This window comes from Tamandua tetradactyla, chromosome 11 (genome assembly GCF_023851605.1).
Source record: "Tamandua tetradactyla isolate mTamTet1 chromosome 11, mTamTet1.pri, whole genome shotgun sequence".
Lineage (NCBI taxonomy): Eukaryota > Metazoa > Chordata > Mammalia > Pilosa > Myrmecophagidae > Tamandua > Tamandua tetradactyla.
In genome coordinates, this window is record NC_135337.1 from 846,575 (window position 1) to 897,393 (window position 50,819).

The following is a 50,819-nucleotide window of genomic DNA, read 5'->3' on the forward strand; positions in this document are numbered from 1 at the left end:
AGGTGCCCCTGGGCTATTTCAGATAAGAAGTGCCCAGGTGGATATACTCACAAACACTAAACCAACTATGACCATCTGTGTCATGGCCAAATGTTTGTTCATTCAACATGTACATAAAGAGAGAAAACAGCGAGCTGGTACATTATAAAGTGTGTTATATCAGGAAACAAAGGCAAAAGTTGGCAATAAAACAATAAGGTTTATTCATTTTAAGGCTTAACCCCATGAAGTATGCCATAAAATCCTTATCTGAAGAATGCTTAGGTAATTGTTGAATAAGGAATATCGTCATTCAAAGAGATATGAAGAAATTTTTTCAGCTAAGCATATGGGCTAGATTAGAAAGAAAAAATAAGCAAAGAACGCATGGTCTTGTCCTGGAAAAGGAACTGATGGCATCTTCAAAACTCCCTGTATTTGATGCCACAGCTTGACGCAAAGGCTAAAACCTGATTCCCACCTGCTAATAGCTTTCTCCCCACTCATACCTTACTGGAGGGAATATTAAAATGGTATGATCGCTCTGGAAAAAATATTGCAGATTCTAAAACTAAGCTTCTACCTTCTCTGTGACTCAAATTCCTAGGTATTTATCCAAGAGAATTTAAAACATATGTTCACAAAATGACTAATACAAGAATGTTCATATTTAGTTTTATCCATAATAGCAAAACTGGAATCAACCAGGCATCTATCAATAGGAGAATGAATAGACAAACTCTGACCTATCCATTCAATGGAATAGTAAAAAGAAACAAACAACTAATATACATATCAGCACAGATGAGTATCAAAAAAACATGTTGAGTAAAAAAAGTTACACACAAAACAATACCTACTAGTTGATTCCATTTACAGATTTCTGGAACAGTCAAAATTAATCTATGGTATAAAAAAAATGAGAAGGGGGCATCAGGAACTTTCTGTATCTTCATGAGTCTTGCGTAACAGTGCTGTGTACATTTGCCAAAACTTGGCAAATGTAGACATTCATTGATTCCCTCATTATGTACATTTCATTATACATAAATTTTACCTAGAAGGAAAAAAAAACCTGCAAGTAATTATGTAATGTTAGTAAGTGATATGCGTATTGAAATATGGAAGGGCACTGATGTCTGCATTAAAAATTTTGAAATGCATTAAGAAAGTCAGATGGGTTGATGGATGGACAAGAGGTTGGATAAACATTGATATGTGATAAAGCAAGTATAGTAAAAAATTAAGGACAGAATCCAAGTATATAAAACTATACCACCTTTGTACAAGTCTTCCAACTTTGCTGAAAATTATTGAAAAATTTCAAAAATTATTGAAAAAATTTTATGATAAACAAGTACTTCAAGGCTTTGAAGACCTCACAAGAAGGGAAACCGCCAGCTACATCATGCATCAGCCACAGTAAGGATTGACCACGTCATTAGAATGCCACCTGCTTACCCAGAAGAAAACTCTCCTGTGTAATCAACTTGATGAAGAACTGGCCACACCATTCCAGGAGCAGCCAGCCCTCTGTCCAGAGAGGAGCCTCCACTGGACCTCAGAGAGAACACTGGGAGGCAGCTAAGCAATGGCATCGGCTTCTCGTTCCTCCTCAGTGGAGCAGAACATCACCTATTTCCTGGTTTCTGCAGGAGTTGACTCCAGCCCACAGAGTCTGCTGTCTTGGAGAAGACTGAGGTTTGCTTCTCTCATCTGGTGGGATACTGTTCCCCACATGCCTGCAAGTCCTGGGAAGGGAGAAAGCTGCAAGGGGGACTCCAGCCACGCTACTTCACAGACCCTCCCATCCTCACCGTCACTCTCTTGTGTATCCAGTAAAATACACTGAGCCTTTCACAGTGCCAGGCTCTGTGTTAGACGCTGAAGTAGAGCAGTGGGCCTCTGCTCTCTGGGGCTCACGAGGCCAGCCTTTCTGTACCCTCTAGTTGACCCCCACTGCCACGCCTTCACACAGGAATTTCCAGGCCTTTACTTTTGGGCTCTGGATCTTCGAGAACGGCTCACCAACAGTGTTAAGGACGAAGATCTCCAAAACGCATGATGGCCGTCCTGGAGTCCACCACCTAGAGATGCCCTCCTGAAGCCTCAGGTGAGATCACACCCACCTTGGTCAGTGAAAGCCAAAGGCGTGAACTTTCATTTTTTGAAACTGGGTGACAGGAAACCCAAAGCTCTACCACTTTGTGGAGAACCTGGAACAAACACAGCCCGCTCATCCCCTTATGGTCAGTACCACAGTCTTGACTCTTCCTAAGCCGGAAAACATAAGATCACTTGTTTATTTCACGATTTTTAAAGAGTTTTATGAATGTTTGAAGGCACAGAAAAGAAGCAAGTGGCATAACTCCATAGCTTTGCTCCCCTAATAAATGACTGAATATTTGCTTCCTGTTTTTTAAAAGAAATTTCTCTGTTGTTTATGTGACATCTTTTGAAACGCAGAATGAAAAGTCTGAGCGTGAATAATTTCCAGGTCTGAAGGTAAGCAGTAAGAATTTTTTCCTATCATCATTCCTGTTTTTCTTAAAGAGGCTAGAATGCAAGCACACCGAGTGCCTGGTGGGGAGTTTACGAGCAGTTTTATTCAAAAATAGAAGGAGACTGGACCAGCCCCTAGCTGTAATAAACTTACAGTTTTTCCATAACCTTGGCTTATTCCCATCCATGCAAACAAGCATAAAATATGTGCATGAAAATGTGCTTCATATTCCCCCGAAAGCAAGCAGTATAGATAGAATCTTGGGAGTGAATGATAGTTTCCCTTCATTTCCAGCCTGGACATGTCACAGTAACAACTAGAGGACTTTGGGAAGTATCCAATTTTTTAAAAATAAGGTATTTATAAAAAAAACAAACAAAAAACCCAGAATAAAAAATATGATATTTATTAAGCTCTTACTACATGCCAATCACAGTGGTAAGTCCTTTGCATTCATTAAATGTACAATTTATACCTGGTTTGTATTTATTAGTAGGAAAATGGAGGATTCTTGAGGCCCCAATAAGAACTTAAGTTGCTGATGATGCCTCCCTCCAAATCCAGTGTTTGAGTTAGAAAGGACCTTAGAAACCATCCACTCCAGCCCCCTTATTTCAGAGATGAGGAAACTGAAGCCCACATAGTGGTTTCCTCCCTTACGAATGATCTTCTCAAAAAGGGCTGGGGTGTCATCTCTGGGCACTTTTTGACCTGCCTCTGTGATCGATTACAGCATATGAAATCAATTTCTTACTTTTTGAATTAAGACTTAATATATTAAAAGTCTGAAGGTCGCAGTGTGAAGATATGGAGCACTCGGGACCCTCAGTGTAAATGGGTCGAATGTGCTGGGAAACGGTTTGGCAGTTTCTAATAAACGTAAACATACACGGGTCCCATGAGTCCCAAATCCCTGTCTTAGGTGTGAAATGAAAACACGTGTCCACCAACAGACTTGGACAAATATAGTCACAGAAGCTTTAGTAAGAAACTGGAAGTAGCCCAAGTGTCCATCAACAAAAGGATGATAGTATTTTCTAAAGATCTTTGCTGTATTCAAATAATAGAATACTATTCAGCAACATAAAAGAATGCATGATTAATATAGGTAAAAAAATGTGGATGAATCACTAAAACATTCTGTTGAAATATTAGAATCTCATATTATACATTGTCATGGTTTAGATTTTTCTGCAACAAATCAGCACTCAATAAATAATTTCAGAGTTGGAAAAAAAAAGGTACATTACGTTGAGTGAAAGACCTAAAAGAGCAGAGATTATATTATACCACTGTTATAAAGTTCAAAACCATGCAAAGCATATCTGCCATGATGGAGGTCAGAACAGTTGTTGCCTTGATGTAGTGACTCACTGGGAAGGGACAAGATGGAGTTCTCTGAGGTGATGGGAGCATTTCTATCTTGATCAGAATATTATCTGTATTGGTCATTAATAAACACAGGTGTATACATTTGTCAAAACTCATCAAGCTTAATACATAAGATGCATGCATTTTATTCCATGTAAATTAAAACTCACAGTGTCATCATAAAAGTCTTTAAAAATGTAGAACAAATGAAATTAAATAAAGATTTAGACAACACAGGAAGCCATTTGATTAAGACTCAACAGATGAGAAACAAGTGGATATATATATATCTAGAAAGAAAAGGATTTAATGGTAAAGGGGAGAAGGAAGGAAGGAAGGAAGGAAGGAAGGAAGGAAGGAAGGAAGGGAGGGAGGGAGGGAGGGAGGGAGGGAGGAAGGAAGGAATTTTCAAACCTCATCAGAATCCAAAGTGAAATATAAAGAGAAATGAGAGACTTGAAGTGACCAAAAATCACAGCCTGTGATCTTCTGGGTAAGTAGCTTTCTCCAAGAATGAACAGGCCTGGCAAGTTCTCAGATAAGCCTAATCATGAATGACGCTTGCAGACATCTAGTCAATCTTTACAGCAGCCCCACGGGGTCAAGAAACAGGAAAGCCATCCGGTAATATTTAGTGCTAGGGAGCAGCCTTCCTTGCACAAAAACTAAATAGACCCAGGTTACTCGGGAAGCCCAAGACGATGGAGCAGGTGGGCGGCTGAGAAAGCACTGCAGAAGCCCACGAGGGAGAGGATGAGACGCTGAGAACTCGATCATTGAAAACCAGGGAGCTGCAGCAGACCACAGAGAATCGGCACCTAGCAAGAGATTAAGAGGTCATCTAGTCCAATGCCCTCATTTTAATGATAAGGAAATGAGTAAAAGCACGCTAATTTACAAAGCATTTACAGTTTAAAAACAGCCTTCACAGAAATTATCCCAAGGGCCCTCCCAGTAGTCCTGTGAGGTTAGCAGGAAAGGGATTATTTCATTTATTTGTTTGCTTGGTCAAACAAATAAAAGGAAAGCATGCGGGTGGGCCCCGGTGGCTCCGTGGCAGTCCTCGCCTGCCATGCTGGAGACCCGTGTTCGATTTCCGGTGCCTGCCTATGGGGAAAAAAAAGGGAAACATGCTATCGAGAATTTTCAAGCAATACGGAATATAAAAAGTAAGAGTTCTCCCCTTACCCTACTCCTGCCCCATTCCTCAGAGTTATTCACAGATGAATTTGGTTTGCATGCTTGTTTTGTGCATACACAAATATACATACATAAACACCTATATAGGTTATTACAACCTATATAGATTATTACATACAATTACATACAATAATTTAACTTTCAATCAACATTATAGTATGAAATTCTTATGTAAAGATAAAGTACAAATAAAATAACCCCGACTCTCACGAAGCCTCCGTAAATGTGACAGATAAGACGGAATTTATAAAACTCTTGGGGAAATGTACAGCAGTTCACATAATAGTGAAATATTTTTAGTTTAATACTAGACAAACATTTTTAAAAGCCTTTTGGACATACAGTAATGCTTTACCACTCCCCACTTCTCTTTCTCCTGCTCTCCAACTTTCTCTTCTGTTACTCCACCAAATTTCATGTTTACTCATCAAACACAGAACAATTTAGGTACATATGTTACTCTTTCATGCTGCTAATTCATATTATAGAGCCTCACTTTCCATCCAAATCTTCTTGATCAGGGTATTTTTCCTGCCACAAACAATTCTCCCTTTCCCCCAAACTTAATGGATTCTATTGTCCGCTATTCCAACAACATTTTCCTACCTGTACAGTTACATCCTTCAAGTGTATATAAATTATCAAAATAATGACTCCAACCTAGTCAGTGAAGATATTTAGAGGACAATGTATGGAATAGAAGCTTCTCTGTGTGAAACACTGTCCTGGGCATTGCATTATATTGAGCTTGCTCCAGCAAATTTGTTTTGGGGACCAAATGCATCCTTGACATACAGAGAAAGATGAAATGTCACATACCTGCTCCTAGGAAGTGACACCGTTTTGAGATCAACAAACTTACAAACAAATACTTTCCACATAGTATAGAAGATGTCATTACAGCTAGGGGGCTGGCCTAGGGCAGGGGGCATGGACTAGACGAAGCCCGAGTTGAAAATCTGGAAGGGTGAAGAGATCTAGTCACGTACATACTTCTCAATTTACATCTCTGTGGTAGAACCTCCAGTGGAACTCTTGAGCAATCAGTCTCCTAACTGGTAGAGCATGCTACAAATACAGAAAATCGATTATCCAGGAAATGGTGAGAATGGGGAGATGGCTTTTTTCCCCACCTGTACCCCACATTGGGGCTGAGTGAGCAGAGTGTCCTCAGGACAAGAGCTTCTCCAGGCAGGCTGTAAAAGTACCTCCACGGTGACTCATGTCCCTTCTCCCACTGATAGGACTCGCTTTAACACCCTGTGATATTACAGGGTTGCTGGCATCAGTGTTCAGTCAACATCTCTGTCAAATATAAAGGGATGAAGTCCAAGGTCATAAAAACTTGCACCCTATTAGGGGCCAGCTCTCAGTAATTTGTTAAAATAATGAGGAGTTGATGCTGCATTTCTTAGGATTCAGAATTAGGTAAATGTTGACCCACATCTTCATTAAATGGTCACTTCAGATCTTTCCCAAATTCTTTTACAGACCACATTTGTATCATTCTCCTAAAACGGACCTTTCTTTGCTCTCTTTCTCTCACTTACCATTCCATTATGTGCTTCTCTCCCCACTTCCCTGGCTGGATGAGCTTCTCTCATGCCAAGCTAAGAAATGTTTAGAGGTAATCAAATAATTCACTTTCAAAACACTTTCATCAGTGAAGTAGAGACTTTTCATTAGCTCAAATGGGACTGGGTTACTGTCATACTGAAGCTAGGGAAATTTATCTTTAACCTCCAATGAAGAAGCAGTGAAAGTTTCCCCAATAGACTCAAAATGGAGTTCCTCTGTCATTTAAGGAGGAGTGCAAATGGACCACTGCCATCTGAACTTCGTCCAGGGAAAGTGGAGTTGCAATACCGTCCTGCAAATATGACAAAAGAACCCAGACTACGCGGAGAATGACAATTTCTCACTGAAATGTGGCCTACACATCAACTGAGACATCAGCTCAGAGATCCAGTTAAATTTGGCTCAGATCCAAATTCTAAAGCTTTCTCCCCCAAATCCTCGTGATTCTTTCAAGTTCTTGGGACTTACTTCTACAAGTTTCTACAAGTTTCTCTCTGTCTCTAAGCTTCCCCACAAACAGGAGCAATTTCTCTTTTGTTTTACACGAACCTGTTTCCACAAGAAATCCACTCCCATCTTCTTGGTCTGTGCTGTCCCATATCCACACGAGGCTGTTTAAATTTAAATCTAAATTAAGCATATGCTAAAATTTACTTCCTCACTCTTGCTAGCTATATTTTAAGTGGTTAAGTGGCCGCCTGTGATTAGTGGCATAGATTAGAACCTGTCTACTATCATAGACCGTTCAATCGGACAGACGCACCCTCATGTCATGGAGTGATGAGAGTATATTGAAGATTTGTGGATGCATGGGGAGTGGCTCCATTTTTATTTTTCATCAGAAAATTCATCTTTATGTAAGCATTTTAAATCACCCGCCTCTTTTCAGGAATGCTGTCTATACCTTTCTATAGGGATATATCAGTGTATCTCTTTCCATCTGGAGGATTCTTTTAGGATGTCAAGTGGAGTCACCAAATAGATGACGAGGAAATTCTTCAAGTGGCTTAGAGCATCAATTCTTACAAGAGAAGAGATAAGACACTGCACCCTGAGAAAAGTGAATGTTTTCTCCAAAAAATGGCAAGTGGAGCTATTCTCTGGGGGAAAAAGAAAGAGATGAGTGGGCTTGTTTGTCCTTAGAAAGAAGCACCTAATAAGATTTGGTTCGGAAGCAACTCTTTCTTGCATTGCTGGCCAGTTTAACCACTGACACCTCCTAAGCCAAAGGTTGTAGAGATGAGGCAGGCATGTGATCCCCGACATGAAGTAGACTGGAGGTTTATTAGGAAAAGGCAGAGAGCAGAGAATTTAGATATATGAGCACAAAGATGGGCATTCCTGCTGTCAGAGAGTAGAATAAGAAGAAGCTTCTAAAAGAAATTATAAACCAAACCAAGCTGACTCATTCTTGAAAGCCGCTGGAGGGCAGGGAGCAGATCAGTCTTAACTTTTTCTTGCCTCTTGTGCCCTTCCCCATTGCACTCACATACACACAGAGTTCCTGGTTCTTAAACAGCATTCAATATTTACTGAATTAATTAATTAAAAGACGAATAAGCGGAAACTTCACAGCAGAACTGAGACAGAGGCAGACATCTCCAAGCTGGAGATGCTTGAAGCCCAGCAGATGTTGCCATGATATGTTAAGCAAACCAGAACCTGGAGAGAGCCAAGAGAAGCCAAGAGATGAAAGCCAGCCCTGGAGAAGTGAAATGAGGAACCCCCACAGGGATAGAGGCTGAAAGCAACAGAGCCCAGGAGCCAGGGACCAGCAGATACCAGCCATGTGACTACTTCACTGACAGAGGTGTCCTGACCTGTCGGCCTTTCCTGACTGAAGGAGAAGCTGATGTGCCACACCAGGAAGAGCAGTTGGAGGTCTAGATGTTGCCCCAGGCAACAAGATTAAAATCCTTGCTGGACCCCAAATGGAAAGAACAATAGTCTCTTATATACTTTGGCCCATACCAATTACATCAAGTGATTAGGAGAATTTTAATTCATTTAGTGGACCTAAAATCCTGTTAATGTTATGTAATCATATGGTGCTCTGTTTTTAACACGTGATTTAAATTACTCAGGATGAATTATTTACAAACTTTAAGTCTTTAAGGCTATGAAACTCATAAGAATAATAAAGTATTTTGCTTCTTAAATCCACAGAGGTCTTCCTAATAGCACCTAATCCTCTATAGAAATGCAGAATAGTTGTTCAGCCTGCTGTGCAGTTTACCCCTCAAACTCTCATACATTTTAAGAGGTTTGTCTCTTCTCAGTCCTCTAATGACCTATTTCCTATTTCTTTGCAATTCATTTTTGCTACCTTTAAAATGTAGCAATCAAAACTAGGCCACATAGAAGGTAAGGGAAATGTTGGTTCTCAGACTTTGAATTTAACATTTTTTTCTCCAAATATACATTTCCATTTATCATATCAGTTCCTTTTTTAAAACAAAGGATCTCAAAACGATGGCATATTCAGCTTATGATAGACGATAATGAGATGGGCCATCAGTAACAAAATGGTTATTTCCAAAAGAGCTCTCCTCTCTGGATGTGTTTAAGCAGAAGCTGTGTGACCATCTGCCCATATTGATGTTTGAGCTTTGGGTACAAAACTGGACTAGACATCTGTGTTCATTTCAATCTGTTATATACACCCCGAAAAGCCATGTTCTTCTAGTCCATTCTTGTGGGGGCAGACCTAGTGTTGGGTAGGACATTTTGTTGGCTTCCATGGAGACAGACCCCACCCATTCAAGGTGGGTCTTTTACTGGAGTCCCTTAACAGAAGAACATTTTTGAGAGAGCTCAGCAGAAATGCCCCGGTAGATGTTGAGCAAGAACCTACAGAAAGTGAAAGAGCTAAGAGAAGCTAAGAAATGAAATTCGGTTTTTGCCTAGAAGAGGCTAACAGAAGACCCATAGGATACAAAGAGAAAGCCACTGGAATCAAAAGCTGAGAGCAAAGGAACTGGGAGAAAGAGCTAGCAGATGCCAACCACATGCCTTCTTAGCTGGCAGATGTATCCCAGATGCCAGAAACCTTTCTTCAAAGCCCAGGTGTTATCCTGTTAATGCCTTAACGTGGACTTTTTCACTGCCTAAGAACTGTAAATTTGTAACCTAATAAATTCCTTTTGTAAAAGTAAAAAAAAAAAAAAAAAAAAAAAAGATGAATAGGCATGGCCAAAGAAAGAAAGAGAAGATGGGCATTGCAAGCAAAGGAACGGCATGAAACAAAGCATGGAGACATAAACTTGTAGGGAGTGTTCCAGGAATTAGCCACATGAGGCATTCCTGGAGCACAAATCGGAGTGGATGAAATGCTAGGGCAGAGAACTAGAGTGACAGGAGGGGAGGGACTTGGAATGTTTTTCCTGTTGTGCCAAAAGTGTGACTGGAAGTGAGGTTCAATTTAATTATTTAATCAAAAGTGTAACATAATCAAGCTTGCATTATTAAAAAGGGCACTTGGAAAGCACGTGCTCAATCTTTTCTAATGAAATCTAAATTTAATCATCATCAGATCTTACAACATTTTAAGCTCATTTCAAATCCTGTCCAGCCCCAGTTGTTATTGTCTCGTAGTTTAATTCTGATTTGTATTTTAAAGAAGTGAAAAGTTGCTAATAATCTTATTTTAGAAATTATTGTAGTTATTATCTACAGTTGGCACTTATTTCTTTATTGTACCACAGTTTCCTGGGGATTTTTTTTTTGCTGAAGGTCATACTTGAACAATTATTTCAACACAGTCTACAGGTAATAACTTTTCTAAGTTTTTATAGTTTTAAGATATCTGTATTTCATGTTTATCCTTAGGTGGTTGTTCGTAGGGTATAGAACTCCAGATTGAAAGTTATTTTCCCTTAGCACTTTAATGATAATATTCTAAAGTTGCCTGATTCCATTTTTATTTCTCTGGAATGGGGCCAATGTGATTTTGTTCTTTTGCAGGCTCTCATTGCTGGCTTTGGCTTTTAGAATTCTCTCTTTCTAGATTCCACGTGTGGTGCGTCTGTATGCGGAATTTTTTTACGGATCCTATTCAGTATTCAAATGGTCTTTTCAGCTCCGGTATTTCTCCAGGGGCTCTGCCTACTCCCAGGAACTAATGAATAGGGGACTCAGTAGGAGACCTCTCAAAGTCCTGCTAGCATCTGACCTTGTTTTCCTACCTTCTCCTCTCCCATCGCAATTCTTACAATCTTTGTATAGTAATATGGAGATAGAAGAGAGAGGATTGAATGGGGAGGAGGCGGGAGTGGGAACTACCTTACCACATATTTTGTAAAAACTTTTCTCTCTTAGAAGCAAAAAAAATAAGGCCAAACTTTTCTCTCTTACTTCTGGACCAAGGCTTTTTTTTTTTTTGCACAGGTAGGCACTGGGAATCAAACCCAGGCCTCTGGCATGGCAGGTGAGAACTCTGCCACTCAGCCACTGTCGCACCACCCTGGACCAAGGCTTTTGAAGTCGAAGGTTTAGAGTTAATATCTCTGTTCTCTGTTGCGCCATGAAGTAATGATGACTCCCATCCAGCTGCCTAGAGGGAAAGGGGCTTGTCCTAAACAAGTATTTCAGGAAATAAAACGTCAGGCAATATCACTCCACTGCACAGGTTAGGAAACTGCAGCTCAGAGTTCAGTAGTGTGCCCAAGGTTACACAGAGAACATGCAACAGAATTAGGGCAGTCTTGGGTTGACTTATGTCCCCCTAAAAGACATGCTCAAGTTTTTGTGGCCTTATATGGAAATAAGTTCTTTGAAAATACGATTAGTTGAGATAAGCCCAAATTGTATTAGGGTGAACCCTAATCCAAGATGATTGTTGTCCTTATAAGAAGAGGGACATTTGGACATACAGACACACAGACAAGAGGGGCTACCAGGAGAGAGGCATGGAACAGACTCTTTTCTACAGATTTCAGAGGGAGCATGGCCCTGCAAGAAACTTTATTTTAGACTTCTAGCCTCCATAACTGTGGAAGAGTAAATTTCTGCTGTTTGCTTCATACCACCTGGATTGGGTTACTTTGTTACGGTGCTTAAGAAACGGAGACAAGGACCTAAACCAAAGTCCCCTGGAAGCCAACACTGGTGCTGTTTCCTCAGAGCACCATCAACACAGCAGAGGCTCCCTAAATGTCCCTTGCAAACCACAGGAGCAGTGGTTTCTCATGTCCTGCCATGAATGTATGCGTAGGCTGGAAAAATCCAATGACAAAGACTGAGTGGCATTGTAGAGAAAACACTGGACTGGTGGTAAGGAAGCCTGGCTTCTGATATCAGCTTCACTCCTCTCTAAATGTGAAGTGAACCAAGTCATGGTACTTCTCTGAGCCTCAGGTTCCCCAGCCGAACAGTGAAAGGGTAAGACTTGATAATAACCATGGTACTTTCCAGCCTTAAAGTTCTAAGACTATACAGCTTGCGGTTAATAATCTCTGGCATTGTTTTATGTTTTGCCATCTACACTAGCAAAGGAAATCTCGTTACCCTTTCCAAATGGCCTGCGCTTTCAATAAGACTGATTTTGCAAATAGAGAACACGATTTGGAGTCAGAAGATCTGAGTTCAGGTTCTGCTCCACCGTTAACCAGCAGTGCAAACCTGGACTGATTTCCTCCTCTCTCTTAACATTGGGTTTCTTAGGTGTGAAGCCAGGGCGCCAGTCCTATGTGGCTCACAGGACTTTTGTTTGGATCTCATTGAACGATTTAAGTTAGAACGCTTTATGGTTAAATATTGTATCAGGGTAAGCTATTTTAATGTAATTGCCCTGCATTAAGACAAGATTTCTAGGGCCTTGTTCCAAAGGAAGAGCTCAAATGGTAGATATTTTAGGAACTTGCTTCATGCTGGGGCGTGGGGGGTGGGGGGTGGGGGTGGGGGGCCAGGTGCTTTGGAGAGGAATGTCTGCATGTGCTCCTCACTCCCCGTAAGCAGCCGCCTACATCTGGGCCTGGTGGCAGAGCCTTTCTACAAGGAGAGACATCACAAGTCCTCCAAGGTGGAGAGGGACGGGCGTCTTTATAGAACTAACAGAAATACAGGAAATATACAACACGAAGGGATAAATCAGACAAAAGAAAAAACAGTAAAGTAAGGGGAGCATGAGATCGGTTTCCAGCAGATCACAGGATCTTGCTCATTCTGATAACAAGGGTTGTAAAGACATGACTTTGTTTGCAGACAGGGAGAAGTGCTTCTTCCGGCTGTTTAAGACACAAGTTCTCAGCTGTCTTTCGGATGGCTCACCTTTTTTGGCTGCAGATAAGACTTTTATGGATGGGTGGATTATTGTTTGTAAACAGTATGCCATTCCTGAAGCAAGAAGATATAAGAGCCCCAGCAGCTTTCACTTGGACGGCTGAAGATCCTTAGACCCTTCAATGCCAACCAGGTAAACCTCCCTGCTGCTGAGGGCAGAAGGCTTTCTTTGAGCATCTGTTTTCCTTTGCCAGCTATTAGTGTGAGTCTGGAATAGCAAGCTGTAGCTCTAAGATGCCAGCCATGCTTTTGCTGTTATTCTGCTTGAGTTGAATTACTTAGTTTTTCTTCCCTATCTTCCAGAGCTTTGGTGGGTTCAAATCCTGGCGCTGCAGCCTAGTATTTGTGAAACTTTGGGAAAGTTATTTAGTCTGAATGGACCTCAGCTTCTTCATCTGTAAAATCAGCTTACACGCTGCAATGCATTCTAGCTATGCGGAGTAAGTGAGATGATGGTCAATGAATGTCAGTTCATTAAGATTCATGCATAGGTTATTCAAAAGGACATTGTACCTCCCTTTCCCCCGAGTCAGCTTGATAGAGAAATTCTTACATTTTGTGTTTTAATGGGTTTTCAGGATGTTGCAGATACCTCACCATGTTTGCAAGGGAAATTTGGCAAAGTAGTTCAGAATCCATGCAATGAATTATAAAGGCTGGGGGGCATCACAACTCCTCACTCCTCAGTCTCTTGCCTCCTCTGTTAACATTGCATCAAAAAGCATTCCTGTGTACCTTCATTTAGATTTGTCAGGAAAGCCTCAGTTTCTGACATTATGTTCCATCCTTCCTTAGCAATCTATTATTTGAGAGTTAGACCATGTCTCTTGATTTTGGATCATAGAGTATGGTCAAATGAGATTTCAGTTAATTTCTTATCTTAATAATTATTTCTGGGGCGGGGGGGAGTATGGAAACCAACTCTGTGCTTACACTAAAATAAAGCCCGGGTGGGTGTAAAGAGAAGAGAATATGGGTATTTTATCCTCATGCAATTGTTGATGGCCAATCTTTCTGATATGAATTCCAAAATGTATAAGAGAAAATATAAATAATAGAATACAATTTTTGAAAATTTTCAGTTTGGCAAAAAATACATCATAAGTTAGAGAAAAATGCAAATTAAGAAATACTATGGGTAATAAATGAAAGACAATAAATACATCAGAAGTCTCACAATTTCCTGACCAACCAGGTTGAACAAGCAAATAGAAAACTGTACAAGGATGTAAACTGAAAAATCACAAAGGAAATGGAAAAAGCTAATCATTATGAGGACAGATGTTCAACTTCTTTAGTGATATTAAAATACTAACAAAAACAATCTTTTGCTTTAATATATCAAAATTAACAGATAATTTTGGGGCAAAATTAAGCACTCATCAAGGTTTGGGGAAAACAGCTTTCTATGCACACTATTAATGGAATGTATGGTGCAGCCCATTCAAAGGGCAGCTTAACAAAGAGCATCGAAATGACAATCTGCGTGTTCTGTGAAGCCACTAACCCAGCATTTGTGACTTCATTCTAAAGAAGAGAATTAAAATACTTAAAAGTTAGGTGAGCTCAAGAAGGTTCATTATAATCACTCTATTGCTGAGAAACAAAACCGAGTTACTGAACTATATGATCCTATTTATATAGAATTAAACACATACTAATGCATAGAAAGAGTTCTTTAGGCTATTCATGAAATTATTTATCTCTGGGAGATAGGATTTACTTCCTATTTTCTAGTTTTGCTTTGATCTTTTTTTTTTTTTTAAAGGAAAGACAGAGAGAAGGAAGGAAGGAAGGAAGAAAGGGAAACATTTTTAAACATTTTCTTGTTTTATTGTATTCTGTTTCTCCGTTTTTGTTACATGGGCTGGGGCCGGGAATCGAACCGAGGTCCTCCGGCATAGCAGGCAAGCACTTTGCCCGCTGAGCCACCGCGGCCCGCCTGCTTTGATCTTTTAACAGTTCATGTGCTATTTGATGATGGGGAAAGGATTACAAAGCTAGTTTCTTTTATATATTCATGCATGCATACATATATGTAACATCAGCTCAGCGTAAAGAAAGAGTGCTGAACTGAGGTCAGGATTGCGGGTTGTAGCTGTGTGACAACGAGCAAATGATTCCATGGCCATCCACATCAGTCTTCTCATCTGTAAAGTGCGGTTCTGAGAGTATATGTTCACATTTGGTTCTAACGCTGAAGGATTTTAGCAATGGATTTATTGTTGGGATGGATTTATTGATTGATCGATTGACTGTAGAAAGGCCATCGCTGTCTCATTTGTTAGAGAGCTTGCCTCGCTCGCCCTCTGCTGGCTGTCCTGAAAACAGCAGGGGCCGCTGCTCTCAGCGCACGAGCTGCCTCCACTTGGATTCCTCAGGCCCCCTGCCTGGGCTGGTGATGTCTCCCAGCCTGGCTCAGAAGGGCTTGGAGGTGTGAATCCAACCTCAAAGATAAATTTTCCTAATCTCTACACTTATCTTGAGATTCCCTTCATTGTAGAACCAGGGTTTCGCCAGAAAAATGTTCTTTTCTTCTATTTGTGATTTGGAGGCTAATATCCTGGGTCCTTCCTTCTTACCAGTACAGATTTGCTCAGATTGCAGATTTAGGATAATCCAGGAGCTCCACGGAAAAACTAACAGGAACACTGGGATCTTTGCAGGAGAGGCTCCTAAGTGTTCTGTAACCGAGGGAGAGGACAGAGATGGCTTCCCAAAGCAGGTGGCTGCTGCTACTGCTGAGCTGCGCGGTCGTCTCTGAAGTCCTGGGCCGTGAGTATCAGTCCCTTAGCCGAATCGATCCCACGGTCTGTGTGTGCAGTGTACATGACATATCCATTCCCTGGTCCCCCACATTACTTAGACGCTGCAGGAAACTGCTTAAAACGTGAGCGGAAGGCAATGTGATGTGGTAAAAAAGTACAAGGGCTTTAGAGTCCAACAAATTCCGATCTTGTATGGTTCTGAGTCATAGTTAAATCATCAATTAAATGTAGAGATAATATTTATTTTGCAAGTTTATTCTGAAAGGTAGAGAGAGAATGTGTTTAAAGCATCTGCCACCCAGCACGTAGTCAATAAGTGATAGCTGTCATGAAAACTTGAGTGTTTGCACACTGTTTTTCCTATCTGAGCATATCTAGGGTTCCAGGTTGCAAGAGGCTTTTCAGCCTAGTTGGAGAGATGCCTCTTACTCACTTAAGGCCCCGGAATTAAGTACAAAGAAGTAATCAACAAAGTACAAAGCAATACCGGGCAGTCTACTATGGAGAAAGGGGAAGAAAACTTCAGTGAGCTGAGAATAAATACCACAGAACTTTGAAATGGTAGGGAATGTGGAATCACCAGGTGCAACTAGAATAATAGAATAGTAATAGAAATAGAATAAAGGTTCTATTTATGAGGAAATTGAGGCCCAGAGAAGGGTGGAGACTTGCCCATGGTCACACAGTAAGCCTGTGTGATATTCTAGCTCCGGGTCCTGGGTGCCTGTCACAGTGCCGGCTGACCTTTCTGGGTGTTTCCTGTAGACGATAAGTGGACAAATCATGCTTGAGCAGCAGTTCCGTTGAGAAATAGGCACTCTGTAGGGGAATGAGTGCTGAATATAATTTAGCTTCTCCTACCAGGCCATGCTGTTTGCCAAGTGGAGAATTAATCAGTTGGAAAGAAATGCGAAGAGGAGCAGTCTCTTTGGCTATTTTGTGACTTCCATGGCTGAAGTCTGCAGTCTTTGCCCTACCCTACCCTTGGCATGACCTTGTACTCTGTGGCTCTCTGCTCTCAACCCCATACCTATTTCCAGCCTGTGGATGCGTTGCAGCTGGGGAACTCAGCCACTTTCTCTGACCCGTGCTGTAGTACTCTGATAGGCTACTCTTAATCCTCTCTGGCCGAGCCACTTTCCCTGACCATGTCCGACCAATGCTCAAGACAGCCTGCTATTGTCCTGGTGCTGTGCTGACCTCAGTCCGCCTAAGGGAGTCTGAAACTTGCCAAAGCTCTACCCTGTGGAAGGAGAAACAAGCCCCTGCTCTGGGATTTCACCAAACCTCTCTGGTTTCTCTCCCCTAGAGAAAATAGAGTCAGAGCGCTTACCGCATTTCCTTCTGTTTCTCTTTCCCTAGTTCTAGAAGGGCTTTCTGCTTACTCCTGCCAGCTTGTGGGAACTGCCGTTACGGCGAATCCACATGTTCCATATGCCGTGGTGGATGGGGCAAGTCTGATCTAGCACTGATGAGGGAAACGTGGACCATGCAGGGATGAATGTTCCGTCTCACAAGACCTGGCGGTTGAGATATTCCTCTCGTTGCCTGAGTAGTGATTTCTTGGTCTGACACAATGCAGGCCGTTGATTGAATAAGTGGAGAGATGCAGAGCTGCACGCTAGATCAGCACTAAGCAACATTCCAAAAATACTACGCTGGTTGGAGTGATCCTGGTGCTTATGTAAAACGATAACTGTTACACGACTACTAGCTCCTGAGCAGCTACCACGTACTGCGCCCTGTGCTCATCACTATTCATGCATTACCTCAGTTAGCCCCGCAACAACCCTAGAATATGTGCACTGTGAGTTCTGTTGTGCAGATAAGAAAACTAAAGCGAAGAAAGGCTAAATGCTCCCAAGTTCACACACCCAGGCCAGGTGCAAGGAGCCGACACCTCTTGATAGTCCCTGAGTGTGACGCAGAGAGCTGTACCCCACAAGAGCTGGGGCCGGGGGTCTCGGACCCTGTGAGACAACTTGGCTCCTCTCCCAGCTCCACTGCACTCACTATCAGGTCACCTCAGACTGAGGTTTCCTTCTCTGTGCAATGTGGACATCCGCCCCTGCCTCTCAGGGAAGCTCTGGAAGTTGAACAAGGCAGTCCGAATGAGTATGCTTTTAAGACCAATAACTTGAGTGTAATAACTACGATGTCTAGAGTTCTAGTTGGAGTTGGAATTTCTGGAGTCAAATCTTGTTTTTGTCACTTCTTAGCCTTGAGACTCTGGGAAATGACAATCTCTGTGCCTTTGTTTCCTTATCTAGGACATGCGTATAATGGCAGTACTTAATTCACTGGCTTTGATGGGGTGAGGAGAATACTGTATATATATATAACCTGGAACAGTGCCCAGCACATATTAAATGCTAATTAAATGTGTGGGGCAGTAGGAGCCAGCTGAGCTGTGGTTAGCTGCACCAACATTTCTCCACAAGGGACACAAGGACATAGCTGCCCTGCATGGGAACTGGGGTGGAGAGACGAAAGGAGAAGGAAGGAAGGGAGAGGAGAGAAAGAGAGAGATGGGGGGTGGAGAGAAAAAAGGAAAGAATGAGGAGCAGAGAAACAGCCAGCCAGTCACAGACATAGAGAGACACACAAAGGCACAGAGACAAATAGAAAGAGATGCACAGAGTATAGAGAGACAAGGACAGAGAAATAAAGACAGTGAAAGGAACAGAAAACACAAAGATGCACAAGGCCAAAAGGGCCTCTCTGGGTAACCTACTACTATTTATTTTTGCCCCTCATTCACTTTTGTGATGCCTTGAATTATATATGCATGCCCTCCACTCCGCTTTTGCCATGATAGCTTGTAACTAACTGCCTTTTGTTCGTGCACAGAAGTCATCATGAGACCCAGTTGTGCTACTGGATGGTTTTACCACAAGAACAAGTGCTATGGGTACTTCCGAAAGCTGAGGAATTGGTCTGAAGCCGAGGTGAGAAATGTGACCCATGCCTGGGCTGATTTCTCTAGAGCAAAGGGTCTGCCAGAGCTCCAATTCTCTCATTTGACTCTGGAACAAGAATCCCTCCTGGGGACTATGAGGAGAAACCAGCCGGATGGTAAAATAGAGGCAAGAGGGTTATATGTGACTCATTCAATTTTGTAAACATTGATAGAGCAGGTTCTGTAAGCCCACGCCTGGGTGGGCTGCAGGGTTCTAAGAATGAATAAGAAGCAGCCCCTGCCCTCAAGGAGCTCCTGCTAGGAAAGGAAGACAGAAATATATAAACCAAAGGAAATTGAGAAGATGAGGAATGTACGAAAAGAATTACTGAACTCCTGTTTATGATTTACCAGAAAAACAGGCAGAAGCTTCCTGACAGGGAGCAAAACAGTCCAAACAAATGGATGGGTTTATTGCTTATACAATCTAACAAGTGTATTGATTTTATTTCACTGAGGCTTTATCTAAAAGATGGTCCAATAGCCAGTCAAAATAAGAGAGATCTGAGAATGCAATGCTACTATATTACTGAGTTGTGGTTACCTGAAATGACTGATTGAGTGAGCCACATGAGTGAACCTGGAACAACTTCTAAATCTTGGCATGATCTGGGCTTGAGATGGTTTCAGAATCCCTATATAGAACTCAACAAACAATGACAGACCCTGTACTAGTTAGAGTTTTCCAGAGAAACAGAACTGACAGGATATATATGTAAATATTAAGAGATTTATTATAAGGATTGGTTCATGTGACCATGGAAATTGGCAAGTCTGAATTCTGTATGCACACTGCAAGTTGGAGACTCCAGTGAAGGTGAGATTGGATTCCTCTGGAGAAGCTAGCTGGCTGAAGTAAAGGTAGGAATGCTTCTTCTGACTCCAGAAATCCTCAGTTCTGGCTTTAAGACCTCCAAATGATGGGATAAAGGGGATCTCCTCATTTCTGAGATCAATCTCCTTTGTTGATTATAAATGCAAACAGCTATAGATGCAATCAGCCAACTATAGATGCGAATACATTTGTGAAATACCCTCACAGTAACAATCAGGCCAGTGCTCACTTGACCAAACAACTGGACACCATAACTAGCCAAGCTGACTCATGAAATTACCCATCACAATTCACCCCGGTCAACCTGGCACCCATACACATCTACTTAATCTCCAAATAAAGACAGTGCCATGGTCGTACTTTTGCCAAACACAATACAGCAACTGACGAACCCTTTTCCCAAAAGAGGAATTAAGTCCTTGGGTGAAATTCACTCTTATCCGTGACATCCTGTAACTTTAATACTGTGACATAAAGTTAAAACAATTTAAGTCATATGAAAAGGAGATAGGGAAGGAAACAAAGATATTTGTTTTATTTATATATACAAATATATTTATAGTAAAACAAGGAAGATATATTCATACCATTACAGTCCTCATTTCTGAAACTGGGCACATGGACATAGCTCATACTTATAGCTACCTTGTTCCAGTACCCATTCCATATTCCCTTTACCCTCAGCAAGCACCTCAGCTGGACTTGGTACTTTGCCTGGTAGAGTGCTCCAAACCTTCATCACAGAAAGGTCTTGACCATTAGTCCTACCTAGATTGGAGTGTTACAATTTTTCACTTTACTCTAATCAAAAGGCAAAGTAGTATTAAGATGCCCTGAGTGATCTCCTATATTACAGGTATACTCATTATCTCTGTCATGTAGTTGCAATCCAATTTCCCCTTGGTAATCAAGATCAATCAGCCCAGTCAGTATACAGTAATTCCCTTCTTTGCCTGTTGAATCAGAGGTATGAGGAGTCCAAAGTGGCTGAGTCTTAACTTCCAGTTCAATGGAATCATTGTTATGTCTCTTGGTGGAAGTACTCTTTCTTTTGGAACTAAGTCTCTTGGTGGAAGTACTCTTTCTTTTGGAACTAAGTCTCTTGGTAGAAGTACTCTTTCTTTTGGAACTAAGTCTCTTGGTGGAAGTACTCTTTCTTTTGGAACTAAGACCTCTACACCAGTCAAGCATAATGCCATGGGAACAGGAAGCAAAAATATTTCTAGTGGCTCACTAGAGGTATTAGTGAGTGGTGCCACTCCCATTTCCATTCATTGACTCCTGGACCTGTGAGTCCTGCCCATAGAAACAACACTAAAGATTGGATACTGATTTAAAGCATATGTAGCCCAGTTGGCACTGTAATTGAATCTTCAAAAGATGATTTCATCATTCTGTCAATCCAACTTCTTCAGGATGATGGGGAAAATGGTAAGACCAGTTAATTCCACTGCCATGGGCCCACTGATGCAATGCTGTGTGTAATACCATGATGGTGGATAAGACATTTTGTAAGTCCACACATGTCAGTTGTGGCGGAAGCGTTGCAAACAAGGAAAGCAAATTCATACCCAGATTGTCTATTCTAGTAGGAACAAAACACTGATCAAAGTGGTATGGTGCAATCAACCTGTCACCAGGGACTATCTCACCATTCCCTGAGGTAGCAGGCTGATTATCCATGTCAGGGACTGACGCGGGTCTGTGTTGCTGGCAGACTGGGCAGTCAGCAGTGGCTTTATCCTGGCCACCCTTAATGTGTGGAAGCCCATGTTGCTGAGTCCACGCATAACCGCCGTCCCTACTGCTGTGGCCACATTGTTCATGAGTCCATTGGGCAATGACAGGAGTGGCTGGGGAAAGAGGCCGACAGGTATCCACACAATGGGCCATCCTACTCACTTGATTATTAAGGTTCTCCTCTGCTGAAGTCACCCTGCGGTGAGCGTTCACTTGGAGCACAAATATCTTCATGTTTGCTGTCCATGCGTAAAGGTTTATCCACATACCTCTCCCCCGGTGCTCTTTGTCAGTAATTTCCCATCATGTTCTTCCTAAGTCCCTGAACACACTCACCCAGACCAGTGATCAGAGCCCATGAATTAATATACAAACACACCTCTGGTCAGTTTTCCTTCCAAGCAAAATGAACAACCAGGTGCACTGCTGAAAGGGAGTATTTCCCTTTTCCCTTCACCACTGTCCTTCAGGGTGAACTGTAGTACTGCAACTACTTACTTCTGGGTGGCACCTGCAAATCATGCAAGACTGTCTGTGAGCCAGGCCTAAGATGTCTCTTCCTCAGTCACACAGCTCTGGATGCGACAGAGAAGGTAACGTGGCAGGAAGAGGGGCCATGGGCATTTGTGCCATTCCTCATGTAAGCTCCTTGTGCTTTCGAAGCCTGTTTCTGTCTGAGCTCGTTTACACCACTTCCGTTTGCTCATGGAACGCTGTTGTGTGCAAAAATCTTTATGGCTTGGTGGGTCAGACGCACCCAGTTCACGCTTGGTGCTTGCTGTGAGTTTGGAGATACTACCCTAGTGCTTGGAGAAGGTGGGGCCTGCAACCTGGTGTTCAGGTGGATAATTGCCACTGCCCAAGGGCTTGGAAAGGGTAGGGAGCTCCTGCTGCAGTAGGCTCAGAGAGACAAAGCATTGATCGCAGACCTTGAAATCTAATGAAGTTTGCCCTTCTGAGCTTCAAACTTGTTTTAGATACACGACCTCTGCTTTCCTTCCAGTTTTTCTCATCTGAAATGGGAATGTGTATCCCTTTCCTGTCTTATCATTGTTGATTTAAAGCTGATCACGTGTTTTCTAGGCTTCGCAGGCCCATAGGACTTTTGCTCCAGGCGAACTATACCCATAGTTGATTTTGAAGAGACTTTGGACTTAGAGTTGTTACTGAAATGACTTAAGGATTTCGGGATATTGTGATGGAATGAATGTATTTTGCATGTATGTGCCCCAGGGACAGGGTCTAACATTAAGAACATTCAACTTATTACACCCTTCTCTCTGAACGCCAAAATGGCATGTTCTTCCCACATGGAAAATGCGTCAATTCCATCACCTCCCAAAAGCCTTGGTCCACTGAAGGAAAAGGCGCTCATGGACATCAATGGAACTTCTCCTTAGCTTTTGGGAGGTATATGCTCTCCCAGTTAAACAGTAGAAGGAGTATTTAGAAGATTTGCTACTACTTGACCCCAGAGATTCCAATGCCAATTCCCTGAAAACAAAGTTCAGATATATGGGGAATTTTTAGGTAGTAATGACTTGACTTTAAATCACAGCACTGACACTCATCCATATTGTTGTACCATGATTTACCAGTTCTCTTACTATAAAATGGGGATAATGCTTTTTCCCCATGGGTTTGTCAGAAGGATTCAGTAGGATAACTTGTGTAAAGCCTGTGGTACATGGTAGAGGCTCTTCCAGGTTGGTTTCCTTTTCCTCCTTCTCAAAGCAAGAACAGTCCACAAGTCTTCAACAGAGTTGACAACCCCAGAACCAGAGTTCAGAAAGGGTGCTGGGAAAGGAATACAAAAGAGGACTTAACAAACCATCACCTGGCCACTGCTGGCTTTTTGACACCTTAAAAATATTACTAGCTGTCTTAGTTTGCCAGGGCTACTGCAACAAATACCACATGATAGGTTGGCTTAAACAACAAGAATTTATTGTTCCTTGATTTTGGACTTCTAGCTTGGACTTCAAGGTCTTGACACACTATGCTTTCTGCAGAAATTTGTCACTTTCTGATGCTGGCTTGCCACAATTCTTGGGGTCCCTTGGCTTGCATCTCTGCTTCTGCCACATGGCTTCTACTTCTGCTCAGTCATCTGTATCTCCATCTAGATTCTTCTCCTAATAAAGACTTCATATATATATATTAAGGCCCACCTTGATTCAATTTGGCTTCTTCTAATAAGGATCTTCCAGGATCCCATTAACAAATGAGCCCACATCTTAACTAATAACAGCATCTTCAAAGGCCTCAATTACAAGTGGGTTCACACCCACAGGAATGCAGATTAACACTTGAACACATCTTTGTGGGGGACATCATTCAACCCCCAACTGACCAACATTGGTTCTTGAGATTTCTGGAAGCCAATCTCAGAACAGTGGGAAGGTGGGTCTTGGACTTGAGGCAAAGGACTGAGTTCTAGTTCAGTTCCATCTCTGCCGGTCGTGTGAACTTGGAGGGAAAATATCACTTAAATACTCCGAGCCTGTTTCCTCTTCTGCCACAGGAATCTTTTTTTTTTTTTTTTTACTTTTGAAACATAGAATATTTTTTTATTAATTAAAAAAAAATTAACAAAACATTTAGAAATCATTCCATTCTACATGTACAATCAGTAATTCTTAATATCATAACATAGTTGCATATTAATCATTTCTTAGTACATTTGCATCGATTTAGAAAGAGAAATAAAAAGACAACAGAATAAGAATTAAAACGATAATAGAGAGAAAAAAAAACCCTATACCTCACATGCAGCTTCATTCAATGTTTTAACATAATTGCATTACAATTAGGTAATATTGTGCTGTCCATTTCTGAGTTTTTGTATCCAGTCCTGTTGCACAGTCTGTATCCCTTCAGCTCTAATTACCTCTTCTCTTTTTTTTTTTTTTAATTAACGGAAAAAATGAAATTAACCCAACATTTAGAAATCATACCATTCTACATATGCAATCAGTAATTCTTAACATCATCACATAGATGCATGATCATCGTTTCTTAGTACATTTGCATCGGTTTAGAAGAACTAGCAACACAACCGAAAAAGATATAGAATGTTAATATAGAGAAAAAAATAAAAGTAATAATAGTAAAAACAAAACAAAACAAAACAAAACAAAACAAAACAAAAACCTATAGCTCAGATGCAGCTTCATTCAGTGTTTTAACATGATTACTTTACAATTAGGTATTATTATGCTGTCCATTTTTGAGTTTTTGTATCTAGTCCTGTTGCACAGTCTGTATCCCTTCAGCTCCAATTGCCCATCATCTTACCCTGCTTCTACCTCCTGCTGGACTCTGTTACCAATGACATATTCCAAATTTATTCTTGAATGTCCGTTCACATCAGTGGGACTATACAGTATTTGTCCTTTAGTTTTTGGCTAGACTCACTCAGCATAATGTTCTCTAGGTCCATCCATGTTATTACATGCTTCATAAGTTTATCCTGTCTTAAAGCTGCATAATATTCCATCGTATGTATATACCACAGTTTGTTTAGCCACTCTTCTGTTGATGGAGATTTTGGCTGTTTCCATCTCTTTGCAATTGTAAATAACGCTGCTATAAACATTGGTGTGCAAATGTCCGTTTGTGTCTTTGCCCTTAAGTCCTTTGAGTAGATTCCCAGCAATGGTATTGCTGGGTCGTATGGCAATTCTATATTCAGCTTTTTGAGGAACCGCCAAACTGCCTTCCACAGTGGTTGCACCATTTGACATTCCCACCAACAGTGGATAAGTGTGCCTCTTTCTCCGCATCCTCTCCAGCATTTGTCATTTTCTGTTTCGTTGATAATGGCCATTCTGGTGGGTGTGAGATGATATCTCATTGTGGTTTTGATTTGCATTTCTCTAATGGCCAGGGACATTGAGCATCTCTTCATGTGTCTTTTGGCCATTTGTATTTCCTCTTCTGAGAGGTGTCTGTTCAAGTCTTTTTCCCATTTTGTAATTGGGTTGGCTGTCTTTTTGTTGTTGAGTTGAACAATCTCTTTATAAATTCTGGATACTAGACCTTTATCTGATATGTCATTTCCAAATATTGTCTCCCATTGTGTAGGCTGTCTTTCTACTTTCTTGATGAAGTTCTCTGATGCACAAAAGTGTTTAATTTTGAGGAGCTCCCATTTATTTCTTTCTTTCTTCAGTGCTCTTGCTTTAGGTTTAAGGTCCATAAAACCACCTCCAATTGTAAGTTCATAAGATATCTCCCTACATTTTCCTCTAACTGTTTTATGGTCTTAGACCTAATGTTTAGATCTTTGATCCATTTTGAGTTAACTTTTGTATAGGGTGTGAGACATGGGTCTTCTTTCATTCTTTTGCATATGGATATCCAGTTCTCTAGGCACCATTTATTGAAGAGACTGCTCTGTCCCAGGTGAGTTGGCTTGACTGCCTTATCAAAGATCAAATGTCCATAGATGAGAGGGTCTATATCTGAGCACTCTATTCGATTCCATTGGTCGATATATCTATCTTTATGCCAATACCATGCTGTTTTGACCACTGTGGCTTCATAATATGCCTTAAAGTCAGGCAACGCGAGACCTCCAGCTTCGTTTTTTTTCCTCAAGATGTTTTTAGCAATTCGGGGCACCCTGCCCTTCCAGATAAATTTGCTTATTGGTTTTTCTATTTCTGAAAAATAAGTTGTTGGGATTTTGATTGGTATTGCATTGAATCTGTAAATCAATTTAGGTAGGATTGACATCTTAACTATATTTAGTCTTCCAATCCATGAACACGGTATGCCCTTCCATCTATTTAGGTCTTCTGTGATTTCTTTTAACAGTTTTTTGTAGTTTTCTTTATATAGGTTTTTTGTCTCTTTAGTTAAATTTATTCCTAGGTATTTTATTCTTTTAGTTGCAATTGTAAATGGGATTCGTTTCTTGATTTCCCCCTTCGCTTGTTCATTACTAGTGTATAGAAATGCTACAGATTTTTGAATGTTGATCTTGTAAACTGCTACTTTGCTGTACTCATTTATTAGCTGTAGTAGTTTTGTTGTGGATTTTTCCGGGTTTTCGACATATAGTATCATATTGTCTGCAAACAGTGATAGTTTTACTTCTTCCTTTCCTATTTTGTTGCCTTGTATTTCTTTTTCTTGTCTAATTGCTCTGGCTAGAACATCCAACACAGTGTTGAATAATAGTGGTGATAGTGGACATCCTTGTCTTGTTCCTGATCTTAGGGGGAAAGTTTTCAATTTTTCCCCATTGAGGATGATATTAGCTGTGGTTTTTTCATATATTCCCTCTATCATTTTAAGGAAGTTCCCTTGTATTCCTATCCTTTGAAGTGTTTTCAACAGGAAAGGATGTTGAATCTTGTCAAATGCCTTCTCTGCATCAATTGAGATGATCATGTGATTTTTCTGCTTTGATTTGTTGATATGGTGTATTACATTAATTGATTTTCTTATGTTGAACCATCCTTGCATACCTGGGATGAATCCTACTTGGTCATGATGTATAATTCTTTTAATGTGTTGTTGGATATGATTTGCTAGAATTTTATTGAGAATTTTTGCATCTATATTCATTAGAGAGATTGGCCTGTAGTTTTCTTTTTTTGTAATATCTTTGCCTGGTTTTGGTATGAGGGTGATGTTGGCTTCATAGAATGAATTAGGTAGTTTTCCCTTCGCTTCGATTTTTTTGAAGAGTTTCAGGAGAGTTGGTACTAATTCTTTCTGGAATGTTTGATAGAATTCACATGTGAAGCCGTCTGGTCCTGGACTTTTCTTTTTAGGAAGCTTTTGAATGACTGATTCAATTTCTTTTCTTGTGATTGGTTTGTTGAGGTCATCTATGTCTTCTTGAGTCAAAGTTGGTTGTTCATGTCTTTCCAGGAACCCATCCATTTCCTCTAAATTGTTGTATTTATTAGCGTAAAGTTGTTCATAGTATCCTGTTATTACCTCCTTTATTTCTGTGAGGTCAGTAGTTATGTTTCCTCTTCCATTTCTGATCCTATTTATTTGCATCCTCTCTCTTCTTCTTTTTGTCAGTCTTGCTAAGGGCCTATCAATCTTATTGATTTTCTCATAGAACCAACTTCTGGTCTTATTGATTTTCTCTATTGTTTTCATGTTCTCAATTTCATTTATTTCTGCTCTAATCTTTGTTATTTCTTTCCTTTTGCTTGCTTTGGGATTAGTTTGCTGTTCTTTCTCCAGTTCTTCCAAGTGGACAGTTAATTCCTGCATTTTTGCCTTTTCTTCTTTTCTGATAAAGGCATTTAGGGCAATAAATTTCCCTCTTAGCACTGCCTTTGCTGCGTCCCATAAGTTTTGATATGTTGTGTTTTCATTTTCATTCGCCTCGAGGTATTTGCTAATTTCTCTAGCAATTTCTTCTTTGACCCACTCGTTGTTTAGGAGTGTATTGTTGAACCTCTACATATTTGTGAATTTTCTGGCACTCCGCCTATTATTGATTTCCAACTTCATTCCTTTATGATCCGAGAAAGTGTTGTGTATGATTTCAATCTTTTTAAATTTGTTAAGACTTGCTTTGTGACCCAGCATATGGTCTATCTTTGAGAATGATCCATGAGCACTTGAGAAAAAGGTGTATCCTGCTGTTGTGGGATGTAATGTCCTATAAATGTCTGTTAAGTCTAGCTCATTTATAGTAATATTCAGATTCTCTATTTCTTTATTGATCCTCTGTCTAGATGTTCTGTCCAATGATGAGAGTGGTGAATTGAAGTCTCCAACTATTATGGTATTTGTGTCTATTTCCCTTTTCAGTGTTTGCAGTGTATTCCTCACGTATTTTGGGGCATTCTGATTCGGTGCGTAAATATTTATGATTGTTATGTCTTCTTGTTTAATTGTTCCTTTTAATAGTATATAGTGTCCTTCTTTGTCTCTTTTAACTGCTTTACATTTGAAGTCTAATTTGTTGGATATTAGTGTAGCCACTCCTGCTCTTTTCTGGTTGTTATTTGCTTGAAATATCTTTTCCCAACCTTTCACTTTCAACCTATGTTTATCTTTGGGTCTAAGATGTGTTTCCTGTAGACAGCATATAGAAGGATCCTGTTTTTTAATCCATTCTGCCAATCTATGTCTTTTGATTGGGGAATTCAGTCCATTGACATTTAGTGTTATTACTGTTTGGATAATATTTTCCTCTACCATTTTGCCTTTTGTATTATATATATCATATCTGATTTTCCTTCTTTCTACACTCTTCTCCATACCTCTCTCTTCTGTCTTTTTGTATCTGACTCTAGTGCTCCCTTTAGTATTTCTTGCAGAGCTGGTCTCTTGGTCACAAATTCTCTTAGTGACTTTTTGTCTGAGAATATTTTAATTTCTCCCTCATTTTTGAAGGATAATTTTGCTGGATATAGGAGTCTTGGTTGGCAGTTTTTCTCTTTTAGTAATTTAAATATATCATCCCACTGTCTTCTAGCTTCCATGGTTTCTGCTGAGAAATCTACACATAGTCTTATTGGGTTTCCCTTGTATGTGATGGATTGTTTTTCTCTTGGTGCTTTCAAGATCCTCTCTTTCTCTTTGACCTCTGACATTCTAACTAGTAAGTGTCTTGGAGAACGCCTATTTGGGTCTAATCTCTTTGGGGTACGCTGCACTTCTTGGATCTGTAATTTTAGGTCTTTCATAAGAGTTGGGAAATTTTCAGTGATAATTTCTTCCATTAGTTTTTCTCCTCCTTTTCCCTTCTCTTCTCCTTCTGGGACACCCACAACACGTATATTTGTGCGGTTCATATTGTCCTTGAGTTCCCTGATACCCTGTTCAAATTTTTCCATTCTTTTCCCGATAGTTTCTGTTTCTTTTTGGAATTCAGATGTTCCATCCTCCAAATCACTAATTCTATCTTCTGTGTCTTTAAATCTATCATTGTAGGTATCCATTGTTTTTTCCATCTTTTCTACTTTATCCTTCACTTCCATAAGTTCTGTGATTTGTTTTTTCAGTTTTTCTATTTCTTCTTTATGTCCAGCCCATGTCCTCTTCATGTCCTCCCTCAATTTATCGATTTCATTTTTGAAGAGGTTTTCCATTTCTGTTCGTATATTCAGCATTAGTTGTCTCAGCTCTTGTATCTCATTTGAACTATTGGTTTCTTCCTTTGACTGGGCCATATTTTCAATGTTCTGAGCGTGATCCGTTATCTCCTGCTGGCGTCTGGGCATTTAGTCAGATTTCCCTGGGTGTCGGACCCAGCAAGGTTGTAATATTTTTCTGTGAAATCTCTGGGCTCTGTTTTTCTTTTCCTGCCCAGTAGGTGGCGCTCGTGGCACTCGTTTGTCTGCGGGTCCCACCAGTAAAAGGTGCTGTGGGTCCTTTAACTTTGGAAAACTCTCGCCGTCTGGGAGGTTCACTAGCCGAAGCGGCTTGGAAATGTGCCAACCGGCCCGGGGTCCAAATGCGGGGAGGATCGCTGGCTGCCGCAGCCCGGGAAAGCGCCTGTCTGAATTTCCTAGTCGGCCTGGTCGCGGGAGGGCGCCAGCTCCAGCGGCCCGCCCGGGAGAGTGCACGTTCCCGGGGAGTCACGGGTTTCGAAGGGCCCCCCCGCCACCCGTCACCGTTCTCTGTGGCCTGGGGATTTCCGATCCAATTCTCTCAGTTGGTCCGGGGGGCCGCGCATGGTGTGGGTGCCAGCCGCCGTGGTTTCAGGGGACCGCCTCTCCAATTCTCCCAGCCGGCCCGAGAAGGGGGAAAGGAGTGACTCCGGCCGCTTGCCGCCCCGCCCGGTGAATCCCGCGCCCCTCGGCTATCTCACCAGAGCGCATTCTCTCAGCCAGCCAGCCGTTCCCGGATGGGGTACGCTGTCTTTTTTATCTCTGTCGTGGCTTTGGGAGCTGTTCTGTGTCGTTTCTACTCCCCTAGTAGCTGTTCTGGAGGAGAAATTGAGATCCGCGCGTCTTACTAAGCCGCCATCTTCTCCGGAAGTCTCAGTCTCAGGCATGAACAAGAAGCATTTTATCCCCATGCACGTGGCCCAAGTACTCCACGAACTATGGGCCCCTCCTCTGGGGGTCCCACAGGAAGCTGCCACAGGAATCTTTTGTGTCTGAATCATGGTTGACACTCAAATATTGAGTGCTAATCTCGCTTGCATGCCTTATAAATTTGGCAGTCAAATGAAATTACAGATATAAAAGCATTTTGGTATTGTAATGGTTTGCAAATATGAGGACTAAATTATCATTAAAAAGTAACCACGTCTGCTTTGAAATATATTGCTTTTTTGCATATATGTTATTTTTCATTAAAATAATGATGATTAAAAATTTGCATATATATATTCTTTCTAGCTTCCAATGTTCTGGAGCAGCTAGAAGGAAAAATCTGAGAGGATGGTATGGTAGCCCATGACAAACTCTGGGATCTGTCCTGTAACTACTTGCTGAAGAGTGCTTTGAAAACTATTGCTTTTTTCTTTCTTTGCTTTGTATATATGTTATATTATACAATAAAAAATGTTTCAAAAAAATAGTAACTGGGTACACAGGTGGTTCAGTGGTAGAATGCTCACCTTTCATGCAGGAGACCTGAGTTCGATTCCCAGACCATGCACCCCCCAAAAAAGTAACCATACCTAATTCTAAGCAAGATGCTAGAGGCAAGGAAGCAGCAAGATCCTAAGTGACCAAGGTCAAAACTATGCTTTTATTAAGTGAATTTTCCATCATGTAGACAGATCTTCTCACACAATCTCCAAAGTTTATATATATATAAACTTATGTATGTTTGTGTATAGATGCTTGTCTTGTTTAATTGAACAAGAATTAATTATGGTCCACGTTCCATATAATCCTTAAAACAGTGGGCGATTATCATTCAGTAGTCCAGAGTAAAATTCCAGATGCCTCGCCTTTGGATATGAAAAAGTAGTACCTTTGCAGAGGAAAAATTAGGGATTAACATAAAGACATACAGGAGCAAAGCAGATTTGGGTTTCGAGTTTTAAAGTTGCAAGAGGGTAGAAAATTACATCCCAGTGCCTGGTAGAGCTTCACTGGGAGGAAGGAATCCGAAAGCCCAAGCAGATTTAATCCTATGGCAATGGCTGAGTGAAGGCAGACCAACAGGCACAGTCATCTCAGATCAGCTAGTCAATACTACCCATACTTCAGAAAATAAACCAACACATTGAGGGTTCTTCTGTCCCCTGGAGGAAACACCTCAGATTTGTAGGCATTTCATCCTATACCCATTTGGTAGCAAATAAAAATAAGTTACAGACCAGTTTACAATTTGCAATGTGTTATTCTCTTACAATCTGTTGCACACAGTGTAATAATAATTTAAAATAAAAAAAGATACAGGTTTGGGGCAGGCCATGATGGCTCAGCAGGTAGAGTTCTCACCTGCCATGCCAGAGGACTTGGGTTCGATTCCTGGTGCCTGCCCATGTTAAAAAAAAAGAAGATATACGTTTGGGACTTAAGCAGACCTGGGCTGTATTCCTATATCTGATCATCCTTTTCTGATCCTCCACTTTTCCGTCCATAAACTAAGAGTGAACCTACTTCCTAAGACCGTTGTTAGAATTAAATGCAAAAGTCCAGAGAATCGGGCATTCTGTGAAGGGCACTGTATCTCATCAGCTCTAAGGTGCACGCTTAACACCTGTGAAGTAGATGTGCATGTCATATTACAATGTTGCATAGATTAACTGGAAGTGATTTTTTTCTTTCTATCCTAATGAGGCATAAATTAATGGCACAGTTCACAGTTTCTTAGATTTGAGGAAATTCAGTATTATCATTTAATCCTCATGATAACTCCCTTGTGTGGCAGCAATTACTTTGTCCAATTTACAGATGAGGAAACTGAACCTCAGAGAGATGAAGGGACTTGCCAAGATCATATACACTAAAGAGAAGCAAGATGGGGCGCCAGGCGCTGGCTCGGACCCAACAGCTCCATTTTCATGCCCTTGTCTCGAGCTGCCTCTTATTCTGGGACAGACATCTGTGGCACTCCTGTTTGCCCTGTGCTGGAGTTTAGATGACCTCTTCTGCAGGCAGGTTGTGCAAGCACATCTGCTTGGCACACTGTGGTCCTAAGGCTGCGTTTTTGGACCACGTGGCATCATTAATGGGATCTCTCCTTGCCTGCAGCATGAATGCCAGTCCCACAGAGATGGAGCCCACCTGGCATCTATCCTGAATTTGAAGGAAGTCAAAGCCATAGCAAAATATATAAGTGGCTACCAGAGAAACCTGCCAGTATGGATTGGCCTGCATGACCCACTCAAGGTAACCGTAGACTTTGCCACAAACACACTGCTGTGAAAGCCAGAAAGATGTCCCCTGTCCGAGAAATGTCCTCCTGGCCTACTGAGTAGGTCAATGACAAAGGTCTTGGATAGGGGACATTCTACAGTCATGTGCTTCCAACTAATGGAGTCAGGGACCCAGATCTGGTCCTCAGTGGATGAGTATGATTTAAATGATGCCAATTAATTTATCAGTCAGAACTTCTGACTGATTATTGTCCTCCTGAGTCTTAGAATCAAAATTATCAGCTTTCTAGAGCCTTCAAAATAAAAACTTGTGTAAATTTAAGCATATATGTGTGCGTATATATAAAAAGACTTATTGTGAGACCCAGCTTAATTAAAACACCATTAGATCCTGAGTTAAAGTTGGGAGCTGAGAGTTTTCAGGTAACTTTTTTCTTGGGTGCTATTATGTTTTGAATATTTTTTTCTCTGGACCTTCATTGCCACTATCCATCAATATGTCATTGTAAGAAATGGTACAGTTTACCAGTTCTTCGTGGGGCTTCTATTAACCCAAACAAACATAGGAATGCAACAAGGAAACCCCCAGACTTTTCACTTCTGGATAAAGCTATTATTATTTTCATATCCTTCTTTGAACATTGTATTATATGAAAACTAATAATCATTTTTCATAGTCGTTACAAATATTCTATACATTATTAAGCATTTAATTGTGTTTATTTGACTAATAGAAGGTTTGCATTTTTAGAAATGCAGAAGTAGGAACTCTCTCATTCAGAGTTAGGATAAATATTTACAGTTATTTCTACCAGATATTTTCATAGTTTAATTTTTATACATTCAGGACAGAGGAAAATAAGTAGCTAATAAACATTTAAAAAATTGTGTACTGCCTCTACTAATCAAAAAGAAAACCAATTAAAATAACAATATAAATTGATTTATCAGACTGCCAAACAAGTGTCATAATAGATAATATTTATAAGGATATGGAGAAATTATAGTCACACCTTGTTGGTGGAAATATAAATTCCTACAACTGTTTTTGGAAAGCAGCTTGACTATGACTACCAATCATATCCGTATCCTCAAAATATGCATACCATTTGACCCATTAATTCCACTTCTGGAATTCTCTGCTAAGGAAATAATTTCAAATGCACAAACAGTTTTATGCACAAAGTTGTTCCTAGCAGTATTCTCTATAATAATTGTAAATTGGAAACCATATAAATATCAATGAAAAGACAAATTATTAAGGTAAATTATGGTACATTCCTATAAAAAGATGTTTGGAAAACAAGATGCAAAGTTGCATGTTTATTTTAGAAACCACAACATTTTTTAGCCTGTGAAAATACTATGATACATAAAAATGTTTGCACTGGATGTAAATATGGTAACATGTTAGGTAATGTTTTCCTCTTAGCAATTGAATTGAGTGATTTTTCTATTCCTACTTCTTTACCCATTTCTGTACTTTCCCACATCCCCAATTTTTACAATGAAAAAAAAATATGTTTAAAAGGACTTGAAAGAGAGTGTCTTGGCTGTGGCAGGTGGAGCAGTTAATCTGCACATTTCTTGCACTTCTTGTTATTTGCAGAAGCAAAAGTGGCAGTGGGCTGATGGCTCCTTGTATTTACACAAGACCTGGTCTGGCAATCCCTTGGCTGGGAATGAGCACTGTGCTGAGTTGAGCTACCGTAATAGTAAGTTCTAATGCATCCCCCCGTTCTGCTTCCAAATCCCAGCTCCTTCCATCTACCTAGTAGGTGTAGAGATGGAGACCACACTCGTGGCTCTGTTTACTTACAGGACAGTGGCCTGGCCACATACGCTGTTCACCAGCTTTCAGTCATTACGAGCCACTTGACGAATTTCATAGTGTCGATGCCCCAGTGGTTCAGCTACATTACTCACTATTTTTCTCTACATTCTTAAATACATTCATGTTAAATCATGTTATATACCACAAAGGGTACATATGCCACACTTTGAGAAACCCAAACCAATGATAGGGGGCAAATAATGTAGTCAAGTCAGGATGGCTCCCTTCTAACTCGTGTAAAATCGGGTTCCCCGTGAACCCTGGAGACCCAGTCTTTGCCTGGATTCTTCCGTCTTGTTTGTTTCCCCAAGTTTTGTCCCCAGAATGCAGTGATCATAATCACTTGAGCACCCTCATCCCCTTGCCTGCTTTCATTCTTTGTTTTTTAAGCTAATAAGTCATAGTTTTGACCCTGGCACTAGTGACATTTTGGGCCAGATGACTGGTTGTGTTGGGATCTTTCCTGTGCATTTAGAAGATTTGGCAGCACCTATGGCCTCAACTCGCTAGATACCCTTAGCACAGCCCCCTTCCCTCACCAAAAATGTCTGCAGACATTGCCAGATGTTCCCCAGGCAAGGGGAGGAGGGAAGGGCTGGACATCATCTCTGGTTGAGAACCACAGCTAATGATGGGAAAGTTTTCAGGTGTAAAACAAGAACACAAAATATTAAAAATGACAAGGAGACTTGATGCCAAAGATCATGTATGAGAACACCCCAGTGGGTTTAAAAGACTGTCCTAAAGTCACCAGAACGCCCCTCCTAGCTAAGAAGCAGGCCTGGGATGGGGTCCAGCCTTAAGACTCAGAGTAGAAGGCGACCTGGCTGCTCTTAGCAGGACACAGAGCAAGGGTTCACTGCTGTCTGAGGGATGAAGCTTTGATGAACAAAAAAAGAGCGTGAGAAAGCCCTCTAACAGCAGAAAGTTGGCGGGTGCACAGAGGAGCCAGACTCTGAGGCATGGTCAACAAAGACCCTCAGAGAGAAGAGGAGGTGGGAGAACGGCCTTTTCGCAGAGCCCACAGTTGCAGCTGTTAAAAACCTAAGTCAGCTCTGATGGAATGAACACAAAGCAGAAGCTACCAAAATGTAGATTTCTACCCAAAATAGGGGGAACTGTTTGAACAATTAGCACTGTCCAGAAATGTAATGAGTTATCCCAGGAAGGAGTGAGAAAACCGTCACTGGAGTTGACCAAGCAAAGGCAGAGAATGACACTAGCATATATTGTAGTTGAAGGACTAAAGCTGTTAGAGGCTCAATGTCACAGAATCACCTGAAGGACGTTTTAAAAATACAAATTCCAGGGATTCTGTTCAGATGCACAAAATTGGAATTTCTGAGGGTGTATACCAGGCAGGCTTTGGGGAAGCAGTAGGCCAGGCACTCCAAAGTCCTTCCCTTCCCTGAGATTCCGAGATGTGGATTGGACGAAGTTCTCAAACAAAAATCTCTTCCCTGTCAGTCTGAGTTCATATCAGCAGAGTTCCAAGTTGCCTGTGATGTACCAATGATACTCTCCTGGGAACACCATTCTTTTATATTCCCTTCCTTTTCAAGATTAATTCAGCCTAGATCTCAGAATACAGACACTCAAGGCAGAAAATCACGAGGAATTAAGTAAAGATTAGACCAAAACTAGTGGAAATATAGTAGAGCACATTCCCCTCGGCCTCCATCAACAGCATTTTAGAGTTGTATAAGAGAGTTTGCCCCCAAACCCAGTGGCTATTTTTTTTCCTTTAAGATTCAAAAAAGTCTAATTAATGTCTCAGTATGCAGCCACGCATGCACACTCTCTGTGTGCAGCTGAACTTGCTCCTTTTCATTTCTGTTCGGAAAGATCCCGCAGGCATTTTATTCTATATTTCTCCTGCCCTTTCTGACTCTCTCCCTTTATGACACTCTGTAGCTGCTGTGTTCTTTTGTGAATCTCAGGGAATGACATGGCTCATGGTGCTTCCTGACTTATCTACGGGTTCACTTTGAGACATTTAATGTGATAATTAGGGCTTTATGGTTTGAAAAGAAATTTCATCTTCAATATAATTTGTGGTCAAGAGCATGGGCTCAGCATTTGGAATGCCTGGGTTGAAATTCCTACCCCTCCATTGCACTTAGCTGTGTGATTGTGAGCAAATGTCTCACTTCTCTGTGCCCTGAGGACTCTCGATCAAAGGGGGTAGGAATAGGTATTCATTAGCTTGATGCATGTAAGGTACTTATCATGGTGCCAGCTGGGCACAGGGCTCCGGTGGCCGGGATGTAGGGGTCACAATCTCCTACACATACCCTTCCTTGCACTTAGCCCTCTGGTGTTGAGAAAGGGAGGAGGAGAGTGCAGACAGACACCTCCCAAGGTTAGTGCCTGGGTGAGCTTGCTGTGGGGGTGACCTTGTTTGAAGCTGCCATTCTCATTTGTCAAGGAGCTCAGTGGGTGGTCACCTCCAGGGGACCCACTGATGAGACACTCAGTCCCAAGCAGCAACTCTCAGCAATGGTTTCTCAGCTCTGACTCAGCCAGCTCTTGGAGTAGATTCCTGGCTAGAGGTCTCGTGCCATGTTGTCTTTGCCCCACAACATGACAATGCTCATCAAGATGGTAGCCCCCATTTCTTTCACACTCTATGACCCCAGCTCTGGGCATGGACGTCTTCTGTGCCTCTTGAGAACCAGGAATTTGAAGGGACACTCTTTACCTCCTTTCCCTGGCTGTGCATCATGTCATCTCTCCCCAGTCTTAGCATCACATCCACTCAAAACACACACTGGTGCCAAGGCCAGTGGCCAAGCAGACCTCTAGCCAGATCACAGCTCATCATACTACAGACACCCCAGGATGGCAAGTGACTCTGTGGAGCTTAGTTTCTGGGAGAGAAATAGTTGGACCTCTCCTAAAAAACCCCTTAGTCCTTCCCAAGACTGCTTGTAGTGATTGACTTCAGCTGCCTCCAGTATTTTGAACTTCATACAGGAGCTTCTTGGAGACGTTAGCCCTCAGCTTTGGGCTATAGGGCAGATCACCCTCAGACCTCCAAAGCATCCTGTTTCACGCACAAATGATCCCTTTGTTTTCAGTAGATCCATGTCAAACCCTGCCTTCCCTTAAAAGTAGTGCTATAGCAGAGCATCTGCCGTTGAGTGAAGTTTAAATTATTTTTCTTTGTGTAACAAAGTTAGTACCTTATCCAGTACTGTAAGCAAAAGACCTAGAAAACTCTGGCAGACTCAATACTGAATTGGATGCCTTTAAATGTTTATTTTCTTACAGATTTTTTAACTTGGAACAGCAGCCGATGCAACAAGCGTCAACATTTCCTGTGCAAGTACAAACCATAGAGCAAAAGTCAAGACCCTGCCAGCTCTCGCACAAGCCTCTTCCCTCTTCCTTCTCTTTTATGCTTCCTAAATCTGATCACTGTCTCGAGAGTAAAAGGTAACAGCTAAGACAAAGTAGGTCCCTACTGGACAGACATTTCCCAGGTTTGAGGTAGAGATCTCAGCATAGCTTCGAAATGCTCAATCCCCAATCCCTTACCTCCTTCCCCTCTCTGGGCTGTCTCTCACAGGTGGGAAGTGCACAGACCTAACTGTTAAAAAAGCTAGGATTTGGCCTTAGGGAGTGAAAATTTGGAGATAGAAGGAGAAACCCAAGAATGAGCCTCTAGCTGCCATCAGCTTCTGTACCACTCTGCCCTCCCTCCCTTGCCCGTATCCCTCCACTCTATCACTTGCCTACTTCTCTTACCATGGGGACATTTACCAGTACAGTCCCTTCTGGTGTGATTGTGCATCATAAGAAATTCTTGGGCCATCTTTCAATGGGTAGGTGTGTGCATAGAAGAACACTGCTTCAATTCAGTGGTGGTGGGAGTGGAAGGTGAACTATGTCTCAAAAAAACACTCAAGTGTCTCCTCATCTCTTTCCCCCTTGCCTCAGCTTTTCACCTCTTTTAAATAGCCTCCTCTCCAGCTATGCCCCTGGAGGAGGAGGGACGGGGGCAGCTTCCATTGTCTGAGCAGGGCTGGGTAGGTGGGGATGTTATTTCATTGTGAGTACTGTGGCTGATTAAGAGATGACAGTCTGGTGTGTTAGAGCTGATGCAGGGGTGGCAGCTCGTTCTCTCCCCCGCCACTAACAACCTTCATGGACTTGCTCGATTCTCTTTGCCTCGTGAGATTTGGGGTTCCTTGGAAAGAGGGGACTGTCCCAGTAATGGGGAAGTAATGTTGCCCTCTTACAGAGTTATGATCACCTAGGTCAGGGAATCTGGTTGGCAGTACAAAGAAGAAACGATACAGACTCAACCAAAACAGAAACAGTGGCTTTGGAATGGTTGTTTTTGCATTTCTTAGAAGGAAATGCCACATGAGAGGACACATGGGACACATGGCTCAGCCACGCAGTTTAGGATGTGTGGACGACCACTTCACTCATTCATTCACACAGCACCGCAAACTGGTACCCTAATCTGAGAATGCACCCTTGATGCTTTAGCAGGTTAAGACCAGCTGTCAAGGGCTGGCTGAAAAAAGGAAACAGCAAAGAGAGGGGAAATGAGACAGAAAGGAACATTGGCCCTTAACCGCTTCTCCTCCTTCTACTCACCCTTTCCTGCCTTCTTCCTTCCTCCCAGCTTCCATCTCTACAACCTGTGATCCTTTCAAGTGTCAAAGAGGAAAAATCAGAAAAAATGTGTCGCTCTTGTCAAGCATTAAAAATGACTTTAAAAAGCTTGTTAATCCAGAGGATAAATTTATTAATAGTGAAATTTCAGACAAGATGCGAGACACATGAAAAAGGGTTGTTGGTCTTTGAAAGTATATGCTTAGCGTCAGCAGAAAGCAACCACCAGCTCCTGAGAGGATTCTGGGCAAGTCACTGCCAGGGGGACAAACAAAGTATCAGACTTTATCCTTTCCCTAGCTGTTAGGAACCACATAGAGCCCCATTGGATTAAGTTCCAAATTCTGTGGTATAAACTATAAAAACTAAAGGAGTTTAAGGGAAACATTGATGGAAATACCCAAAAGTCAGAATATCTCATTTTTTTCTAATTAAGGCACATACAAGAGAGTCAAGAGTCCATGGCCCACCTACCTCCCCTAAATCCATTTACACTTCCCAGAGGAAAATCATCTCATAATTGTAGAGATGAGCAAGATAAGAATCCAAAGGTAACATACAGCAGTGTCTTTTAATTTACCAGAGCTGCTGTGACAGATACCACACAACAGTTGGGCTTAAACAACAGTAATTAATTTTCTCCTGCTTTTGGAGGCTAGAATTCCCACATCAAGGTATTTGCAGGGTTTGCTTTCTTCCAGAATGTGTAGCATTCTGGGAATCCTCCCTCACATAGTAATCGCTCCTCTGTCTGCCCCTCTGATTTCCACTGCATTCTGGCTTCAACTTCCACATCCAATTTCCTTTGCTTATGATACCCGCCCCCCCATATGGGATCACGGCCAGCCCCTGTTCAGCTTGGCCACACCTTAACTAATACGAGCATCTTCAAAAGCCCTATTTAGGGGTGCACCGGTGGTTCAGTGGTAGAATGCTCACCTTCCATGCAGGAGACCCAGGTTCGATCCCCAGACTATGCACCTAAAAAAAAAAAAATCCTGTTTATAAGGGTTTGCACCCATAGGCCCCACGGGATGTCTTTTGTGGGGGTCATGATTTAATCCCCGATAAGCAGATATAACAAAACAAATAAAAGCTATCAGTAATTCTATAGAGATATTTAAAAATATTTAAAATAGATTTTTTAAAAACTTCACTTGGAAAGTATAACCAACTTGAAACGATACTGGTGATGTAACAGTAATGAAACGCCCTCCCTGAAATAGCTGAAATGCCAATAATCTGGTGAGAGCTTTGCAACATTGCAGACTGTGGGCGAGAAGCCACTTTTCTTTTTGGAAGGCTGACTCAGTTCTTGGTTAACTTTAGAACTGTGCTGATTTTCATTTACGCATACTGATTAGGTACATATCACTCAACAAATTTTTATTGAATTCATATGATGTTGCAAGAACTCATTTTAGGGACTGAGAATTCATAAGTGAACAAAACGGATAAGCTCCGCTTGCTATCATAGAGCCTGCATTTCAACAGGGGTGGGGAATGAAAGTAGACAAGCAATAAACTCAAGTGTATAATGTGGCATGAGAAGGTGGTATCAGTGCTATGGTGAAAATATAAAGCCAGGCAGGGGTATAGAGGGCAGGTACATTGGGGTAAGTGTATAGGAAGTAACTAGCATGTTTTTGGTTGCCACTGATAGTCAAACTCTCACGCTAAAAAAGAGAATTTATTTGTTTATGTTAACTTCACTGTCCGTAAGTAGATTTGGGCCTCAGGCATAGCTTAACCCAGGGCTCAATGGTCTTTCTCTACCCATTTTGACCTTTAATCCTGGGAATTAGTTTCATTATAAGGTCCCATTTTAGTTTCAAAATGGCTGCAGCAGCCTCAGCCCTCACCCCCAGGAAAAAAATTCAAACAAAAGCATCCAAATTAAGTCTCCTTGGCCAAGAACAGCCTGTCCTGCATTGTATGCTCATTTCTCAACCAGTCGATGTAGCCAGGAGGATGGAATATGATGATTAGCTTAGCCAAATTATATCACATGTAACTCCCCTAAAGATTTAGCCGGGGGATTAACCAGTTTTACCCAAAGGACAGGTGAAGTTCTTGGTTCACTTTAGAACTGTACTGATTTTCATTTGCACATACTGATTAGGTACATATCACTCAACCAATTTTTATTGAATTCATATGATGTGCCAAGAACTCATTTTAGGGGCTGGGAATTCATAGGCGAACAAAACGGATAAGCTCCCCTTGCTATCATAGAGCCTGCATTTCAACAGGGGTGGGAAGGAATGAAGACAAACAATAAACTACATAAATATGGAGACTTTGTGGGAATTTTAAAAAGGATGCCCCTCTGGGAAGACACAGCCTCATGGACCCACTGGAGCAAAGCAGGCTGGATTTCAGCCCTCCTTGTCCCCCTCGGCATGTACCCTTGAGCTGTGCACAGATTACACAGCCCTCCATTGTGGCCCTGCTGACAATGTGGGCCAAGAGAGGGGTGCGGTGTTTCTCTACCCACTGGGTCAAGGACCACCCTTTGAGAATTGCTATCCCTAGACCCCACTGCAAGACTTGAGAATCAGGCAAGAGACACCTAATTGTGAGAGAGGGCAAAAAATTATGGAAGTATTGTTTCCCAAGATGGGCTCACTTAGACAAGTCTTGATCTACAACTGTGGCAGCTTATTTTAGTGGGAAGAGAAAAAGACTTAGAGCTAAGGAGCTGCAGATCTGTCTGACTCCTCAAACCAGCTATGTGACATTATTCCTAAAGTCTCTGAGCCCTGGCTTTCTTTTCACAGGGATTTGAGAATTAAATTAGCTAAGATATGTAAAGAGTTTGGAACAGGGTCTGGCACAAAATAAACGCTTAAATGTTAGCCGTCCTTTATGAGAGCATTGTGAACTGTCATGATAAGCTGCTGAACTAGTGTGTGACACAAGGTATAATCCAGCATTCCCTCGAGAGCATGGGAGGTCAGCAACATGCGGGAAACCCTGGATTCCAGGTGACTCTGTGTGTCTGCCTGGTTTTAATTCTTCTGTGGGTTCATGGCATGTGCATGACCCCACAGGAGACAATACAGACCCAGGATAGTGAAGGAGGAACATATCACCCATTAATTCAATAATGCAATCAGCATTTCCCATTAGCCCTATCACTTGCGAATCCATGTAGTTACTGAATGAATAATTGCAGAAGAGAGTGACCCAGGGGGTGCGAAGATAAGCCAGAAGCCTTTTTTTTTCACATGGGCAGGCACCAAATCTGGGTCTCCGGCATGGCAGGTGAGAATTCTGCCACTGAGCCGCCGTTGCACACTGAGCCGCCGTTGCACACTGAGCCGCCGTTGCACACTGAGCCGCCGTTGCACACTGAGCCGCCGTTGCACCCCCCAGAAGCCACTTCCTTTAAGGTTAAGTGTAGGAGATCTTTGTGACCTTGGGCTGGATTTTGTATAACACAAAAAGGACAACCATAAAAGAAAACAAAAACTGATAAACAGGACTCTGAAGTTAAAAATGTCTGCTCTTAGAATATGCTGTTAAAAAATGAAAAGGCACACATTTGCAAAGGGGAGAAAATATTTGCAAAACATATATCTGATAAAGAACATGCAAGTCAATAAAACAATAACCCAATTTTTAGAAATAATTAAAAGATGTGACCAGGCCCTTCACTGAAGAAGATAAATAAATGGCCAATAAGCACACAAAGACAGACTCAACGTGGTTAGTTATTAGGGCAGTGCAACTTAAAACCAAACGTGATACCACTACTCACCCGCTACAATGGCTCACATTGAGAAGACAGGTAACACCGCGTCTGGCGAGGAGGCCTAGCTGTTAGAACTCCCATGATGTTGCTGAGAAGGATGCAAATGGTGCAGCCATTTTCAAAAACAGTCTGACCATTTCTTATAACCTGACATATACACTTACCACTCGACCCAGAAATCTTCTCCTGCCTATTTACTTAAGAGTATTGAGAACATATGTTCACACAAGGATCTGTAGGCAATTGTTCATAGCCATTTTGTTCATAATAGCACAAAACTGGAAGCAACCAAAATAATCTGTCAGGGAATAGATAGGCAAATGAAGCACATTCCTACAATGGATGTGGAGTTTGAATTTGTACCACAGAAAAGATCATATTCAGAAAAAGATCAGCTAATCCGTTCCTTAGTATAGACCTGTTAGGGGCGGGACATTTTGATTTGGTCATTTCAGTTAAGCAGTGCCCCAGGGGGAGTCTTAATCCTTTTAGTGGAGTCTTTTATAAGAAGATAAATGCCCCATAAACTAAGTGATCGCTAAGCTAAGTGAAACCAGAGAAGCTCACAGAAAAAGCCCCAGAGAAGCGGGGAGATAAGGGTACAAACAGGGAAGCTGAGAGAGATGCAGAAACACACAGCCAGAAGCTGGAAGCAACTAAACCCAGGAGAAAAGGACCAGCGCAAGCTGGCCACGTGCCTTATCATGTGACAGAAAAGGCCCAGATTGCCGGCAGCCTTTCTTTAGGGAGAAGGAATGGTCTTGTTGGTGCCTTAACCAAGACGTGTTCATGGCCTTAGAACTGTAAACTTGTAAACTAATAAAAACCTCATTGTTAAAAGCAAGTCCATTTCTGACATTGTATTTTGTCATCTTTAGCTCATGTCAGCTCAGTAGTAAAAAGGAACGGACACACACAACCTGGATAAATCTCAATATCATTATGCTAAGTAAAAGAAGCCAAGCACAAAAGACTGTAAGATTCCATTCATTTGAAATTCTAGAAAAAACTATAGTGACAGAAAGCAGAACAATGCTGGCCAGAAGCTGTGGGGTGGCAGGAAGGGATTGACTGCAAAGAAACGGGGGAATTTTAAGGGGTGATGGAAATATTTCATGTCATATTGTGTAGTGGTTACACAACTGTATACATTTGCCACCATGTCACACTGTACATTTAAAAAGGGCCAATTTAGTAGGATGCAAATTACACCTGAATAAAGCAGACAGAAAAGCTAGGAAAAAGCTTCCTCACGAAGGAGGACAAGATTCAGCCAGACAGTATCTTCAGCAACTTCTCTGCTTCTGGACAACACTAGGGTTGAGCTAGTCCCTGCAAAGTCTGACCTTTGGTCAATGAAAGGAAACATCTGATAAAAACACGCCGTGTTCATGCTCTGAACCTTGGCCTCCTCTCCCAACCTTATCGCTGATCAGAAGTATTTATTTTCCATCCTCCCTTTGGACTTCTCCACCCCACTCTCTTTTTAAGTACAGCTACCTTCCTAGCCAAAACACCAAGGCACCTAATCATACATTCTCACTGAGACTTCACAGGGCCCCAGTAAAGGGAGAGACCAGTGGAATTAAAACCCACCCTCCCTTCAAACACATCGTAACCTCTGTTGGGAAAACCCTGAAACTCCGTCCTCTCCTAACTTACGTCCGCAGAGGCTCCAGTGCCCGGAACAAGGGTCCCTGCCTCCTCTAGAAGCCTCCCCTGGTTTTGCAAGACTGTTGCAGAAGTCCTTTTCCTCCTAACTGCTCGAGCACAAGGCGTCTCCCTCATTTCTTTGTCATTTTAAATTTCTGTGATCTTGCACACATGTCTCTCTTCTACACTCAGTCTCTTTATTAATAAAATGAGAGTAAAAGCTCTGATGCTTATAGTGTAACTTACTTCTTAAGTAAGCTTACCTTAGAGTAAGCTCAGATGCTTATAGTGCAATCAGTGCCCGGCTGGCAACGGTGCCAGCTGAGCCCTGCTCCAGGTTTGGTGGCCCTGCCACTAGAGGAATTCAGACAAACAAGAGGGCCAGTAGGAATAAGTAGTAACGAGAAAGAGAGAGTACACACTAAAGAGGTTAATGAGGATGTACTCAAGGGACATGCACTGAGTGGAGTGGGTTAGCTTATTTTATAGGAAGGGTTTTGGTTGTGGCAGGTTTCCATGGCAACCTGTGAATCTGAGGGCTTTAAATGGCTTGTATTAACTAGATGCTTACAGGGCTAGCACTGTTTCAGGAAGAGATAATTATGGATACTTGTGGCTGGCCCCTCATTTATCCAAAATTTATCTTTGGGCAGATGTTTAACGATCATTATAATCCTAAACTTTCTGTTATTTACTCAGAGTTTGCTTCAGGTCCATGATTTTATAAGCTTTTATGGTTCTAGGAGGTTTTAATGGTTTGGGGAGGTTTGGGAGCTTTTGGGGGAAACTTTTTTCCACGAAGTCTGCAGTTTGCATTTTTCCTTTGGAGCTAGGTAAGTTACAAGGGACTTGCAGTTGTTTGTTAACTCTTTTAAGAGATGGATAGGAAACCAGGGATTTGCAGTTGTCTGTTAGCTTTTTCAGAGCTGTATAGAAACCAGGGGCTTGCAGTGGTCCTATTTCAGCCTGCTTTAATAGGATCAGCGTGAATAAGGGAAGTGGTCTGGTGTAAGGCAATTGGGACTGGGAGGAGAAGCCTGCAAATTAATTTCTTCCGACTCTGTGTAAGCCAACCCCAAAAAGCAGGTCTATTGGCTTTTGCCTTCCAGGAGCCAGCTTGCAACCCCAGAACGAGCAGTCCCTTTCCTGCTCCAACATTCTTGTTCCATTTTTTTTCTGAATCATATAGTTTCTTGATCAGGGGGTCAATCCCTGAACTCACTGGAAACTTTTTCAAAAGTTGCAATAAACATAAAAATAAGAATATTCACACTGATTATGGATCAGATATATGTCCCCCTCACGGAGCCTCATTCCCTACTAAGTTGGAAACCAGGGGACAACACAGGCAGGTAGGAGTGTTGTGAAAGCAGAAGTTTAGGACCGTTGTCAAGGCCCTGCATCCCTCAGTGTCTCACGAAAGCCTCAGGGGAGGGAGTTTCAGTGCAGGGGGACAGGGGGAACAAAAAGGAATCCGCAGGTAGAGGCCTGGGTTTTAGAATATTACTTAGAATTTGAGATTTATTGTTCTAGAATATTGTGCCATGTCATAGAAAATACTTAATAAGTAGTAACTACATGATTAGTTGATCATGTCCACTTTAAACTATTATTTCTTCAAGGTAATAATAATCCTGAGTGTGGAATTAGGACATGAAGTTTCTCCATGTGAATTTCTTCAGGAAATCTGCATGAGCAAATCCTAGTGTGTCTCCTGCTTAGAAAGGTTAACAATGCAGACTTCCTATATACAAACCATCATTGATTGGGTCCCTACTAAATGCCAGACAGCGCTGTTTTATACATATCTCATTTAATCCTCAAAACAAAATATACCACCTTGCAGATACTGAAACAGTTTCTAAGACGGTAAGCAATTTACACTAGTTAATAAGTGACAGAGTCAATATTCAAACCCAAGAGTGTCTGACTCCAAAGTTCATGCTTTCAAAACTATGCTACAGGTTAAACTCATTCATTACCTCTTCCTCTGGCCTAACCTTAGCAACAGCGGTAGCAGGTCTGCAGAGACTGACCACGGAGCAGAGATGGACAGTCACCGAGGGCACAGCTTCATTTGCTCTGGGTGGCAGAGATGACGCTGGGTGATGCCTGCTGGAGTACAGCTGCCTGTGTGGTCACACGCAGGAGTGCCAGCAGAGCTGGTTGGCATGGCTTTTGAAGCACAGCCACAAACCGGGATCAAGTCCTCATTTGTAGCATGGTTGGCTGAGTCATTTTCAATACGCAGAATTGAAAACGACAGGGGAGGCAGGGTAGGGGACCCAAGTGCAGACAGCTCCCATGGGGATGCTGATGCGCAAACAGGAAACTGTGACACACTGCTGACTTCCATTCGGGCTAGTTCAATCTTCCTTAACCATCTTTGTGGTAGTTAGATTCAGTTGTCAACTTGGCCAGGTGAAAGCACCTAGTTCTGTTGCTGTGGACATGAGCCAATGGTAGGTGAATCTCATCTGTTGCTAATTACATCTGCAGTTGGCTAGGAGACGTGTCTGCTGCAATGAGTGACGTTTAACTTAATTGGCTTGTGCTTAAATGAGAGAACGCAATGTAGCACAGTCTAGCAGCTTGGCATTCCTCATCTCAGCACTCGCAGCTCAGCCCAGGGCTTTGGAGATGCAGAAAGAAGTCACCCCGGGGAAAGTTGTTGGAACCCAGGGGCCTGGAGAGAAGACCAGCAGAGACCATCCTGTGCCTTCCGCGTAAGAAAGAACCTCAGTGGAAAGTTAGCTGCCTTTCCTCTGAAGAACCAACAAAATAAATTCCCTTTTATTAAAAGCCAATCTGTCTCTGGTGTGTTGCATTCTGGCAGCTAGCAGACTAGAACAATCTTCAACCCTGAAGTCTTGGATCAGAGTAGTTTATGCTACTTCCTGTGTTCGATCCACACAAAGCATCAAAAAAGAACAAAAGGAATCATAAAGACGTTTTTATTAAAAATGGGGTATCATAATCCTTTCACAGGAAAAGCTTCAGAAATAGCATATAATATGTCATGAATATACCAAACATGTTGTAAGATTATACCAAGAACATATCAAATAGAAGACCCAATATATCTAAGATAGATCCTAAATATCTGTACATTAACAAAATATAGGGAAATGATATTACTCTGCAATAACTGAAATTGTGACTGATAATGCTGTACTGTTGTATGTATCAGGCAAAGTGGCATCAGCGCTGATAAATACGGTGCTGAAGGCATTGACAAACCTTCAACAACTATTCACAGAGTATGCACTTTCTGAAATATTTATACTTATAACATTTCAGTCATATAAATGTGACCTAAGGAAAGCTAAGAATCCCTTATGATTTGATAATCCTCCAGTGCAGCTCATCAACAGTAGCATATCAAATAAGCCTAACTATTTCCAGTACCTCCCTTATAACAAGGTGAAAAACAAATCTTTGTGATTTTTGAGAAGGTCTCGTTGCCGGACAACGGCCATGGATTCTTTTGCCCGGCACACTCAATAACCAATTCCTGAGACACCAGGGTTTCAACAAGAGAAAAGTTTATTACTAGGCACGCGGTAGGAGGGCAGATGGTCTGTCAGTCCCAGATCTGTCCCCCACAGCTGCAGTGATCCTGACAGTGTCATTAGAGGAGAAGATGGGCAGGGTTTAGGGTAATGAGCACGGTGGCCCCAGATGACGTAATTCGAGGTGATCTGATTATTGAGCATGTGCAGAGTGATTCCACGCTTAGAGAATGCATGTAAGAAAATGGCAACTTTAATATGGTGAAAGGTGTGATTTTCAGTATTATGAAGTTTAGATGACTTGTAGGGTAAAGTCTAAGTTACTGCTCATGTCAGGGCCCATTTTGGTTAGATCCGGTCTTCGTTGTCAAGGGAACTTTGATATTGGGTGGGTTAGTTCTGGGCTGACCCAAGACCCTTCACTGATAAACACTAGGGGCTGTCCTTAGTAATCACAAGACTCTAAAATTGAAAATCTGTGTAACTGGGCACAAATGAAGGTTAGTCACAAGGTTTTTACAGGGGCAGAAGATAAAGGCTATGCAATCGTTTCCAGAGATCAGGACAGCTGGATTACAATTCAGAGATTTCAGGAATTTCTCTCTGACTACTCCAACATACCAGAAAGCAAAAAGAAATATCTGTATGATTCAGTAATCAAAACCGCCCCTTAAATCCTGATTTCTCCATTCCAGTCTCTGGGAAATCTCAAGGATACTTTTAGGTATAGCGATATCCTGAAAATTTTGCTTTGTTTATTTTATTTTATACTTAGAATTTTAGTTTAGAAGGGCAAAAATCAAGTTGTCAGGTGATTTGAACACTGAAGATAGGAAATAGAACATGGCGTCTGAGCAAGGATACTTGGCTACTCGTTTCTAAGTGACAATAAACATTAAAAATAAAAGTAAGGTGATATTGTAACCAGTTCTCTGGGGCAATGGTGCCAGCCGAGCCCTGTTCTGGGTTCATTAGTCTCAACACTAAAGGAATTTAGAGACGAGAGGGTCAGTGGGAATAAGGGGTGAAGTTAATTACTGAGAAACAAAGAGAGTGCACTTTAAAATGATTAACACAGACGTGCCCAAGGGAGGGAAACACACTGTGTGGAATGGGTTAGCTTGTTTTATAGGAAAATTTTACTGGTGGGAGGTTTCCAGAGTAACCTTTGGATGCCAGGTGTTTTTTGTTATAAGAGGAGATAGCTAGCAGAATTTGTGGCTTGTTGCCATATACCTAAAATTTGTTTTGGAGCAGATGTTTAACAATCTTTATACCCTAAGCTTCTTATCGTTAACTAAGAATTTGCTTTGGGTCCATGATTTTATAAGCTTTTATGGTTTGGGGAGGTTTGGCAGCTTTAGGGAAATTTTTGTCCCAGGGAGTTTGCAGCTGAAATTTGCAGTTTGCATTAGCTCCTTTGGAGCTAGATAAATAACAAGGGACTTGCAGTTGTCTGTTTGAATAAGAAACCAGGGACTTAGTTGTCTGTTAACACTTTCAGAGCTGAATAGGAAACCAGAGATTTCCAGTTGTCTTATTTTATCCTGCTTCAACCCCCCCCAAAAGAGCTAAATCCCATTAATCCTAACGGGTGGTTATAGGATGAATTTTTGATGGTTTTATAGAGTTAAAAAAGTACATGTAGGAATTTGTACAATTACTGACAATGTTGCAAGGATTGGGGGATATTGGAAAATGTAAAAATCCTAATTATGTCATAATCTACTTGGTCTGCACCACTCTTATAATCTTTCTGCTACCTCTTCTGCTGTAAATCCTGAGACAGGAATGGAGGGTATAGGTTTACAGCTTGTAATGTTGAGAAATTAGAATACAGTAGCATTTGGGGGAGAGAGGTATGTGTTGGCTCCCTTAGAGCTGCCTTGCACCCCTTGTTCATTTATTTTGCTGTATAATGATGCCCCGATCATACTTTAAGGCGGGCAGCCATCCTATGTGCTGGTGTGCAGTTGAATCAGGAAGTTTAGTAATTCTCCAGATTGAGCTGTCCCAAACACATGTCCCACACAGGCAGCTCCTGTTTAGATGCATGCTGACAACAGAGATAACATACAGAACAGAGAGAGAACAGTTGCAGAATATTAAAAGTAGGTGGTTGCCACTTTGGGGGACATGGGTGATAAATGATTTTTATTTAATTGTTCCAGTTAACTGGAGACAGTGGAAGAATATCCACTGATGTTCTAGAGTTATTTGAAGCTCGAATGTATTTGCATAACCAACAGTTAGCTTGGTTGTGGAATGCCTTTATAAGATATAAAAACTTACTTGAGGAAGACAGGTCAACTTAGATAAAGCAGGAAAGAAGCCTAGGGACTTAAACATAAATGTTTAGTGGGTATCCAACTGGGAAGCTTCTTTTTTTCCTTTTGTGACTAAAATTATTAGAAATAAAAATTATTATTATTGTTTGTTCTATTGGCCATAGCAAACATGTAAATACTTCAGTGAAAACAGAGGTTTAGTCTCTTTTTCTAACATAACTAGAGTTATGTGAGTTAGCAGGTAAAGCATAATTTCTATACTTGTCTGCCTTTTTTTAAAGTCTATTTTTGTTGAAGATGAATTTTTGATTTGTAGTTTACTGCAAGCAGTTTTAGAGAAGTATTAGAGTGAAATAATGCAACTGACAGGGAAATTTGTTTATCACATTGACCATTTCATATGCAATTTATATTAAATGAATTTAACTATTTTTAGCATTAAATTTATATAAGGTGGATAAATATATTTTTATAACTGTTTGGAATAAAAAATATTCTTTATGATTTGACTTTGAGAAAGCAAAATGTTGAAGGTGGTCAGGTTTGAAACAATATTTCATTTTTTTATTTAAGTAAAGTTGAGGAAAAGACAGCTTTTTTTGAAAGTAAGAATTTTATTTTTGAACAACTGAGGGTATGTTAATGTTAATACAGACTCAAGAAGT

General features: G+C 41.4%; 1 protein-coding gene across 2 annotated transcripts; it reads left to right on the forward strand.

Annotated features, from left to right (window-relative positions):
- The first annotated feature begins 12,915 nt into the window (after window positions 1-12,915).
- REG4 (regenerating family member 4) lies at window positions 12,916-39,060 on the forward strand. Of its 2 annotated transcripts, none has more exons than XM_077119722.1 (6): window positions 12,916-13,043; window positions 15,577-15,685; window positions 18,529-18,626; window positions 32,357-32,494; window positions 34,091-34,196; window positions 37,589-39,060. In XM_077119722.1, exons 2-6 carry the CDS (start codon window positions 15,619-15,621, stop codon window positions 37,654-37,656), a joined length of 477 nt encoding a protein of 158 aa, XP_076975837.1. In that variant the 5' UTR covers window positions 12,916-13,043; window positions 15,577-15,618; the 3' UTR covers window positions 37,657-39,060. The 2 variants fall into 2 exon arrangements, with proteins under 2 accessions (XP_076975837.1, XP_076975838.1); XM_077119723.1 differs by having other exon boundaries at window positions 18,532-18,626.
- The last annotated feature ends 11,759 nt before the right edge of the window (window positions 39,061-50,819 follow it).

Coding starts and splice junctions, on each gene's coding strand:
- REG4 (XM_077119722.1), top strand. CDS start 15,619: ATGGCTTCCCAAAGCAGGTGGCTGCTGCTACTGCTGAGCTGCGCGGTC. Junction 18,627..32,356: donor GGAATTGGTCTGAAGCCGAG/GTGAGAAATGTG, acceptor CCTTGCCTGCAG/CATGAATGCCAGTCCCACAG. Junction 34,197..37,588: donor TGAGTTGAGCTACCGTAATA/GTAAGTTCTAAT, acceptor ATTTTCTTACAG/ATTTTTTAACTTGGAACAGC.